Source organism: Gastrolobium bilobum, unplaced genomic scaffold (assembly GCF_033153095.1).
Source record: "Gastrolobium bilobum isolate Gb01-03AN ecotype WA unplaced genomic scaffold, APGP_CSIRO_Gbil_v1 utg19213, whole genome shotgun sequence".
Classification (NCBI taxonomy): Eukaryota; Viridiplantae; Streptophyta; class Magnoliopsida; order Fabales; family Fabaceae; genus Gastrolobium; species Gastrolobium bilobum.
Genome location: NW_026898822.1, coordinates 252731 through 307673, shown reverse-complemented (window position 1 = coordinate 307673; position 54943 = coordinate 252731). Strand labels below are relative to the sequence as shown.

At 35.5% G+C, this 54943-nt stretch overlaps 3 protein-coding genes across 7 annotated transcripts; 2 read left to right on the top strand and 1 right to left on the bottom strand.

The window, feature by feature from the left end:
- Positions 1–1870: 1870 nt before the first annotated feature.
- On the top strand, positions 1871–5704 carry LOC133284380 (pyruvate kinase, cytosolic isozyme). Of its 2 annotated transcripts, XM_061481382.1 has the most exons (4): positions 1871–2008; positions 2156–2480; positions 3715–4176; positions 4692–5704. In XM_061481382.1, the coding sequence occupies exons 2-4, from the start codon at positions 2223–2225 to the stop codon at positions 5502–5504; spliced, it is 1533 nt and encodes a 510-aa protein (XP_061337366.1). In that variant the 5' UTR covers positions 1871–2008; positions 2156–2222; the 3' UTR covers positions 5505–5704. The 2 variants fall into 2 exon arrangements, with proteins under 2 accessions (XP_061337366.1, XP_061337365.1); XM_061481381.1 differs by lacking the exon at positions 1871–2008 and having other exon boundaries at positions 2077–2480.
- A 931-nt stretch (positions 5705–6635) lies between these two features.
- Positions 6636–14593, top strand: LOC133284400 (uncharacterized). 2 transcript variants are annotated; one of them, XM_061481401.1, is made up of 8 exons: positions 6636–7159; positions 7251–7338; positions 7700–7785; positions 9057–9135; positions 9224–9283; positions 11661–11782; positions 13905–13976; positions 14091–14593. In XM_061481401.1, the coding sequence occupies exons 1-8, from the start codon at positions 6831–6833 to the stop codon at positions 14134–14136; spliced, it is 882 nt and encodes a 293-aa protein (XP_061337385.1). In that variant the 5' UTR covers positions 6636–6830; the 3' UTR covers positions 14137–14593. The 2 variants fall into 2 exon arrangements, with proteins under 2 accessions (XP_061337385.1, XP_061337384.1); XM_061481400.1 differs by having other exon boundaries at positions 14072–14593.
- A 1301-nt stretch (positions 14594–15894) lies between these two features.
- Positions 15895–40034, bottom strand: LOC133284377 (katanin p80 WD40 repeat-containing subunit B1 homolog KTN80.4-like). 3 transcript variants are annotated; one of them, XR_009747895.1, is made up of 20 exons: positions 39723–40034; positions 39417–39580; positions 39092–39222; positions 38086–38203; positions 37711–37937; positions 35378–35480; positions 30442–30512; positions 30239–30313; positions 30019–30162; positions 29691–29910; positions 29110–29532; positions 22484–22543; positions 22283–22401; positions 21012–21137; positions 18947–19021; positions 18673–18785; positions 17244–17360; positions 17079–17147; positions 16387–16792; positions 15895–16014 (listed from the first exon to the last, which is right to left on the bottom strand). XR_009747895.1 is itself a non-coding variant. In XM_061481376.1 (19 exons), exons 2-19 carry the CDS (start codon positions 39442–39444, stop codon positions 16729–16731), a joined length of 2283 nt encoding a protein of 760 aa, XP_061337360.1. In that variant the 5' UTR covers positions 39445–39580; positions 39723–40034; the 3' UTR covers positions 16235–16728. The 3 variants fall into 3 exon arrangements, 2 of the variants coding, with proteins under 2 accessions (XP_061337360.1, XP_061337361.1); XM_061481376.1 differs by lacking the exon at positions 15895–16014 and having other exon boundaries at positions 16235–16792; XM_061481377.1 differs by lacking the exon at positions 15895–16014 and having other exon boundaries at positions 16235–16792; positions 22484–22537.
- Positions 40035–54943: the final 14909 nt, after the last annotated feature.

The window sequence follows — 54943 nt, the reverse complement described above, 5'->3', positions numbered from 1 at the left end:
AATTACCGGTTAAATAAAATTCAAGCGGGTTTGAAACTCTATACAGGTATTGAACCTTGAAACTTTGGAAATTCTTATGGGGCGTTTGGTACATGAGAAATTCTTAGGGTGTGTTTGGTAGGTGGTTTTTAATGGGATAGATAGGTAAGTGGTGGTGGGAAATAGAGAATGACTAGTTTGGTAGAAGATTAAATGAAATAAAACAGGACATTTTCTTTCCCCTTGCAAATATGAAATCAGTGTGTTTTGGTATGAAAATCACTGTTGGAGAAACCCACCTTCGAGGTGGTATTCATAGAAAACTAGGGAAGTGATATATTTAGGGGGCGTTTGGTCGAGGAGAAATTTTTTGAATACTAAGGAAATGTAATTGATAGGGAAATGGTTGGAAAGTGAGATTGGTAGGAAAATGTAAAAAAAGTTGTTTGGTTGAGTAAAATATTACTGAGAAAATTGGGTTAAATTTTTTGAGTGTATGTTTGGTTGAAGATAAAATATTGATGGGATAATTGATTAAATATACTAAAATACCCTCTCTTTTTCAAATTGATGGGGTATTATAGTCTGCATCATTGGTCCTCTACTTTGCCCATTTAGCTGGGCAACTAAAATACCATCTATAAATTGTCTTTTTGAACAGTAATTTTTGCATGCAATTCTCAAATGCTATGCATCTGTGGTGCCTGGGGAAAAGTTCAAAATCGGTCTACCAAACGTGGCTTGCCCAGTTTGCCAACCTTAGATGCATAAGAAAGTCATGAAATAACCTGAAACAAACACCACCTTAGATGCCAAAATTTTTATGCAATTGCCCCTCTCCAGAGAACCCCACCTCCAATTGTTTAATATTCAGGGGTATTTTTGAAATTTTGTCATATTTTTTCATCAATATTTTATTTTCAACCAAACATAGTCTCAGTATATTTTACACAATTTTCGTGGTAATATTTTGGTCTACCAAATAACATTTTTAAAATTTTCTCACTTATTTTACTTTACAACCATTTCTCCACTATTTATATTTATCTGATTATAAAAAATTTCTCCTATATCAAACACTCCCTTATAAAAAAATTGTTAAATATAAGTATTGATTACAGGCTACATAGGTCGTTACTTTTCTATTCTTTTTTTATTAATAAAAGGACAAGAGTAAAAACGAATATAATAAACAATTAGGAAGTAGAAAGTGATTCAAGAAACCATCCTTGGTTGGGAGTTGAGACCCATCTACAAAACCGTAGGGCGCACGCCAAACTCCAGAGTCTAAATCGGTGGACACCGAACCCACAGTGTTGGGCTTTGCCGCTTCGGTTTTGAAAGCAAAAGGTGGAACAACGTCACGGTAAACAAAAAGGAAAAGTGATATCATAATAAATGAAATGAAATGAAAGAGAAAGGATATCCCACGCAAAACGTAATATTCGCTTTTTGAGAACCGAATGATGTTCAACTTTTTCTGATTAAAAAATAAGAGTAAATACCATTTTTGTCTCCAATAAATCTTACGATGCCCGTTTTAGTCTCTAGCAAATAAAAAGGCTCATTGTAGTCCTTAAGAAATTCAAAATGGACTCATTTAGTTAAAATTGTGATCCCTCACAAATTCAAAAAAGACCCATATTAGTTCCTAAAAGAACTAAAATGAGTCCATTTTAAATTTTTTAAGGACCACGATGGACCTTTTTATTTGCTAGGGACTAAAGCGGGCATCGTAAGATTTGCTAAGGAAAAAAAAAAGATATTTAATCAAAAAATAATAAAAAATAAGGCTGCGGGAATGACCGGTGAATCGTGGTGACTTGTAGATTCAACCAAACATCCCATGACAATAAATAAAAAAGTCCCATGCGTCATTTTCGGGCTGTTTGGAAGAGTAAACAAAAACCAGCACACCGTCACCAACAGATAAATCGTGTTTATTCCTTAACCCTTGCTAGTGAGTTAGGTGGGGGGGCACTCTAAAAGCAGAAAGAAAAGAAGAAACTGGTGGTGTGCAATTGCAAAGGTATGTGCCTCTCTCTCTATTCTCTATCTGTGCTTGGTGCTTCCTTCTACTTCCCTTGCTGCTTCTTTCGTTTGTTTCAGTCTCAGGCGCGCGTGCGTGCTTATTCGTCTTTAAGATCGTGATAATGTTAACATATTTATTATGTAGGAGGAACTAGGAAGACAACTTAAAAGAGAGAGAGAGAGAGAGAGATCAGAGAAGGGTTTGAGTTTCAATGGCGAACATAGATATCGAAGGGATCTTGAAGCAGCTGCCAAATGATGGGCGTGTTCCCAAGACAAAAATTGTTTGTACTTTGGGTCCTGCTTCTCGATCTGTAGAAATGACCGAGAAACTTCTTAAGGCTGGGATGAACGTTGCACGTTTCAATTTTTCTCATGGTACTCACGACTATCATCAGGAGACCCTCAACAATCTTAAGACTGCTATGCATAACACTGGAATACTCTGTGCCGTCATGCTCGACACAAAGGTCACCCTTTTGCTCTACACCCTCATTTTTTTGGTTATGCATATTTTTATAACATCGGTTCTTCTAATCCTTTTTCACATGTAATTGTTATGCAGTATGTTGACCCCTCTTGAACATAAACCATGAAATCCATCTATATTGCTCACAAGATCACTCATCTCACTCAATACTCTGTGTTGTTGAAATGTCACAATTCATTAGTTTGTACTTCTTTTTAGTGGACTAAAGTGGTCCATTTTGGATTCTGTTTGGTGTCCTTGAAGCAGAGTGGGTTCAGTTTAATTTTTTTAACTATGTAGTGTGTAGGAGAAGGAACTGAGGCAATCTTCAATTAAGAATAAGATCGTGAACTGTTTGTTGGCCTGGTAGTATTTAATTATCATAGTCAATGCATTATAATATGAAAATACTTTCAAAATGAATTCTTAAGTTGTTCTCTTTATTTTTGTATATGTTTGATTGCTTGATCTGGTAAACTGACCACTCTATTAATTATCTTTTTAAGGAATTTTATGCTTCATTTGAGTAAGTAAGAAATAAAAACTATGTCTGTGATACCTCCATTGACTAGGTACGTCCTCATGAATTTGGAGTTACATCTTTCACAAATCACTTTTTAATTTACATGATTAAGCAACGTGTAAAGCGAGTCATGCACAAAGGTGGTTACTTATACAATTCTTCTAGACAGGATTCTTCCTTGTTCAGATGCCATGCCTACTTTTTATTTTGTTTTTTTAAAAAAATATTGAAATCAAAGTGGTCAATGCGATGGCAATGATTTTGGTGATGGTACGGCTTGTGGATAAGCATGATATTTATCCCTATTTCTTATCATTTATTTCATATTTCTTGTGGGTTGTTACTATATATAGGGGCATGGCAGCACAAGTTCAAAGTGCTTTTCAGCTTACTTGAATGGATTTTCTAATCAATCTGTTGTATCTGGTTCATGACCAGTATGTGCTTTTACATTTAATCCAGGGTTGTGTGAGTTTCATGGTTTGGTTATGGAGTTTCGGGTGCATTAGAGAGCCTTCATAAACAGGTGTTCAACAGTAGTGGATAGTTTCAATTTTTTTTTTTTCCCACTTCATAAATATCTTCTTGTTGAGGAGGATATCTGGTCCCCATCATTGTACTATTATATTACTCTCATTGTGATAAATCTCTTTGTTGACCAATAAATTACTAACGTTACTGCATACATCTGCTTTCTGCTGTATTTGTACAGGGACCTGAGATTCGGACTGGTTTTCTGAAAAATGGGAAACCTATTACACTTAAAGAAGGACAAGAAATCACCATAACTACTGATTATGATATTAAGGGGGATCAGGAGATGATATCGATGAGTTACAAGAAACTGCCTTTCCACTTGAAGGCTGGAAATACTATACTGTGCTCTGATGGAACAATCACTCTCACTGTCTTGTCTTGTGATCCAGGTGCTGGTACTGTTAGATGTCGTTGTGAAAACACTGCAACGTTGGGTGAGAGGAAAAATGTTAATCTACCTGGTGTTGTTGTGGAACTTCCCACTCTTACTGACAAGGATAAGGAAGATATTCTTGAATGGGGTGTCCCTAACAATATTGACATGATTGCTCTTTCATTTGTTCGTAAGGGCTCAGATCTTGTTAATGTCCGAAAGGTTCTGGGGCCACATGCGAAGCATATTCAGTTGATGTCTAAGGTAATATAAACTGTATGCATCTTCCATAATATAAACTATAGCTTTTAATTATTACAGGTGATCTATTTCTCATTTGTATGTGGTTGCGAATGGCTGATATATATTTTTTATATTTTTATTTTTCCCCCCCTTCACCATACACGATATGTCCACTGATGATAGGAACAGGAATATTGTTTGTTGTGTATTGTGGAAGTGAAATTTATATTGGTTAAGTGGCTCTAAAAACTCAGACTAACAAGTGGGGACCCCATGCTTCAATCCCCTTTCTAGAGCCCATAATATCCATCTTGGGGTAAAGGAAAGGAATTAGTCTTTGTCTAGTTTGATGTCTTCTATACATCTTCAAGTTGAATGTATCTTGCATCTTTTTTCTTTTAACACAAGTTGCATGCTTGTTTGTATTATATGAAGGAGTACTCGACTGTGTGGTATTCTTCCATATGCTAAACAGTCTTTTTTATTTTAATTCAGAAATCCTGATTTATGTTATAATGATTTTGTGGAATTCCAAGGTTGAGAACCAGGAGGGAGTCATGAATTTTGATGAGATCTTGCGTGAGACTGATGCATTCATGGTGGCACGTGGTGATCTTGGAATGGAGATCCCAGTTGAAAAGATTTTCCTGGCTCAGAAGATGATGATATATAAGTGTAATCTTGTTGGCAAGCCTGTGGTCACTGCTACCCAGATGCTTGAGTCAATGATAAAGTCTCCTAGGCCAACCCGAGCTGAAGCAACTGATGTAGCTAATGCGGTTCTTGATGGAACAGATTGTGTCATGCTTAGTGGTGAGAGTGCAGCTGGGGCTTACCCTGAGCTTGCTGTGAAAATCATGGCTCGCATTTGTATTGAAGCGGAATCATCCCTCGACTATGGTGCTATCTTCAAAGAGATGATAAGGTCTACTCCCTTGCCTATGAGTCCGTTGGAAAGCCTTGCATCATCTGCTGTTCGAACAGCCAACAAAGCCAAAGCAAAACTCATTGTTGTGCTGACACGTGGCGGGAGTACTGCTAAGTTGGTTGCTAAGTATAGGCCAGCAGTTCCAATCTTGTCAGTGGTGGTTCCAGTTCTGACAACAGACTCATTTGATTGGACCTGCAGTGATGAGACACCAGCAAGGCACAGCTTAATATACAGGGGCTTGATTCCTATATTGGCCGAAGGATCTGCCAAAGCTACTGATGCTGAATCTACTGAAGTAATTCTGGAAGCTGCTCTTAAGTCCGCAACAGAAAAGGGGCTTTGTAAGCCTGGTGATGCAGTTGTTGCCCTTCATCGTATTGGAGCTGCTTCTGTTATAAAGATCTGCTTAGTGAAATGATATGCTGCTAGATTGCAGAATGTGTTATTCGCCTGAGTGGCACAAACTGATGCAGAGTTATGTTTTGGCTTTGACTTGTTAAACTTTGTGCTGTTTGTCCTTTATTCGCTTCAGTTCAGACAGATTGAGCGGGTTTTTGTATTCTCTCTTAATATAACGGAGTACTTCTAGATTTGAGATCGTTATGAAAATAATTCGTATTTCTTTCTTGCATTTTACATAGGGAAAAGCTATCCTTCGATAATTGTGTCATTTTTTTTTTTTTTATTTTTTCAGGTGGTGAAGTGCACAAGTTTATCTTTATGACATGAAATAATTTATCTCATTTAACATGAGATTAATAAAACACTTTTGTATATATCTCACGGAATACCCCTTTCCATTATCTTTGAAAAATGAAAAGAACGTATTTTACATGGGTTTAATAGATATTGACTTAAATATTACATTAAAAATTTAATGGAATATTAAAATAAAAATTGTTATTTAAAAGATTAAAATAAAAAATTATCACATTTATAGAGATTATATATATATAATTGTTATTATTAATTTGAAAGCGTTCCACTTGTTTTCTCAACTCAAAATTTTGACTTATAATTAATTTTCTTGTGTAAAATTTATCACTTTAAGTTATTCGAAATTTTCAAAATTATTATGATTATGACATTTTCTTTTGGAAAGATGATAATAACTTTTTTTTTTAATACAAAACATAATTAAAATCAAGAATATTTATTCCATTTAGATTTTAGACAAATTTCATTGATCAAGCCTTCAATGATTTATTGTGGACACTCGAAGTTTTGTGGTATGTAGTCGTTGTTTTATATCATTTGAGTGATTTCATCCGTTGTTATAGGATTTATCCTATTTCGTCATGATTAAAATTTGAATTTATATAAATTACTCTACCAACGATAACGAAAGAGATAGTAAAGATGATATAAGTTTAAAACGATGATAAGTATAAAATTCTCCTTAAATAATTTATAAGTTAAAAAAGTTATATAATTGTTAATTAAGCTTAATTTTGTTTCTAAAATTCTTATTTTAACTTTATCTTTAATTTGATTAAGCTTCAAAAATAAAAAAAGTAGGCCAAATGTGTCTTAACTCCAGGGTCCCGAGATAAGGCATCCTCAGTGAGCAGAGCATCTAATTGATAAGCTATGTTTTCACTTCACCAAATAATTTAATTTCCACCGCCACAGTGTTCCTCCGAGCTCTGCAACGGAATGGATCTCAGTTTATAATAATCATATGCTCTTCTTCTTCTTCTTCTTCAACAACAACACTATCATTTGAAAAACACATTAGACAGAGATGAGCATCACCACTTATGGATGTTGCTGCCGCTGCTACTCCACACAGTCGTCCAATTCCTTGGTTTCTTTGTTCTCTTCCTCTTCATTTGCAGTTGCAGACTCCAACAACCTTCTTCGTTTGAGGCAGCCTCAGCCTCAGCCTCTGCTTGTTTCTGCTTCTGCTCCTCTATCCAACAACGACGACGACGCTAATGATTCCAGCGCAGGAAGAAGACAATCCATCAAAGGCTCGGGAACTACAGCTAGAGGACGCAGATTGCTTAGAATTCGCGACGAGAAACAGCAACGGGAAAACTACCGCCTTAACAATTACCCTGCTTGGGCAAAGTCCTCCAAATTCTCCCTTCAAAATTTACATATATCAACATGCTTGCTTTCGTGCGTTCTTTTTATAACAAAATTAATGATTTGTTTGCAGAGTCCTTGAAGATGCTTGCAAAGACGATACTGAGCTCCGTGCCGTTCTTGGAGATACTATTGGCAACCCTGAACTCATGAGGAAACGGGTATGTGTGTTTCCTTCCCCTGTAATTTTAACATTCCATTCTCTGTTAGTTCTAGCATTCCAGTTCAGTCTATTCCCACTTCCTAGGATTAAAACCAGTTTTCTTGCACATATGTGCCTTACCACCACAATATCATGTTGGGGTGTGTTCTTACTTACCGCTCAATGTATCCATCCGCACACAGCCAATTTGATCAAATCTAAGGAATTAACCAATTTTTACATGATTCTGACTTACTTACAGTTTTGTTGGCATGCAAAGAGTCTTTTTCATGCTTGTAGCTTCTCTTACTTCTCATTATGTATAATGATTTGTTGGTTCTATGTTTGCAATGTTAATGAATCTGGTGAATGTGTTACAGGTTGAAGATAGAGTGCGGAAGAAGGGTAGGGATTTTAGTAAGTCAAAAACAGGATCTGTGCTTGCTTTCAAAGTCAGCTTTAGAGAGTAAAGACAATCTTTTTACTTTGTCTTATCTTCCTCCCCCACTGCCTTTCCCCCTCTGTCTACACCTTTAATCTCAATAAATCATACGCATACAAATGCAGCAAAGGCTATGGATTTAGTCTTTTATTTTATTCTTATTTGTCATAATTTGTTGGTGTTTCAATGGCAAGCATTTGGGGTCCTTTTTTGTACTTCAAGAGTCTTTTCTGCCTCCTTCCTTTTTACTTTGGTCTGGGGTACCTGATGCCTATTCTATTTGTCAAATGCTTTATTTAATAAATAAATTCAGTTGTTATAACTTGGAAACCGTTTCTTAAATATATGAGGATTGTATAACACAAGAATATCTTTTGTTAATTGATGCACATACAGTGCGTGTTCTTGATGAACACTGGGTGAGTCCTTTCACCTTGGAGCATTTTCTCATGATATGTTTTAAAGGTTTGGGCAGGAGCAAAGGAAGCTAAGATCTTATGGCAGTCTACAATTTATGCAGTTCTCTGGTGTATTTGGTTAGAAGGGGAACCTTGGCGCAACAATTGGTGTTGTCGCCATGTGACTTGAAGGTCACTAGTTCAATTAATGTAATAGGCCTCTTGCAAAGGCAAGGTAAATCTGCCTACTATAGGCCCTTTCCTGGACCTTGCACATAGCAGGAGCTTTGTAGCACCATACTACCCTTTTTTTGGTGTATTTGGTTGGAGAGCAATGCCTGTAAGAGTGCATCACTGCCCTTAGTTTTGTTGTTTCAAGGAAATTTTTATTACTGATGAGCAATGAGGTTGGACATCCCTGCATTTATCATACACCTTTGCTCGTTGTTTCTTTTCCATTTTTCTATTTTTCTTTTTAGGAGAATTTCCTAACCTCTTCCCCAGTTGTAATCTCTCTCCTTTTCTAATAAAACTATTATAAAGGACAAACCACTAGGCACAAGACTCCTTGACTTGTGAGGATAAGAGTGTGGATCGATTGTGTGCAGCTTTACCCTTGCATTTTTTTGCAAAGAGACTGTTTTTCATACTCGAAATCGCGACCTTCCGATCACAAGGAGCAACCTTACCGCTATTCTAAGACTCACCCTAAAAAAAAAGAAAAAAGAATGATGAACCCAAAAAGTTTTTTTTTGGGCTCAATCATAAATCATAATTGCATTTTCCATAAATTCTATATCCAGTGTATTCAAACGCATTTGCAATTTTTCATATTCTGAATCCAAACCTTCATCAACATTTTATTCTGGCATCACTCTAATGCCATGCCTCTTGCAGCTTCAATCCAGTTGATTCATATATATGGTTTGAATTGTTTGGATCACCATCTGATCAAGACGTTAATATAATTGGTAGTGTAAGTGGTTCATTTATCTTTTTAGCCTTTGATATATAGTTATATTTATTCATAAAATCTTACTGTTTAATTCATGTAAAATATGCAGGTTATTCAGTCATGGTATGTCATGGGTCGCCTTGGTGCCTTCAATTCTTCAAATTTGCAGGTTAGGCCATGTTTACTTCTCGGGTTAATTTATTTAATGGTTATTATTTTCTCTCTCTTTCGTGTACTACTACTTCAGTTTGCTGTTAGGAGTCCAATACCTTAGTTATGCACTGTTTTACAAAAATGTTAGTACTCATGACATCATAAAATCTATATTTAGAGTCAGTTGACTTGAAATTCCTCCAAGTGCTGGCACCATATTTGGTATTTACTGAGAGAAAGAAGCATGTGCGGGAGAAAGTGAAACTGAGATGCTCTACCCAAATAGGTTGTGTTTATTTATATGCATATACTTGGAGGCCATCAATCAGTTAGGAGGTGGAAGACTGTTGCTGGAAACCTTCCCACGTTCATCAGCTAGTTCTGAGCCATCTCTGTTTGGTTCATTCCTGCATGCTTTGCTGTATTACTAACCCCGTTTGCTCTAATTCTCTGCTCTAGCTTGTTGTGTTTGCCTTGGATTAGCTTATTCCTGTTTGAGTTATTGCATTTTTGCCCATTTTGCTCTGCTTCCCTATTTGGACTTGTTTTCTGATTGCCTGTGTTTCTCTGTTTGCCTTTGATTTTTTATTTTTTTTGTGGTTTGCTATGTTCTAGTCCATCTGCTAGCCATTTTTGTGATGGATTCAGTTCATATTCCGGACGTGTTTCCCCATTTTTTTGGGCCTCATAAATCCTAACTTGAAGGTACTCTTGAATGAATCTTCCTATTTTTGTTGATGAATTTGGAGAAGAATTTCCAGTGGTGATTTCCCCCAGTGACTGTTTGTAGTGGCTCCTTTCTTTCTTACTACAATGCTTCTTTTTGACCGTGTCCTTGGCCATGCAACATATACATACCAACCAGCTCTTCCAACTGCGCAACATTCTGCCCACCATTTTTCACTATTTATCTTTCCAGCACAGTGCTCATTTTGTTCTCTCCTCTCCAGAAATCAGCTTGTCTGGAATAACTCATCTTGTCTCCCCAACAGTGTTTTGGTTATACATTGTTGTTTATGTAGTACATTATATTAAAGTTCGTTTATTTATAGCAAGCTGAGAGCTTATTAACCTTTGTGCTTCAGCTAGATGGGGAGTTTTAGAATGTCAGGATTCTTGTTGTTTTAGGAGTCTTATTATGTTATTAGTTCTATTGGATTGAACTTCATGCTGTGCTTCTTGTTCGGTGAAGCTATGTGATTGAAATTCTATGATATTTAGATTTCTTATTTGAAGTTTTCCTTAAAAAGATTGTACAATATGGACTGGTGTGAACCCAGTACTGTGATCAACAGACAATATGGCCATCAAAATATGTGAAAAATCCTAACTTGTTCCAGATGTAAACTTTCTGCTCTACTATGGTGACATTTGTGTGATATAAGAGTATGGTACAGGCTTCTGTTATAGTTGTTTTGTTACATTTAGGCATCGGACAATGTATGCTTACACATTAGCAACTGGCTTCAATATTAGTGATTAGATCTTATAATCAGAGTATGGAGCATATATTCCATTTCGAATTTTATCCAAACTGGTCTGTGCAATATATATATAGCCAAACAGAAAGCAAAAAAGAAACAAAAAAAATATTGGGCAATCCCTAGAAACTAGGAAAAAAGAAAATGTTGACTACAGTCCGTATAATTTTCAGATGTCGTATATCCCATAATTTCAGGGATTGTTTTCCAACAGATCTATATTGCAAATAATATCTATCTGTGTCTTTAGATATTATGGTTGGGTTCGATGCATATTAAGATACAACATAAACAGAACAATACAACGAGTCACAGGGCAATTTTTTGTTTCATCTGCAGTTTGATGACCCATGCACAGGACTAAATTTTTTGTGATATCAATTGATATAATAGAGCAAAATTTATTTTAATGCTCTTTGTGATATGCATTGTTTTGCATGCAATAAATCTAGGATAATGAAGGATTGGGGTTATTGGTCTTTGAGTTGAGTTGTATTCCGTACTTATATTATTTGAACAATCAAACAAGGTACAATTGTTTTTATATTATTCTTTCCGTCAACCCTACTAGTTCGGGGTACAGGTGTTGTTGATGTTGATTATGTTGTCCTTTAATTTTTAGCAAATAAAATTGACCTTATATTTGTTTTAGGATTGTTTTCTTTGTCTGTTTTTCCAAAACAGCTATAATAAGAATAAAATATTTTTATACTGAACTGTCAAATGACTCATGACAATGAAAGACACTCTAAAAGTTTTAGTGATTTTACCTTTTTGGAAATATTATTGTCAAATTTGGTTTAGTGTGAGATGCTAAGGGCATGATCTGACTGCATTGTCATCTATTTGTAGTTTCCTACTTGTATCTGTTACCTTTTCACAAAGAATTGAAATATATTGACTTCATGGCAGCTGGCGAATTCATCAATGGAGTATGATCCTGTATATGATGCAGATAAGGGTTTCAAAGTGATGCCATCATCTTTCCATGATATCAGTGACGTTGAGTTCCAGGATAACTGGGGACGTATTTGGTATAACCGCTAGAACTCTTTTCTTTTTACCTGTATAACTAGTTTTATACCCTTTGTATGGAGGTTAGAAAAATTGAATGACAGATAAATTATGAATTAAAATAATTTTTTTAAAAGAAGTATATGCTTTAAAAATATTCACTATTAAAAGTATTAGATTTGTTGCTAAAACTCATTAAATACATCTTGAAAAGTAGGGAACTTTTCTTTAATCTTACACAGCTTCTAGTATCTAAAAAGTTATAGAATTCTTATTAAAAAGGAGTAGAGACCTGTTGGTTTAGTATACAAACAATTAATAAAAATACCATTTAGTTAAATACATGAATACAATAGAATATGAGAGCAGAATAGGGTATAATTTTTAAATCAAAATTCTCTACTAGTTTGATATATTATAGAATATTCAGTGTGTAATTTATAAGCTTTCATATAAAACAATTGTTAATTTCATATATTGATAATTATGATAAATTCACAATAAAAAATATTGCAATATAATAATAAGAAATTGTACAAACCCCAAAATTAATCTTAATATTTTCCAGCAAAAAATCTAGCAAAAGATAAAGTTCAAAATGTCTTACATAAATTTTCTATATGTAAAGATAATTTTTTGTATTACTTTTCACAATTTAAAAATAAATAAAATTTAATGGGTTTCAAGACTTAAACTCAAACAGAACAAATTAAAAGCATAAAACACAGAAAAAAAAAATCCCAAAAACAGATAAATGATGAAAATTTGCAACTCACAAACAAAAAAAATGCTAACATATATGAAGTCTTATATGAAATGAACCATAATAAGAAATCAAGTTTTTGTAAAACAAAGAGTAGATAAATGACTATAATCTTAAATCTCCAAAGACTCTTTCTTAGGATTGATTTTGATTACATGATTGAAACCAAGACACAAACTGGAAGAAAGAGAGATAAGAAACATCCAAAATGTTTTTCAGAATAGTAGAAACTTGGTCCCTTGTTAGTCCTTACAACAATTCTTTCCAGCACCGATTCTAGCATTTTCTCTGTTGTTGGAGGTATCTAACAGTTTTGCAAAGGATAAATTGAGCCAAAAAACAAAAAAGAGATGAAGTACTTTGCAACAGAGAAAAGAATGAGGAAAAAAGAAAATAAAGAAAGTGAAAGGAAGAGAAAGAAACATTTTGAAAAATATTTGGAGATGAAGAAAGTTTAAGTTAGGAAAGAAGTTAGAATATTAAGATGAAGAAAGAATAATGCACGCAAGAATTTCAATTTCATTTGAGATAACTTTATCTACAACCACTAAATCATAACTGTACAAAGATGAATCAATGGTGATAAAGGAAGAGAGAGAAAAAAGAATCATAATCATTCAAAAGTGAATTAATTAATATAAGGAAATAAATAAACAAAACAACGTAATTTTGGGGTGACCGGAGATAAATATATCTCAAGTGACTTGAGAAATATTTTTCTCATATATATATATATATATATATATATATATGGAACATGATCATTTGACACTAGTGTGAAACAAAAAGTTTGACAATCATTGATCTTGCCTTGATTTAACGACTTTGATTTGTAAGCATGTGAAATCGTTGATCTTCCTTGATCTAATGGCTCTTAGATGAGGCATCAAACTTTAAATTTGACACCGATGTTAAATGATTCTACCCCTATATATATATATTGAGGGCGACTGGAAGATCACATATTTGTCTGGGAAACGGCTTTTTTACACAAATGCAAAGGTAAGAACTTGTACAATCGATCTTTATCTCTACCTTCACAAAGTTGTGCACATCGGGATATGCCCTAATATAGATATAGATTCAAAAGCGTTTTAGAAAAAAAAGAAAAAGATTAATGATTGGTGGAATTGCATTGGATAGGTCTGTATTGGTGAAGTAAAACAAATCAGAATTCATACATTTTAGATTTGAAATACTTGAAAAATGGAGCTAATTGCTTGATTCTAAGCTGTATAAGGAAGTAAAAATTTGGAGGAAAAGGTCTCATGTATGAATGACACTTGTCATCTGATGATTGTGAAATGTGAAATATGTGGTTTGGTTAAGACTCCTGTTGGAACAATATATTTTAAGCTTCAGAGGTATCTTACTTACAGGGTGGACCTGGGTACATCTGATAATTTTGCAATTGATGTTCTTCTCAACTGCCTAACTGTCTTAAGCTCAGAGTAAGTTTGAATATTTGATTTAATGTCCATGGACGTTTTTCTTTTGTTCGTTGTCATGCAAAAACAATTATAATTGACCTTTTTAAGAATAGCAGATATCTTGGTATCCAACAGATTGTTTTTGGTGGTCGCTGCATGGGTGATTGGGAGGAGGGGATGACAAACCCTGACTATGGTTACAAATACTTCAAGATCTAAATTGATTTCATTCCTTGCCCTGTGCTTTTGATTTGGCTCAAAAGTGATTGGGAGGAGGGGATGACAAACCCTGACTATGGTTACAAATACTTCAAGATCTAAATTGATTTCATTCCTTGCCCTGTGCTTTTGATTTGGCTCAAAAAAGTACAGCAGGTGGTTCAGTGACATTATGCATTCAAAATAACATGTCCTCCGGTTTTCACGTTATTGGTTGCTACAATCTTTGGTCTGAATGGTTATCTTTAACTCACCATGAGTTCCCAATCGTGCTTGGTTGCCACTTACCGCATAGAATTTTCGTGTACGATTTGGAGCGAGAAACCTAGAAAATTACCTGTGTTGGAAATGAGAAATGCCTCGTAGGTGCGGCCTGTGAAATGATTTACATTTTAATTGCTATTTTGATTAAGTATCAAATTAATCTAACCTAACTATTTATCAAACTCTTGAGACTTTGCTTTATTCCCCAAGATATCATGGTTTGCACTTTAATTTGTTAAAATATGAAAGAGTTAATGTTAGGTAAGTCAAAATAATAGGAGTTATCATCAATCCAGGTGCCAATTTATTCTAATAACAATTTTGGCACCAAAAGAAAAAAAATCTGATTGTGTAGTATTTTTAATCAGTACAGGAGGGGTGGTTTATTAATGAAATTAGTTTTATATTTAAAATATGGCTTTAATGTTTCTATTGTGAATATAGATATTTACATTCACTTCTAAAATGATGTCGTTTTGGGTTAAAAAATTATAATGAGATTATTATAACTCTAAAATAAATTATAATTTTTGTCTCAAAATAATGTTATTTTGAGTTCAATATAGATTTATCTAATTGATCGCAGAAAAGTGAATCCTCAAAATATTCTTTTTATTTCAATTTATTTTTTATGAATGCAAACGTGCATTAAAAAGAATAATTATATCAAAATATATGATTGTTCCTAACTTTTAAGAGTTTCATTTTAAGAATATGAAAAAATTATTAGCTAATAGTTATTTACTGAATTACAGGAAAACATGATTCTTTTTATCTTATTTTCAAAACAAATTAAATATTTTTTAATTTGTGTTCAATGATTTGTCAATTAAAATTATTGAAACATGATTTGTCAAAACAATTTTAATGAATATCACTCCTTTTGGTGCTATGCTATCCAGATGCTCTATGTACTCTAATATTTTCCTTTTATTTTTTAATTCTCTATTGCATACATAAGATAAAATGATCAAGACTCAAGCAATCTGATTAATCAATTGTTGATATTATATTTTGTATCAATTAAGCATCCAACAATCAGTATTATTTATATTATCTTTCGAGAAATGGCGACTCTATGTGTGGAACTGGTTGGACCATGACCGAATTGGTTGGGAGGTCAAGTAGACTGGGTTTTAGACATTAGTTGCCGAGTATTATTAATTAATGAAAAAATGAAAAACAAACATTGGTAGCGGTGGATCTTCTAATGTGAAAAAGTGATCATGTTATTTGATCACAACTACTTATTGATGATAAAATAAACGAGAAAAAAATTATGATCACAATCACTTATTGATGATAAAATAAAAGAGAAAAAAATATATAATTTTTAAATGAGTAGTTGTGATCAAATAACATGATCATTTTTTCACATGAAAAGATTCACTCCTAATATTGGTTAGCTTCTTTAATAAGAGCATGTAATTTATAATCATTGACCGCCACCATAGCTGCCGCCTCCATTGTTTTCCGCCACTCTAACCTTTCCTACGCCAGTGAACTCCTCCGCCATGCCTACCAGGTTCCACATCCTTAAACACTGCTCTTATCAGGTTCTAATCCTCTTGAGCATCTGTTTATCAGAACTGTGTTTAGAAAGTTTCCATTCATTGTCAAGGCTGCACAGAAAATTTTAGACATTTGGGGTTTGGGGCAGGTGAGGTTAAAAAAAAAATATGGCAAGTCTAACAATTCGCACGTAGATGATCCATGAAGATACAAATGATTTGGCAAAGCTTTGACTTCATTTCTTAGCGCATATAAGACACCAATTCATCGTTATAGTGCACCAAAAGTATTGAAAGAAAATCATACAGGAATATGCAACAAAGAGAAATATTAACGGCACCACTCACACGATGTATAACGGCAATTAAAACACCATAACATTAATCATAAATTTTCAGATAAAATTAGATCGGTAGCAGTATCTTGTCCCACATACTAGGTTAGCTGTCGAACGGAGTGAGATCTTCACATATTAAGCAGATGACGTAGGTTATAGTCAGAAACTGTGCAAGCATCAGCAGAGGGAGACGTCTCGTAAGATTTGGCTTCGAGTATATGTCGCAGAATTAGCAGGTATCAGCGCCTCCTCCACTTGTCAATTATCATGAATGTTAACAGCAATAAATGTACATACAGGACAGAGCTTCATTTAATGCCAAAAGACAACGCATCAAACTATTCGGTGACTTTGTGTAGAGGTTTAAATCTTTAAAATGCATAAAACCCCTATAAGCACCGGCATAAATTGAGCAGCAGAAATAATTGAATCGACTCAGAATCATGATACATCCTGAAGAGCCAGATTCAACTCGTGCGCAGATTTTGCAATTGATCCTCCTCTTCTACAGGTTAAGGGACAACAAATAATGAGGAAATTAGCATGAGAAATTCTAAATCATCCTAAAATATTAGCTTAATAAACTTCATAATTACTTGATCAAGAAAGTACTAATGTTTATTGAGCTTTCCAAATATTAATGTTTTTACTTTATTTCACACTTTAATTAGAGGACTTAAGCTAATTATTTAAAAACTATTCAGCATTACTACATTAGCACTGCCAGAATCGGCTTAAATAAAAGGATAATGGTAAAAAAAAAGGGCAAATAAATAAACATGAACAGGTACCTCATAAGAGAAGGTAAAAGACGTTTGACTTTTTCAAGCTCTATAAAGCAGAGGTTGCAACGTTCTAGCCTGCACCTCATTAACAAGCAAAAAATAAATTGAATCGATATGCAATATACAAAAGTAAAAATAAAAATAAGAAAAGCCATGATGATCAATTAAAACCTTTTCTCTGCCTCAATATCAACACCAACGGAAGGTGTAGCTGATAGGGTTGAATAGATTACTGAACCAAATATTCTGACCAGTTTCAATAGCATTTCCAAGGATGTTCCTAGATATCTACAGATATATAAATATCAAAATTGTCAACATGGAACTAAATCTATAAAATTATAATTTATAAATGTAAATAAATAAAACACATCAAATTCCTCATGTTCTAACGTTAAGGGAAAATGAGTCAAGTGAGGCTTTCATAGCTGATCTAAACATGAAAATCCGAGATATGTTGGAAGTGATTATTTGAAGAATTTACAAGAAAAATAATCGAACACTATTGAAGGCAAGGAATCCGCAAGACATTACTTTTGCTATAATGGAGACAAATGACTTAATAGAGGCAGATCAAAACTTACATCAAACAAGAATCAAAACCAAAATACATAAGGCACATATATAATAAAACATGCAATAAGAGCCAAAGAGCTCATAGCTCAATTGACAGTGACACCAGCTCAAATAGACTAGGGTGCGATAAAGATGTCAGAGGTTGGATCCTGCATGAGGTCACCCGCTCTTCTCCACTACATAGGTCAATGTTACCCTCCCATTCCTCCACAAAAGTACATAAATAATGCCGCAGTGTGTCTTGTGTATAACTCAGCAATTATAATCCTATACATACATTAACAACTAACCTGTACTTTCTTCTGAGTAGGCTTCAAACATATCAGAGTTAAAATTTCCAACTTATTTTTGCCTAAAGACCAGTCGCAGTTTACATTAATGATTACTGATCAGTGTCACTCTCCCTGGCTCCCTTTCACTTAACCTTTTCTCCTTGGATATATTCCTTCCACTTTCACCCTCCACAAAAAACTAAGAAAAGCTTATCTTCTAGGGTTACTGCATAATACAGCTGGAGCACCTGATAAGCTGGTCTAATACACAGAAATTGAGAGAGAAAATATATCCAATAAACTTCAAACAAGGTGAATCATAACTTCTATCACCCGGCCCCTTCCTTCCAATCTCCAAAATGGCCTCCTGATTCCTGTTGTTTGGAATACCCTCTACACTGGTCTAATACACAGATTGAGAGAAAAATATTATGCAACGAAATTCGAACAAGATAAATCATGGCCTTTATTACCCATATGTTGATTATTCTAACCAGTCTTCCCTTCAATCCCTAAATTGGTCTTCCCCCTCATTCCCACAGAAAGCTGGTTATTAATATAATTGTTCTACTCACTAGTGTGGGTGATATTGAACACAAAAGAAACATTTCAAAAACCATATAGCTTTTTCGTTTTCTTTTTATTTTTCTCATTAGTGATTTTGATAAGCAAAATTTTATGCCCACAATATAATATCTGTCTAACACAATGCATGCTGCCTCGTATCAGATGGCAGAAGAGACAACACTTACCTATCCATTTCACTTTGTAGAAGGTCAGTTAGAAGTGGAAGAAGACCAGAGAATATTTCAAGTGTGACGATATCAATTTTTTCCATTATAATGCTAACAACATCAGCAATCACCTGGAATAAATACCAATAAGACTAAAGTATTATGAGGGTTTCGATATTTGCTAAAAAATGATTATTGCATCAATGTCGTTGATACCACAAAAGAGAACACAGAATAATATTGAGAAGCTGTAACGAGTAGTGTCAGAAAACAAACAACTCAAAATGCTCACAGCATGATCATCCATCTTCGCCATTGTACCGATGACCTCTTTAACACCATTTCTTTCCCAACATCTGAAGACCACCTGCAACATAATGCTTTCAAAGTTCAGAAAATTTATGAATGGCGGCAGGTTTGGTTCAGTTACCAAATTTCAATTTAACTTGGTCTAGGTAAAATAAAATTTTATTAAAGGATGTTTCTGAATAAAAACCATGTTCTCATTGTGCTTGTTCAGGAAAATCTCTCTGGGTCAGGCTGTGGATCCTTCAAACTTGATTAGGGACAATTTCAACTCACCAAAAGAAAAACTTGGTTCAAAATGGTTCAGCTGGTTGCAGTGATTTGGTATCTATGATTATAGAATCTCTAATATAATTTTTAGGGATAAATATTTTCCTTTCTTTTATGGGATAAAGTGGTCTTCTTAGGCTTAGCTTCTTTTGGTGCTTGACTAACAGCTATTTCAAAGGGTTTCTTCATTTGATATACAAAGTTATTAGATAGCATTGCCAAGTAGATTTTTCTTCTCCTTGTGCACTCCACTAACCACTTTATGCTTGTGGTATACTGTGAAAGGATAGTATCCTCTCCTGTTGTGTTTCTCTTCTCGAATAAAATTCTTCTCTTGTCAAAAAAGGAAAAAGAAAAGATGCGGAAGAACTTCATGTTCATCCAGGTTACATTCCTGCAACCCTGACCCGTTGAAATTTAGTAACATGCAAAAACTCTTGCTTATTATACATATAACACTAGGGCTGTGCATGGGTCAGGTCGGGTCGGATTTTTGTGCCGACCCGACCCAATTTAATTTTATAGGTCAAGTATTTTGACCCGACTCAGTTTAATTTGATCTAAGTCAGGTCAGACCCGATTTGAAATTTTTTTTTTGAACTGGTTCAGAACTGACTTGATTTGGTTTATGAAGTGGGTCTGACTTGGTTTCAAAATCGGATCAAATCCGACCTGACTTTCAAAATCGGGTCAAATCCAACCTGACCCACTTTTGACTTGGTTTCAAAACTTGTTTTTTATTTGATTTTTTTTATAGTTATTGATTTAATTTTTAAACTCAAGTAATTTAATTATTTATTTGTTTTAAAATATATAAATTATATAATAAATTTGATATTTGTTGAATAAATACCAATTCTTCAAAGAAAGTGCTAATATTACTATTTCATGGTACTAATCAGTGTCATGGGTAGCTCATTCTAACTCATAATTGATATTTGCAATTAGCAATTATCATGATTTTATTGGATCACTAAAAAGCTCCAAATTGATGATAAATTAAAAAAAAACAATCCAAACATAAAATTATCCCATAAAATATCAGCGTAAAGATTCCATTTCCATTTACTCAATGTAAGAAATTAAAATTAACAGATATTTACGAACAATTTCTGTAGTATGACTAACTCTTATTTAATCAACACTAGTGTCTGCAATCTATCCCATTTCTTGACTACCCCATGGAATCTTGGAGGCTTATAGCACATAAAATCTTCAGGTAGACAGAATAACTATTATCCTATCACATGTTGTATCAAAATTAAAGCCTATGAATTTGTAATCCCTTCTGGATTCAAAGTCACTAGATCACAAATATATTTTCACATTGATCTCCAATCACTCATATGATATGATCCAATTTCCCTCTCTACCATATTTGTGATAGTATTACTAAAATCTAGATCACACAAGTTACCTTCGCCCGTATTCCAACACCTCAACAAGCTTGTTTCCATTCTTATCAAGAGAAGAGAGAACCTAAGCCCCAAATTGCCTTACAGTGATTTTTGGTTTTTTTTTTTTTTTTTCACAAAATGGGTCTAGGTCAAGTTTTGGGTCAATGGGTCAATTATTAAAACAAGTCAAGTCTAAAACTGACCCAAATACAAATGATTCAATATTTAAACCAGTTCAAAAAAATAGATATTTATGGATCAGATCAAGGTCAGATCAAGAGCAGGGCAACTGAACCAATTTTTTTGCACACCCCTATATAACAGATAGCTAACACAGAAATCAACTAGTCATAAACTTATAGTCATAAATTCAAACATCAATACCTGTAACTTGGCTGAACGAGCCTGCATTGAACTGAGAAATTGATCATGTTGTTCCATCATATCAGCAATAGAATCTTCATCGCTAGCAGATATAGTGGCCTTCTCAGTGGATATGGAATGTGCTCTCTGTTTAACTTCGAGGGATAAGGAAATTACATTCTCCAAGGAAAACAAAACATGGGGGAAAAGCACACAAAAGCCAAAAGCAAACAAGTCTATCTACTCAATACAAATTGCTTCTAAATCCATTAACTCTCCAAGTTCAACATGATTGTCTTAACTCATTAAGATGTTGCAAAAACTTTGCACATAGAAATGTGAGTGTGGGGGAAAATTACTTATCATAGATATCTTTTCTTAATAAGAAAATTAAGAGAAACAAAATAAGTACAAAGAGAATCATCTTAGATCAACCAAAAGAGAAAAATGATAAAGCAAAAGAAATAAAACAAAGGGAAAATCCAGGTATCTCTAAATCAAATATAAACTGCATTCATTTAGGGTAATGGTAATAAGTTGATGTATAAGCAAAGTAAAAGCTACATTCTCTCTATGTGATTCTCTTAGAAATGAATTTCAGTAACTAATAGTACTTTTAAATAAAAAAGTTGTTTGGATGTTAAATTTAATAAGTATTTTTATGTATAAAATTACTAAAAAGGATGTGATGGAAGTGGTGGTGGGGGTGGGCGTGGATTGGAGCAAAATTAGATATTGAGAAAAATACTTCTCTTTTGGCTTATGCTTTTTTCAGAAGTCGGGAATCTTGGCTTAAAAATGCACCATTTTAACTTTTGTTTCAATTTTGCTCTTTAAAAAAAAAAAAAAAAAAAAAAAGTTGCATCCAAATGCACATATTAAATAAAAAGCACTATTATTTTGAAAAAATGATGCTTCTTAGTGAAAAAAGCTCATCTAAACGGGCTCTAACTTGCATGCCCTCCCCCAAATAAAGTTAATTTTCTGCACATTCTATTTTTTTTTGGATAAACTACAAGTATTCTCCACAGGAGGCAATCCTGTTCGGAGCGGGTCCAAGATTAAGGTTTTAAACCTCTCCCAAAGATGGTACTGGAGAGGATCAAACCCATTTTTTGCACATTCTTACAGAAGAAAGAATAGGTTTGAGTATACCACTATTTTTTTTCCTTTGTGTTCTTTGTTAAGTTAAATGTCTGTGAACAAAGTTATGATGCATTGATCATCATATCTAACATAAGGTAGAAGTAGAAAGGAAAGAAAATGATCATAAAAAACAATAAGTATAATACCCCACTGAACGGAAGCACATGAACTGATGATATCCTTCCATGAGAAATTCCTTGTCTAGGTCCCTCATAAATAAGAGACCGTTCCCTCTTTTCCAAATTGAGAAGTGGGCGCATTCTTCCTATATATTTTAAAGAGCATGAAATCAAAAAACCATTTAAATTAATGATAAAATCATCAACAATTTATACAAACAAAGATACCTCCTTTCTGTACATCGACAGAACATACATCTCTGTTCACTTTCTGGCCCCAGGCTTCATCTAGCACAAGAAGAACTCAAACATTAGTAACGTACCATCCAACAAAAGACATCCAGATTTTCACTAACAAATATTCATCAGTCATTATAACAACCACAACATGGTGTCATGGGCCTTCACACCTTTTTGGGCTTTAGTTTACTTTGGCAGCTTTAAGTTTATGTTTAGTCTCATTGTATCCTTGTGTTTAGTGTCTATATAAAAGCACACAGATCAAAACAGCTACGTAAAGAACACCAAATAAAGGCCATAAGCCCAAACCCTTCCCATATCAAGCTGAAGAGCATTGACACACCCCTAGCCATTTCTAACAATGGAATCACTTTGGAAAGTTTAGGCTCCCTGCAAGGCTAACACTTTGTCTAGAGACCTGTGCCTGACAAAATTATTAATAGCATCTTATCTTTAGATGTAAGAATAACTGAGAAAACAAGTCATCATTTCTCACAACATCCCATGTTCATGATGGCCTAAAGTATAAAACAAGAAGGGCATGCTAGAATATTTAAGGGTCAATATCTGTCACTGCAGTTTGATGCTTCTCTTCGTGGCACAGTAAACAAGTTTTTTTTTTTTCACTGGCACAGACATATCAAACAATCTATGTTTATCCTCAGAAAAACTACTTTCCATCTCAATACTTGTAGTATTTTCTTGTTGTGATTAACCACAGGAAGGCTTTCTGGCTCAGACACAGGAAATGTATCAACAGAGAATATAATTTCTAAGAACAACAGGAAATATTACCTTTCAAAGAACCAATTCACTTAAAAACTCAAATCACAAAGTACACAAAAAATGGCTTCATAAGGCAAGTAACACCACGCACATAAAAAGTTTGCTAGATGTAGTTAAAGCACATGCTCACAACTATGCTGTATTGAACCTTGGCGCTGTTCTACTGGTGGTGACAATCATACAATACATCTGTTCAAGTCATTAGGTTTAGATACTGTAAAAATAGTTCAGTATATATATAGTCCCACATCGTATGAGCTCAACCTATTAGGTCTTTTAGTCTCTTTAAATAGAGAGCTCTTGTACATTGTAATATACCATGTGATTATTCAATATACAATTATTCTTTAATCTCAAGTTGGTACCAGAGCTATTTCGTTCTAGGAACCCTCGCTTCCGCTTAGAAATCTTGTTCTTCGCTTTAAAACCTAAGCCCACTGCTTAGGAGTCATCTTTTCTTTGCCGTGCGTCCTTCCGGCAAGCCATCAAGGACTGTAAGTCCTCTCCTGCACGTGTCCACATCCCCAAACAGTCACCGGAGCCACCGTCAGCCACTGTTCAGGCTGCCGGAGTACTTTTCCGGCGAGATTTCAGTCTGGAACGAACGCGAACAGCACCCTCTCCTCCCGGCGACCTGCTCTGTGGAAGTCCGGCCACCATCGGAGTTGTCACGCGCTCTCACGCGCCTCCTGTCTTCTCTGCGCGTGGGCTTCACGCGCCACCTTCTGCCGGCGCGTGAGCACTATTCCGGCGGCTTTTTCCGGCCGTTCTTGGGCAGAACTTCTCGCCTTCTTCTCCTCTTTCCGGATCTGTGCTTGGTTCTTTGTGGGTCTCATTTTAGACGCGTGGTTCTCCTTGATTGGATATCGTTTGCCTTCGTTTACGACTTTTATATTCTGTTTTTAAATGGCAGCAGCGTCCACTGATCTCTCGGAGATTAACTCTCCTTGTCCTCCTGTCAAAACTTCCTCAGGAATCATCTCTACTAATATTGGGCCCATTACATCTTCCAAACTGAAGGATTCTACCTCTCTTGCTGCGAATATAGCTCAGTCAGACAATGCATCATTTGGTTCAGTTTCTCTCTCACTTGCGGACTGTGCTGCACTCCAAACTCTTCTCAAGAAGGCTTCTCCTCAGTCTCAACCATATACTGGTAATCCCGTTGCTTGTGTTTCTCATTCTACATCACTTGGCACTTGGATATTTGACTCAGGTGCTACCGATCATCTCTGTGGTAACAAAGAACTCTTTACATCTCTTACTTATTCTGATCATTTACCTTCTTTTACCCTTGCGGATGGAACCAAAGCCCCAGTTCGTGGGATTGGACAAGCTCGTCCGACCTCTACCTTGGCCTTGACATCTGTTTATTACATTCCTGGCATCCCTTATAACTTAATTTCTATTAGTAAGTTGATCCACTCCCTCACTTGCACCATCACTTTCTCTAACCATTCTGTTTCTGTGCAGGATCCGGGTACGGGAGAAATGATTGGAGTGGGTCGTGAGTCACAGGGGCTTTACTATCTGGATGTGCCTCGTCCTTCAGTGGCACTCTCTCTCACAGAATCTCCACAACTTATCCACAGTCGCCTCGGTCATCCAAGTATTTCAAAGTTGCAGAAAATGGTTCCTCTTTTATCCGGTCTTCAGTCTTTAGATTGTGTGTCATGTCAACAAGGGAAGCATACACGTTCCTCTTTTGCCAGTCGAGTCAATAAACGAGCTGATGCCCCTTTCTCTCTTGTTCATTCAGATATCTGGGGTCCAAGTCGTACCTTGTCTGTTTTAGGTTTTCGGTATTTCGTTACCTTCATTGATGATTTTTCCCGTTGCACTTGGGTCTATTTAATGAAAAATCGTTCTGAGTTATTTTCCATTTATAAAAAGTTTTATACTGAGATTCATATTCAATTTGGTGTTTCTATTCGTATTCTACGTAGTGATAATGCTAAGGAATATGTTTCTATTGATTTTTCTAATTTCTTGGCCACACAAGGTACTTCACATCAAACTACTTGTCCTCACACTCCACAACAAAATAGGGTGGCTGAACGTAAAAACAGACATCTCATTGAAACTGCACGTACCCTTCTTCTTCATATGCAGGTTCCCCTTCACCTCTGGGCAGATGATGTACTCATCTCTTGTTTTCTCATCAATCGCATGCCCTCATCTGTGCTCAACAATGACATTCCTCATAACCTATTGCTTCCAGATGTTCCTCTTTATCCTCTAACTCCACATGTCTTTGGTTGTACTTGTTTTGTTCATGATCTCACTCCTGGTAAGGATAAGTTAACATCCAAAGCCTTTCAGTGTATCTTTCTTGGTTATTCTCGTCTTCAAAACGGTTATCGTTGTTATTCTCCCGACCTTAAGCGTTACTTAGTTTCCGCTGATGTCACTTTTCTTGATTAACAACCCTTTAATTCTATTCCATCTCAGTTGTCACAGGTTGATCATGTTCTTCTTGTCCCTTTCCTTGACTTGTCTTTGCCAGCTGCAGGTGCTTCTAATCCAAATGAGCAACCTATTGCTTCTATACCTGAGAACCGTCCACTTCTCACTTATCAGCGTCGCAAAACTGTGCCTCCTGTCGACTCGACTCTTGCTGACTCATCGCCCACTGTTGTTGCTTCTTCCTCTCCGGATCCTTCACCAGAGACTCTTCCCATTGCTCAAAGAAAAGGTACACGTACTACTCGTAACCCTTATCCTCTTTATACTTTTTTGAGCTATGACCGTCTTTCTTCACCTCATTTCACCTTTGTTTCTAGTCTTTCTTCTATTTCTATTCCTAAGACCACAGGTGAAGCACTTTCCCATCCAGGGCGGCGCCAAGCGATGCTTGATGAGATGACTGCACTTCATTCCAATGGCATCAAAAATGTCTTTCTTCATGGTGATTTACAAGAAGAAGTTTATATGGAGCAACCACCGGGTTTTGTTGCTCAGGGGGAGTCTGGGAAGGTGTGTCGTCTTCGCAAATCCTTATATGGTCTCAAGCAGTCTCCTCGGGCATGGTTCAGTCGCTTCAGTTCTGCTGTTCAGGAGTTTGGCTTAATTCGCAGTAAAGTTGACCACTCTGTGTTTTATAGGATCACATCTCCTGATAAGTGCATCTATTTCTTAGTCTATGTTGACGACATCATCCTCACCGGGAGTGATCAAGCTGGAATTTGTCAGTTAAAACAGTATTTATTCAGTCAATTTCAGACAAAGGACCTCGGGAAGCTGCGTTACTTCTTGGGAATTGAGGTAGCACAATCTAGACAGGGCATTTCTATCTGTCAAAGGAAGTATGCCTTGGATATCCTAGAAGAGACTGGTATGTTGGTGTGTAAGCCAGTTGACACACCCATGGATCCTAGTATCAAATTACTACCCGGACAAGGAGAACCATTATCTGATCCTGGACGTTATCGGAGTTTGACTGGGAAGCTCAATTATCTCACTGTGACTAGGCCGGACATTTCTTTTGCTGTTAGTGTCGCTAGTCAGTTTCTTGATTCTCCGTGTGATTCTCATTGGGATGCTGCTGTTAGGATCCTTCGTTACATCAAAGGAGCACCAGGGAAAGGTTTATTATATTCAGATCAGGGAAATACAGAAATTTGTGGTTATTCAGATGCCGATTGGGCAGGATCACCCTCGGATAGGCGCTCTACTTCAGGCTATTGTGTTTTCTTTGGAGGAAACCTGATTTCTTGGAAAAGTAAGAAACAAACTGTTGTTGCCCGATCTAGTGCAGAGGCCGAATATCGTGCAATGGGAGTTGCTACCTGCGAGCTAATCTGGTTAAAGCAGTTGATTCGGGAGCTCCATCTTTGTGAACAGAAGAAACCCATGACTCTCATTTGTGACAATCAAGCTGCACTACATATATCCTCTAATCCTGTATTTCATGAGAGAACCAAACATATAGAGATCGATTGTCATTTCATTCGCGAAAAGATTCAGTCAGGAGAAATCAAAACGGAATTTGTCAACTCCAATGATCAACTCGCGGATGTCTTCACTAAAGCTCTTAGGGGTCCTCGGGTTGAATATATTTGTGGCAAGCTGGGTGCTTACAATATATATGCTCCAGCTTGAGGGGGAGTGTTAGAATAGTTGTAAAAATAGTTCAGTATATATATAGTCCCACATCGTATGAGCTCAACCTATTAGGTCTTTTAGTCTCTTTAAATAGAGAGCTCTTGTACATTGTAATATACTGATGAAAAGAAAGAGTGTTTTTCTGTATAACACTATTGATTGATTACATTGAGAGACCCAATAGGTCCTATTTATATTGAGTACAAAGAACAATGCTAATAAATAGCAACAGTAAACTAAGAGGCTTATTTACAATAACAAGAGACATTAATAAATAAGGGAACAAATAGCAAGGAAGTAATAAATGATAATCTAGAATATTCTACACTCCCCCTCAAGTTGGGAGATATATATTGATCATTCCCATCTTGCTGATCAAATCCTCAAAGGTCGGCTTAAGTAAACCTTTGGTGAGAATATCTGTCGTTTGTTCCTTGGTAGGTATATATGACAAGCATACACTACCGTCTTCTAATTTTTCTTTGATAAAGTGACGATCGACTTCCACATGTTTTGTTCTGTCATGATGGACAGGATTTTGAGCAATGCTGATAGCAGCTTTATTATCACAATATAATCTGATAGGTAGGGAATAAGAGATCTTCAACTCTTCCAGAAGCCTTCTTAACCAAATTCCTTCACAAATACCATGGGCTAAAGCCCGAAATTCCGCTTCTGCACTGCTTCTTGCAACAACAGTTTGTTTCTTACTTCTCCAGGTCACAAGGTTTCCCCAGACATAAGTACAATATCCTGAAGTAGATCTTCGGTCCATTGCAGAGCCAGCCCAGTCTGCATCTGTATAAACTTCAATCATCCTTTTGTTCCCCTTTTTAAAGAGAATTCCTCGACCAGGGGTGTTTTTGAGGTACTTGAGAATTCTATAAACAGCACTAAGGTGTTTTTCCTTAGGAGAATGCATGAATTGGCTAACCATGCTCACAGCAAAAGCAATATCAGGACGAGTGTGAGACAAATAGATTATTCAATATCCTGAAGTAGATCTTCGGGATAATCAATATCCAGCAAAAGCAAAAGCAATAGCAAGGAAGTAATAAATGATAATCTAGAATATTCTACATATACCATGTGATTATTCAATATACAATTATTCTTTAATCTCAAGTGATACAAAAGATCTGTTGATAGTGTGTTAAAAAATACCAACCTAATTGTACTACTTATATTAATAATTAGGTCAACTACTATTGTAGAATTTGTAGTATTACAAGTACAAGCCCAAGCAGACTAATACAATAAGACTACCAACCTAATAAAATAAGGAAACAATGCCTATGATTGCTTGCTAATTTAGATAATTAATTGATTCCATAATATATTCTAGAGATCTTTTAAGATATTCAAAAATATTATAAGATGCACTGAAGATATTCTAAGGTATTTTGTAGATATTCTATCAAGACCATTTGCTCAGTCAGGTTTCAATATTATGTCAAAGAACAACTTGACCTAAAAGTTTAAGTTGTTAAGTACGGACTTGAACAATTGTTAAGACACTAAAAATAAAAGTTACAATTAAATAGATTACGATTATAAAGCGTATTGCATGAATATCACTTATTGGAAAACAAGCACAGTTGTGGATAAAGGATTTGTACAAAACTTTAATATGATTACTAGCGGTCGGCTTTGTGAATTTATTGAATAATTTCCAATTTCAAGACATCTATCATAGTTTAAGCCTGTCTTAGAAGGAGGAATACCTTGAGTTGAGCTCACAGAAGCAGGGAAATTATTTTTATCTGCAAAACCACTTAATTCACTACCCTTAGAAGCCGCAGATTCAGTCACAGGAGAGAAAGGTGGCTTATCCACATCATCTCTGTTGTTCGCAAATTTACGTATATCTGCTGCCTTTGACTGCAAAGAGAATGGCATTATTCTTCCAGCAGCACCAACTTCTTTTCTAGAATCAGCTACAGGCTCTGACCTCATGCTAGTTCTGGGGACGATTACAGGTATAATTTCTGATTTATTGATAGGAGGAATATTGGATGTTGCATGAGATTTCAAAGAACTCCTTTTCTGAGCTGTTGCATTAAGCACTGCTGTTGAACCACCAGATACTGTTTTGGGACCAGAGTTCAAATTGATCCTTTGAGGAGTACTTGGTGCACTTCCTGTGGCTTCATGCAATCCATAAGTCAGGTGATGAGAAAGTATGGATATTAATGGACAAGAGGATCCAAATGGATCAAAACAAGAGAAGGATTAAACAGACAATTCAATCTAAACAAATGCTAAAAAAGATTAAAAAAATTATAGAAAGAGACAGGATATATACACGCCAAATATTTGCCCTCCTTCAAGGGGTCTGAATCTTGAGAAACTGACAACCTCCCAAGAGAACTTGTTTCTTTCAGTAAGGGATCTGGATTTTGGGAAACAGATAGCCTAGCCTTAGCTGTGATCTCATTCAGCACAGTCATATTTCCACTTGAAGATTTAGTTTCTGAATGACCATTCAGTGGATTCACATTATTAAGAGCATATGGTTCTATACGCTGGAAAAGAGGTCAGAAATGTAAAAAAGGAACATTAGCATTAAATAGTATCAAATACGACCATTACTAGAAGCAGCAAAACAATTTCTGAAAGATAAGTGCATCTACCGAGATGTCTACAACCCAGACTCCAACACAACTTTGATTGTATGAGCAGCCAAGAAGTTTTCCTTCATGAACATTAAGATCGGACAATCTAGACCAACCCACATCCACCATATCATAGCATCTTATGGGTTCCCAAGAGAAAACCTAAACAGAAACAAATGGAACATTGTTACCTTGATAAATGATTTCCTCCTACAAATTGACCAAAAACGGAGCTTACCTTCAAACTCTCATGTAAACCACAAAGCAGGGTCCTCCCATCAGGACTGAAAGTAAGAGAACGCACTCCAGTTGTCTAAAGTACAACAATACAAAATACTTTAGATTTTTTTCCAAAAAAACCAAAATTAACAACTTCAGTAATATTGATACTAAACTCAACCATCCAGGAGGAAATAGTGAAATTGCTATAACAGAAAGTACCTCAGGACCAGCTGAACCAATGAGCTCAAAGGTTTCAAGGTCCCAAAATTTAACAGTCCTATCTGCAGAGCCTAGACATGGGAAAGAAACGAATGAAATAAAAATTACACTTGATTTCATTCATTTAAACAAAAAACATAAAAGCTTCCATAAGAAAACGACACAAGAATCCAGCAGTGTATGTGAGGTGATCACCATAAAAAAAAAATGAAATAGAAATGTCAACATCTATTATTATTCATTTATTTTATTGATAAGGAAATTTATTAGTGTTAGAATATTAGGGTATCCTTTGTTATGTAGTATTATTGTGTTCAGTAAGCTATACTGTTTTAGCATGGGGAGTGTTATTGACTGGGATTGAACTAGTTGATAGACACTTGTACACGACCTAGATTATTCGTGTAAGTGCATGTTTTGTTCGAATTAATTTTTCAAAAGCTTTCTCGGTAAGATTTTAATTATAAACTATTTTAAAGGCAAAATAAACTAATCCATAACTCACGGGGCAAAAACTCAGTGTTATACATCACAATTATAAGAGTCCCATTGGTGAATTATATTCTCTCTTTTCCCAGTGATCTAATCATATAATTTTAAAATGGTATGTGTTAGAATATATTGTAATTATACAATACCAGGTGAATAAGGAAAAAAACAATTCATTATTATAAATAGAACCTTCGTGTGGTATGATCAGACACACAATTCCACAACTTCAATTGTATAAAAGAAATGGCACCATCCTCCGTAACATGGTCCGTTCATTGTTTTTGCTGTAGAGTTCCAAAGTTTGGAACTCCCTTTGTTTTTAGTTCTCATCCTTCACTTACGGAAATTTCCTTCAATACTAGTCAGAATTTGTTAGCGTAAGCTTCCAATTCTTGTGGAAGAGTAAAGAGGATAAAGACCATAAAGGCTCTTTCTTGTTGCTTATTGTGCTCAAAGTGATCCTTTTTGTGGGGTGTCATGTCCACAAATTCTTGCATCATAGATCGTGCTTTGGCAAGGAAAGCTTCCATGCAAGTGTCTTGCTGTTTGTGCAGGCTTCTCAAACCATAAACAATGGAATAGGGTCATTGTATGTCAGTTTTGGGCTTCTTGCAGGCCACATAGTATGTCTCAAATGGTCAACTATCTCAGGGTTAATGGTTGTAAAGAACCAATTCAACCCAAAAACTTAAGCTGTTGGGTGAGGCTACATTAATGATTTTATATATCTCAACACGCCCCCTCACACGAGAGCCCACTGGACTTGAAGGGTGGACAATGCACAGGCCCACCTACCTGTGCGAAGAAAGAAATTCCACAAGAAAGAAAGTGGGGGGCGGTGAGGATCGAACCCGGTACACTGAGGCTCTGATACCATGTAAAGAACCAATTCAACCTAAAAGCTTAAGCTGTTGGGTGAGGCTACATTAATGATTTTATATATCTCAACAATGGTCTACCACACAACACTCAAGAGTTATAGATCAATCTTCTTCCAAGCAAAGAGGTCAAGACATAGTCACTAATCGCATTCCGCATTAGAAATAGCAGCCTCAAGGCACCATTTTTCGTGAAGCGAAGCTACCATTTTCGGCAGCAAAAACAGCAGCCACAACTGCAGCCTAATTGCGCCACTGCACGGAAGAGGGGTCAAATTCCATATTTGCCTCTATTTAGTCGGTGGCTTAGGCCTTTATAAAAAGGGCACAATTGACTTTTTGCCCCCTTTTTTTCTTCTTATTGTTAGAATATATTAGAATGTATATAATATTAGAAAGCATATTGTTTTGTTAGTCTCACGTCAGTGAGGGCCCAAGCCTGTGTTCTATTATTATAAATATAAGTCTTGTGTGATCATACTAAACACAGTATAATTCCTCAATTCTAAGTTGTTGAGATATATAAAACCATTAATATAGCCTCACCCAATAGCTTAAGCTTTTGGGTTGAATTGGTTCTTTACATGGTATCAAAGCCTCGTGTCCCGGGTTCGATCCTCATCGCCCTCCACTTTCTTTCAAGTGGAATTTCTTTCTTCGCATAGGTAGGTGGGCTTGTGCATTGTCCACCCTTCAAGCCCAGTGGGCTCTCGTGTGAGGGGGCGTGTTGAGATATATAAAACCATTAATATAGCCTCATCCAATAGCTTAAGCTTTTGGGTTGAATTGGTTCTTTACATAAGTCTTATTACTATCCCAACTTGAAACCACATCTATACTATTGATTCCGACCTCTTTCTCTCTCTCTCTCATTTTCATCTCTTGCCTTTGTCCTCTCGGTTTTCTTAAGCCCATAAGCAAGGCTCGACAAAACCCATCAACAAGGCTCAGTTTTCCAGCAGTTTTCCCTTTTGTTTTGACTTTTTGAGACTCTCCACTCGATTTCTGGCAAGCCCATCAGCAAGGCTCGATTTTCCGGCAAGCTCCTTTCAGCAAGAATTAGTTTTCCGACAAGCTTATTGACCCAGCAATTTTCTTCCCCGATTTGCAGCTTTTTAGCAACATATTTTAAAACCAAACAAATTTGCTCTGTTTTGCTGCGATAAAATAAAGAACGAGCACCCACTATCGAACAAGCTCACTCAAGTTTTCACCTACTAATGTGGACGTCATTGTAGCAGCTATATCGCTACCCTTTATAGCATTTTTCAGGGTCAGCCGCTACCCGCCATTGATAACTATGAGATCAACCTATCAACCATCCTCAACCTTTTTGGTAAGAAGTTTTGACTTGCCCTACCCTGCAAACCAAATTTACACAGAAGTAGTCCAGGACTTATAAGTGGCCAATCTAGTCAATTCCTTTGACGTGGGCTGGACATTAACATTGGTTAGCATAGTAAAGTTTTTGGTGGCCTAATATTAGAGTACATAGAGTATATGGATAGCATAGCACCTTTGTTTCGTGTGTTGTATCAGATGCCATTTAGCAATGCCTCTTCAAATTTTGTCTATGATTGTCAATTTCCTATTATCTCCAATTACGTGTACTCTTTGTGGTGCTATTTCCTAGTAGATTGATACAAACTCAACCCAAAGTAAAAGTGAAAAGACTAAAATTATATTGATATAGTTGAATCTAGACCAGACCCAAGATTTTCATTACACCAGTATCAAAATCAGACTAGAAAAATTCCAAAATACAAAAATGTAAATGAATAGAAAAAAGAAAGAAGAAGCAAAAGCCAAGCTATAGAAAATTGGAAATTGCCTTGATTCTCTACCATGTCCCAAGGCTAAATTCCTTGATTCCCTTCTGTGATGCCATTCTCTCTTATATATTTTCATGATACAGCCCCTAAAGAATCCCACTCATCATATTCTAGCATATTCCACCACCTCTTCTAACAGATTAGTTAAGCCACTTTTGATTCCTTGTGGCCACTCCTACGGTACTCATTGCCACGTTTCTAACAATACTCCTCCCTACACTTTCACCTTGTCCTGAGATTATCACACAAAACCATAGGGATGGATAAGGGAAATTAAAGTTCTCGAAGAAGGATTGTATCCAGAGAATCTTTGCACATGTGACTGCCAAACTTCTGCATTCAGCATCTGTGCTAGAGCTCACAACAAGCTCCTGTCATCAGGGTCACTAGCCCAATCAACATCTTTATAGGTTATGAGATGAGTGGATGATGGGAATTTGGACATTGTAGCACAAGACCAAAGGTAGATCTTCCCCTAAGATATCTCATTACTTGTTTGACAACTTTCCAATGATCATCAAGAGGCTAAGATATAAACTGGCAAACTTTGTTGACTGCGTAACTGATCTCGGAACCATGTCTGGACAATTTGGAGCTAGATGGCATAGGAGTAGCTATGCTCTAATCTTAATGCATATCTGCCTGAGCTAAAAGGTAGTTGACATGTAACACCAAAAGATGACCTCTTAACTTAAACACCAAGACAATATTCGAGATCTCCCAAATCCTTCTGATCAAATTTTGAGTGAAATTGTGAGATAAGTTGCTGAATAAACATATGATGATATCATCTACATAGACAAGAATGTAGATGCATTTTTGCTTGTCAGAAAAGTGAACAATGAAGGATCACAACAGCTAGAACTGAACCTGAGAAGGAGTAGAGACTATTTGAGCCTGTCAAATCAAGCTCTGGGTGCCTTCTTGAGGCCATATAGAGCCCCAATGAGCTTGCAAACTAGACTTTTATCAGAAACTTTAAAGCTAGGAGGCTGATACATATAAACTTCTACCAAGTCACCATTTAGAAATGCATTTTTTACATCAAGTTGTCTAAGTGGCCAGGCAAGAGTAAGCATAATTCATCTGTAGTTAGACCGGGTACCATAAGAATTATATATATATATATATATATATATATATATATATATGTATGTATGCATATATATATGTATGCATGTATATATGTATGTATGTATATATATGTATGTATGTATATATATGTATGTATGGCTCACAAGCTAATGTGTGGAAAAGCTTTGCTTGCAAGCTCATGAGCTAGCTCGATAATTTCCAACCCTTGAGCTTATCAAAAACAACTTTTGAAACCCAAATAAATTGTTTTGGGCATATATTCATAAGGTACAAATTAAGACTTATGAAAACAAGTTATTGAGAAAGCTAAAAACAGCAAAGGTGGTAGCTGTTATTATAATAATTCTGACTAGATTAACCTTAATGAATTGTCAAAATTCCATTCCTGCATAAGTACTTCTCAAAGCGCATATCCAAACAAAATTTAGCTTATTTTAGACCACATTTATGAAAATATAGTTTATTTAATAAATTCTACTCATATAAGTACTGATCTAATCTGTTTATCCAAATAGGGCCATGATACTTTCCCAGCAACACCTAGTGAAACATAATGTTACTATCATGGGAGCAAGAGAAATGGAAGACTTGCTTGTTAAGGTACTGCTTTCATGATTTCATTAGAAAAGTAAGACTAACCTGTTGCTAGTAGAAATTCACTGGGATGAAAATCTATACACTGGATCTGGCCCTCATGACCCTTAAAATCATGCAAGAGCTTTCCTGCAGTCAGATCCCACAACTGCAAAAGTATACAAAATAATTTACATCAAATAAAAAAAAATAGATTCTCATTCACATGGTAAAGTGTAGTAGAAACCATATAGGCCTATTTATATTAATCACATTCCATAACAATACCAAGAAGATAAATATACTGCAAACTATGCACTAAGACTGATGAGTCAAGAACTTTACAGGCTTTCAAGAAGCCACATACTGAAGCCACTAGTCAGTGAAGACTAGATAACTCAATTCAAAATATTATGACAGATGAGTTTGATTTTTTTATAGAAAAAAATATTTGATTGGATAGGAGAGAGAAAACATACGGGTGAGAAGCGAGGACAATATATCCTCCAAAACAAGGTGAGCAAAAAAAAATGGGACAAAAAATAATAATAAGTAGACTCAAGAATGAAGCAAGGCTGCCCAATCTCTCTACATGTAAGTAGGAGCAAATCCATGAAACAACCATAAGCTGAACACCAATTAGAGGGCAATAAACAATCCTATCCTACAGCAAGTTTATGGCAAAGGAAAAGACATCATTCAAAATAAATGCAAGCATTCCCCTCCAACCAAATGCACCAAATGACTGAATAAACAGCAACAACCACAAAGTTTTAGCCTCCTTATTAGTGTCAAACCCTTCATGAAGGCTGTGCAAAATTGAGGGACACATTCCATGTTCACCAAGAACCCCAAAAAGATTGTTTCAAAGGAAAGTGGCTGGTTTACAATGCAAAAAATTAGATGGTTTACAGTTTCTGAGCTGGTTCTTCACATAATACAAATATGAGAAGAATGAGGCTTGTGAGGCCTCTAAATTTGGAACCTCGCCGATAGTAATCTTGTTCCAGTACTACTTTCTGAATAAGACTTGACCTTAGAGCAAGCTTTGGAATCCCAAATGAGTGTATCAAGAAGCAATCTTAAAATATTTCAAGAGGAGGATAGAAACTGAAAGAAGTATTTAACAAATAAAAAATGTTGCCAGAAGAATTCAAATTTCAAACTATCCTATCTGAATTCATAGAAAAATAAAAAAAAAAATTGCAAGACGTGACAGTGGCAGAGGATCATTGCATGAAAAAAAACAAGAAGAATCCAAGTTCCAAATTATCATTTCTTGATTAGAAGAAGTTTTGCACTCCGAATCCAAGTGTATAAATTCACAACAACTTAGATCCACTCAACTATTTGTTGTGCTATATGTGCACGGTTTGCAAGCACAGATGGAGAAAATCAAAGTGAGTTCCTTTTTTATATATAAGAACTTCGTTTAAAGGAAAGAATTACAAGAAAGAAGGTGGATGAGGATTCCCCCTGAAATAGAAGTATAGAACACCACCAAAACTAAAGCAAGACAGAAAAATTACTAATAGAAATTAGCTTTCCATTCCCTCTGCATGTTTGACAAGGAAAACCCTAAACAAAATAATGTGAAGAGCAACAAGAAGACAAAACCAATTCTAGTCCAAAGCAAGTCTAGCAGAAAGGATTTTCCCAAAAAGTTCTAAGCATCCCTGTCTGACCAAAGACACCAAAACACTTTTCCCTCCTTATTTCTGTCAAAGCCTCTGAATTTGAACAATAAGAAATGCTCCTTATTTCTAGTCCCGCTGTAAACCCTTCAATGAGACCATTTTACATCCCCCTAAAAAGCAGCCAACTCAAGAAATCTACAACTCAGGTGAAAAGAAACGAAGGAAAAGGGTCACCTTGCATATCATACTAAGATTATATTCCCATTCACACTCAGTGAAGATGTGCCCACAATAGAAAACACTCAAACAGTGAGCAACTATATACCTAGAAGGTTGCAAATCCAACAATGAACAACTTAAATTCTTACTTTATCTTTACTACCACTTGTATACTCTCAAAGTATCATGTTTATTATGTTCACCCTGTCGATTTCTTCTCTTACTGAATAAACATTTCATATTCCAAGCATAATGATCATTATAGTATACATTTGAACTTGCTCTTTATTTTTAAGGGTATCATCATGTACAAATCTTGATGCATTAAGGGTTTCAACCTCATATTCATTACATCCTCCCAACATGGACGAAGCTTGAACTGCAGTTCTTAATTATTGTTATTTGAGATGAAACATGGGACCATATATGGTTCAACAAACATAGATCATAGAGAAGTATAAATTGTTTATGTGATTGATCATAATAACCTTGTTATGGAATCTTGACTCCATTAGTGTCATGAAAAAGGAAAGCAATTCTAACCTTCACAGTATTGTCCTCTCCACCTGAAACAACCCAGCGTCCATCTGGGGTAAACCTAATTGCATTTACCCCTCGAGTGTGGCCCTTGTAAGTATGGATACAACCCTTCTTTCTTATGTCCCATATCTTAAGATTTGTGTCTAGAGAACCAGATGCAAAGAACTCTCCAAAAGGATGGAAGTCCACCGATGTACAGTTGGACCTATGACCAGTAAGAGTACGAACAACTACCAAAGAAACATAGCAAGTCAAAGGCTAAATTTATCAGATGAGCAAAAATGTTATAGTAAAGATAATTAAGTTTTATGAGAATACTCAGATCTCTTTTCATTAGTGTTTTAAAATCATTAAACGAAATGGCAAGTAACAGCATACTCTTTGCCTCCTCTAAGTCCCAAAGTTTGATAGTACCACTTGCAGCTCCAGCAGCTACCAACACTTCAGAGGAATCAAAGCTTACAGAATCTATTCCACTCGAATGTCCTGACAAACTCTGCAAAAGGAGAAACGGCTCTTACTGAAAACAGATAAACAAATAGATTTTCCTTTTCTGTTAAAGGAATAAGTTTCTATACATATAAGACAGACAAAAGTAAATAAGCAGACGATAATAGTATCATCCCTTAATATCCCAAGAAAAAAATACCAAAACGCATCAAGACAATCAACCAAACACTGGTCCCCAAGGAGACATTCCAATAGTTGAGTACCCCATCAAACGAACACCATAAAGATGCCAAAAGACAACAGAACAAGGGGATATATTTTAGGCTTAAAATTTTTGGCATGTTTACATTTAATCCCCAACCAACTACACCAAACCCCAGCATACTCACAAGATCCTGCCTGCCCATTTGCTCTCTAAACATCTAAACTGAATGATCAAGAACTGCACAAAGTTCTCAGGACATACCCACATCTAAAAACATGTAATTATTGGTTTTAAAGAACATAGTCCAAGATGCACACATGTCAGGTGGCAGATACACTACACATATTGTTCATATGCATATAAGAACAGAAATAAAAATTATCTAAGAACAACCCTTAATAACAAATAGAAATGATGATGATATGATGACACATTTAATATAGCTGAACTCAATCCGATGCTACCTTGACAAGAAGTTCACATATAGAACCATCCAAACACCATTTTTCTCACATTCATTACTCACTAGTTATTCCAACAACTTCAAACAATTAAAAGTGAAATCCAAATGTGAAAGGGCATGAAAAACTCAACATAAGAAAAACCGTAAAAAAATATGCATATGAACAATGACATGAAACCCTTTAAATTTTTATCCAGAGTAAAACTACGAAAGATAAAACTAATAATTCAGATGCAGCTAAAAAAGATCAGGAGAGGAGAACGAACCAGTATAGCATTAGGTTTACCAATAGCCCAAAGATTAACCTTGTGATCTTCACCTCCAGTGACAAGAACCCTGGATGATTTCCTCCCAATTTTGAGGCAATTGACAGAAGAAGCATGTGCTACAAATTCCTCTGGACAAAATTCGTCAAGGCCAACTAACTGATCACTTGATGCCAGCAAGTTACAAATATAAACACAGGGACGGTAAAAGCATAACAAAGTAAGCAAAGGAGAGAGATCTACAGAGGGAAGAAAAAGTGAATGACCCGAAAATTGAAGGACGAGTGCATAGATCAAACAAAATGTAAACGGACATGAAGGATACGTAGCTTGTAGGCGCGTTTGGTAGTCATCGGCAAGCAGTACAGGAATCGAAAAACCTAATAATTGCAATTGCGACAGTAACAGCTGCTCTCTATTTGAGACATTCGAGAGATCTAATTTGGTCCTCTAAGATTCCCAGATCTTCACTACCCACACCAGTATCAGCTGCTCCAGAAAAAATATAACAAAAATAAATGTTTGTGAATGGTGTTAAAAATTTTAACTTAGTGGTTGCACCCAAGCCACGGATCAAAACGAAGAAAGAACAGAAAGAGTGAAACTGAAATAAAACAAAGACCAACCTAACCTGTATTTTAATTCTTGTTCTTTTTTGGTAAAGCGAGGTTGGAGAAGAGATTGCTTCAGAGTTCAGACTATACGAGACGAACAAGTAACTCAGAAACATTCACTTTTGCCTGCTCTTGTTTTACTTGCTCTGCTTGTTGCAAATTTAGCACGCGCACGCAAGCAGAGTGTGTTGCATAAGCATGAAAGATTTAGGTGCCAAGCGCAATGCTAATGCCACCGAAGCATGGAGCGAGTGCTTCAGTTTCCTCCTCTGCTACCAATCCAACAGCACCACCGCATTTGTTTGAAGATCTGTGCGAGACCAAAGCCCAGGGTAGGACAGCAAAGAAGAGAGTAGAGGGGCACTTTCACGATCTGTGACTGTCCTTCGCCAGTGATAATGTTTATGTTCAAATTAATCTGAGAGTGGGAAGGCTCAAAATATAAATATGAGAAAAATGAGAGGAAATTCTGTAAATACATGAAAGCTAAGATACACGTTTTAACCTTTCTACTTGCCTTTTTAAGTTGTAACACTTTTTCCTCCCTCCCTCGGCAAATCAAAATTGAAAGGACCACACGCAACAAAACTCATCTTCTTAGCTTCTTATGGGCTCTATCGACCTTTGCGATCTTTTCTTACCTTCTTTAATCATTGATTTCGGAGTCACAATCACAAATTGATTAAAGGGATCTATTTTTTAAAGCATTGTTTTTGGAAAAAAAAAATCCATTCATATTCAATTAAGATTTTAAATGATTGAAAAAAAGTCACATGTTATTTGATTAAGATTTTAAAAGATTATTTTAGAGTCTGTCCAAATCCATTGGTATTCAATTAGAATTTTAAACAAAGAAAAAACAATAACATGACGATTTAATAAATTTTCTATTGATTTGAATTTTAAGACTTTTTAGTGAGAAATATAAAAAGTGTGTTCGGTAGAGGAGAAAAAAAATTATCAGGAAAATACATTTATTAGGAATATGGTGGAAAAATGAGTTTGGGAGAAAAGTTAAAAAAAGTTGTTTGGTAGGCTGAAATATTATCGAAAAAATTGATATAAGTTTTAAGTCTATATTTGATTGAAGGTAAAATATTGTTAGAATCATGGGTGTAAATTACTAAATTACCCTTTTAAATTTTGAATCTGAATCACAATGGCTGGAATAGTGTTTTCTCGAACAATCATTTTCCTGTTAACCCTAAAATACCACCTTCCATGTGGTTTTCTGGAACAGTGTTTTTTCATGAAATTTTGCAAAACAAATCATAATGGCTGGGCAAAGGATTTTCATGGATAAATTTTTTTTAATCTTGTACTAAATATGGTCAAGTTGAAATACCAATGGAAGTTGCCTAGGTATCTACAAGAAAAACACTACCAAACACCTCCTTAGGATTCCTTGAGATTCCTCTATTACAGTATCTTCTTCTTCCTTTGACGGGTTGACTCGCTCGAATTCGAGTTCCACCATGGGAGTTTCATCAAAGCTCAAAAGCAACAGATTTTTGAGTGATTTTTATCACAAAACAACTCACAAACAACAAATCAACAAGATTCTAATATAATCTATATAAAAAATTGCATATTTTTTAGCAATTTTTGAGAGCTTTTTAAAGTTTCAAAAATTATTTTTCAAGCTTCGAGTCGCAATTTTTCTTGGCACAAAAGATGTGATTTTTGTATTAAAAACAACATAAAACAGTGGAAAAATAACAGCGGAACTAAAACCCTCAAATTAATTTTCGTTTTACATCAATAAAGTAATATCAATTTAAAGAAAATTGAAATTTTTATAATATGGACCCTAATTCCTTCGCTATAGGAAATGATTTCAAACAATTTTTGTGTCAATAGATAACTAAAAAGTTATTTTTCAAAAGCCCCAAAGTAATTTAAAGTTTCAATGTATTGATTGAAAATGATTTAAGAAATTTTCTAAACTTTCATGTAATAAAACCCAGAAATTTAGATTCGAAATCTTCTTATAATACTCAATGAAAACATGCATATGATATATGGTTAGAAAATTCTCATCACGTAGAACAAAAACTCCAAGATTTCTAGGATCAATTGCAAAATATTCCAAACGAAATTTTATCATGAACTTTAGGTTCTATATGCAAATTTAGAATTATTGTTATAAATAAAAAATTAGTTCTTATAATAATATATGCATAGCTCTGATACCAAATGAAAAAGATAATTCTCAATCCATTGGTCAAACCTAAGAGCAGGAACGAGAAAATATTAATGCGTGGAGGACTAGTATAACTTTAGATATGTGGAGAGCTGTTGTTTAGTAATTTTGAATGTTTGTTAAAAATTATATTATGTTTTACTGATTGGGAAAATCATATTAGGTTTTACTTTTTTGTATCAATATCATTGCATTTCTTTGTAAAAAATTTTATTGACTCTTGTAATTTTGAATGCTTGTTAAAAATTTATATGGTTTTTTAAGATCTTATAAATACATATTATCCTTTAAAATCTTATAAATTCTATTAAAATCATTTAAAATTCAATCTTATGAAATCTTGATTGTAAAAAAAATCTTTTGAAAAAATCTTTAAAGTCCTTCTAATTCTAAATTGTCTTTTTAAATCTATAATATTTTTTATCTTAAAAAAGTCTTTTAAAATTCTAATCCAATACACGCCCTAAAATTGTAGCAATTTCTTTTTTATTTTTATAATATGATTGAATATTTGTGCATTAATATAAAAAAATGAAACAATAGAAAATGGCCGCCAAAACAATAAACAATAGAATATGGATTTCAAATAAATAAAAAAGAATAAAGAAAAATTAACTTCTCTTATTTGAAATATTATCGAAGGAATAGAACATTACTATCTCTCCAACAAGAAAATTTATTCCTCCCTCCCCCATTTTCATTTTGTTCCTTTTTTTACCTGTCATCCAAACACAATGTTAATTAATAAAACATACACGAGAATCAAAGGGATCTTTCTTTATACTAAGAAATTAGCACCTAAACAATTAAAGTTAAATTGAAACAACAACCGTTTACCTTGGAAAAAAAATATTGAAACAACAATCAAAGAAAGCTAGATGGGTTCAAAACTTCAATTTTAAAAGAGTAAATACCATTTTTGGTCCTCAACAAATTTCACGATACCCGCTTTAGTCCCTAGCAAATAAAAAAACCCATTATAGTCCCTAAAAAAATTCAAAAATGGACTCATTTAGTTGAAATCGTGATCCCTCACAAATTTAAAAAAGACTCATGTTAGTCCTCAAAAGGACTAAAATGGGTCCATTTTGAATTTTTTCGGAATCACGATAGGCCTTTTTATTTGCTAGGGACTAAATCAGACACCGTGACCAAAAAAGGTATTTACTCATTCTAAAATAATAGAAGTCGAGGTTGCTAGTTACCACAACCCTTCTCCAATGGAAAACCTTTAGCATTAACTAAACCATCTTCCTTTTTATATGTCTGTTGCATAATATCTTCTCAACCATAAGTTTTTACTTGTTTGACTTTATTCTCTTTATGACAAACATCCTCCTTCCGAAATGCTTCTGCCAGTATCAAGGATGTTAAGAATATTTCTTCTTGTTCCCATCCACACTAATGCCTATAGCTTTTCTTTGATGCTGACTACCGCTACCAACTATGCTGAAGACTGAAGAGCAATCCCCAAATATCCCTCTCTGGAGTCTAGACCACCAACCAATGTTAGCATCCTTATGGTAGGAAGCTTGATTTCCATATAGATTATCTATCTCATCATCTTGGCTCCTAATTGGAGATTATAATGAAACTAATGTATTATCCGTGCGTTGTACAGAGAAAAAAAAATTGATTCGTTATTTCATAAAAGTTAACGCAAATTTTCAATAAAATTTATCAATAAAATTTTGTATGATATAAACACCCAATTGCATCACGTAAGGAACAAATAACAATTTTAATGTCTTTCTTCAGTCTCAAGTTAATGCATATTCAGGTAACAAAGCAGGTATTATTAACGCGTCAATGATAAAATAAAAGAGAGCAGTTATTAAAGACTTAATTAAAAGATAAAATAGGTAAGTGATTTGCATCTTAATATTAAATGGTGTCTATAATAGGGAACCGTGACCAACGTACCACACATTGGTCACTTTCTTACCAATGTGTCACGCGAACAATATTAATTCCTAATATGCCACGCGTCCAAGTTCGCTACAGCAGGCAACAAACTTGGTTTGTTGATGTGGCGTGTTTCTGGTGGCCACCTAGTTCGCTACTAGGTGCAGCGAACTAGAAGGCAATTAATGCCACATGTTATGCCCATTTGTCATGCCACATGGCAGGCTTAGAGGATAGGCCAGCGAACTAGGTGGGAAGCAAATGCCAACTGTCAGCATCTCACATAGTTCGCTGCATGACCCAGCGAACTAGGTGGGAAGCAAATGCCAACTGTCAGCATCTCACATAGTTCGCTGCATGACCCAGCGAACTAGGTGCAAAAAGTTGCCATCTGTCGGCATCTCACCTAGTTCGCTGCCCATGCAGCGAACTACGTGCAGAATGAGACATGTGTCAGCTCCCTACAAGTTCGCTGTGGGTACAGTGAACTACTATGTGTCCGCCTTTAAAAAAAAGTCACGATATCTTATTCTTTCTTTTATTTATTTTATTTGCAATTTGACATGAGTGCGAATAGCAATGATTTAATTGCTATTTTATATTATAATGGGAGGAGATATTTTGGAGCAAACAGTTAAGTTTTTAAAGGAGATACAAAAATGTTCTGAATGGGTGCTCAATGCAGTTATAATGTCTTGAAGAAAATAATATACAAGAAGTTAAGATTACAAGAGGGTCAATCCCTCTCTCGATTGATTACTAGATGTGTCTCTGGTAACCCAGTGCAGTGGGTTACTATGGATGTTGTCGAGGATGAAGATGTATCGTTAGTAGTAGACGCATTTCGAGGACAACAAGAGTCCTCATTCATTGAAAATGGTCAAGTTTTCAAAGGAGATACGAAAATGTTCTTAATGGGCGCCCAATGTAGTTATAATGACCTGAATAAAATAATATACAAGAAGTTGAGATTACAACGAGATCAATCTCTCTCTCGATTGAGAGCTAGATGCGTGTAATATTCCTGAAAAATAATAGTAATTTATATTAATAATAAATTAATAATAATGAATTATATATTAGTAGTAATAATAATAATAATAAATATATATATTATTAGGACTAATGATAATTTGTGATTAATTGAATTATTAATTGATTGATCTTTTATGCATTAATGTTTGATTGGTAATGTTTGATTGTCAATGTGATTGGATTAGGATGAGTTAGCAATCTTTATTTGATTAGATATGATGAGTCGGCAATTTTCTGAGCTGTAAGAAATTAAAAAGAAAAGAAAAATAATTGTACGAAGCTCAGCCCATGTCTGAGCCCTAAACTTAAGCTATAAATAGAGACTAGCATAACCCTAACCAATCCTCAGTATTTCTCCTCCTCTCCTCTACTCTCTCTTTTTACTTCAAATTTTTATTTATTTTATTTTATTATTATTTTTCTTTGGTTACCAACCACTTTTCTTCCCCACATCGCTTTTCTTCTAGAAGGTAGCAAACACGGAGACCAGGTAATCCTAATTCGTAGAGAGTCATATGGTAGCTAGATATGAATCTTATTTGATGTAATCTCATTGTTTAGGGCACCATAGATTTGTTTTATATAAAATTATTATATGGAATTTATTGGGTGTGTCTTGATCCTTTAGGTTTAATAGATTAATTTTATATGATATTTTGTTTAATGTTATGTTGACCTTTAGGAAATAATATATTAATTTTATATGAAATTTATTATATATAGTCCTAACCTTTAGTTAATCGTAGGGTAATTATATATGGATTTTATCGAAAATTTTATTGGGTTTTAACACCGAGAAAATAACATCATTAATTATATAATTATTTTTGGGGAATAATTCAAATTTTTGAAAATTATGATTATCTTTTTGGAAGATTAATTATGTGCCATATATGTGTGATACGGATCCTATTGAATAATTAAGGAAATTATGATTTTGATACCTTGGAAAATTACGATAATTGATATGATGAGTGGATTTGGGCTTTCTGTGATAGATGTTGGATTTTGAGTTATGATATTATTGAATAAATTGGAAAAACTATGATGAAGGATAATTGATATGATAAACGGTGGAAAATTATGATGATGTATAATTGATATGATTTGGACCTTAATTTTGATAGATGTTAGAAAATTATATATAATTGAAAAATTATAATGCTCTTGAGCAACAAAGATAATACTTAAAGAATAAATATTCCAAATATGGTAATTGAGACAAGATTGATTTTTTTCTGATTGTGTATGATTGTAATAAATTAATGGTGGAATAATAGCTTTGGGATGGTACCTCCTATAGTGATGAACACAACCTTTGAGCTTTATGCCTTCGATATATTTATACGATGTAAACATATATTTTCCGTTCTTTCCAAAGTGGTGTCTGGCAGGGTTTCCCAGGATACTAGTAGCAACTTTGGGAAGAGGTGTGCACACTAGGAAGAGATATTTTGATTATGGCCAATTTGATTATTTGTGACTGGCAGGGTTTCCTGGGTCACAGGGTAGACTAACAAGGTTTCCTGGGTCTACCATGATTCTCTTCCCACTAAATGAATTTAATAAAGATAATAATTGATTTAATTATATATATATATATGATGAATATTGAAATTAATGTTTGATTCAATTGTTATATGATTACAATTTTTTATTTAATTATTATATTTGAGTTATATAATTGTTTTTTGATTAGGATTACCAGCTCTACTGACTGTTTTTGTTTGTGTTTGTTTGACTACAATGATCCTTCGGGGGAGCAGATTTTCAGTGATACAGGTTGCAAAAGTTTGGGGCTGACAGTGAGCAGTGAGGATAACATCTCAAACTTTTCAAACTAGGCTTAGGATTTACAAATGTATTAGATATATTTAGATTCTTGATTTATATTTTAAATTTTTAAATATTTACATTGAATATATATTTTTTGAAATAAGATTATCTTTTAGTTAGCCTTGCACTTGTCCCTGATACAGGTGCGGCGGTAACATTTTCCAAAATTAATTTTAATTTAGCTTCTGCAATATTTATATAATCTTATTAAATAATGAAAATGTTATTTTTTTACAATATCTCTATTATAGGAATATTTTATTATTGTTAAAATTTGTTAGAATTTGGGGGTGTTACAATGCGCCTCTGGTAACCCGGTGCAGTGGGTTACTGTGGATGTTGTCGAGGATGAAGATATATCATTAGTAGTAGATGCATTTCGAGGGCAACAAGAGTCATCATTCATCAAATTGTATGCGGAAGTAAACTATGGTGGACAGTCAAGTACTCGACATTCCCTCCCTTCCAGTCACTTGATCGACATTAACAGGGAGCCACTAATCAATCCGAAAGATAGGTATGAGTCACCCACACCACCATCACCCTCGCCAGAGAAATAATTCCTGCACACGTCATAGGTTATCAGGTTGGGCCAATGGACAGTTCCAAGGAAGAGGTGGACGAAGGTGTTGTTCCTGACAGTGACTCATCAAATACAGACATCGATGGTGATTTCGAGGGGGTCATCTAGCGCAATGTGTCACCCGATTCCTTCATCGGGCATTGTCAGAATGCATGATCCACCTGCAGGTTGTAACTTAATGGGGTAAAAAAAATTAAAATAAAATACTTAATGACACATCTTCATAAATAGTTACGAATATGGGATTATACAGGGGACGATATTGTACCATTTTGGTCTCAGATAAGCCATTACACGAATATTGACTGGGCACACCTAGAACAAGAGTGTGATGAAATGGATGGAGGGCAAATATCAAACTGGAAGATGGGGTAAGAGCCAGGTGTTTGAGAGCAAGCAAGATGTACAGATGACAATAAAATAATATTGTATGGCAAACCATCGCATAACCATTGTAGAAAAAAGTGATACGAAAAGGTTAATAATGGTATGTCAAAATCACAATGACAGTTGTCTATGGAGGATGAGGGCATACCTTAAAAAGGCAGGACTGAATAGTTTATATGCATATATAACAACGAACACATATGTGTTAGTCAATCACTTTCTCAAGATCACAAACAGTTGTACTCATCGCACAGTATACACATTAAATCTGCAAAAGAAAGATACCAACTATTAACAACTTATAATGCAAACAAGTTATACGAATAACAATATAACTATATAAAAATAAGTTATGTAGTATCTGGCTCTGAAAATCGCATATGCGTCAGACATATAGGGGAGACCAGGAGAGATCATCGGGAAATGCGTCCATGCCCATAAATGTAAAAGAGAGCACACCCTCCCTTATTTGACTGTCGTCGGTATGTGACCTTGCACAACTTCTTATATAAGGATGCAAGTACAGTTGAACCCCAACTGAACGTACCTGTTCGCTGGAAATCATCGAGAAATGATAAATAGCGGGCATAGAGAAAGCTAGATGCGGTCTCGACAAACAACATCATGCCTAATATGCAAAGGATTAATGCACGTGTATATCTCATACAACCAACTATACTGCCAGCGTGCTGGGCATAATCCTGAAAACGCTCTTTGAGAAAGTGGAAGGATAACTGATCTTTAAATAAATCCCTCTCTCGCTCCAGCTGAACTCCTAATAAGTCAGTAATCATCTGGCGAAACGAATGGCCTCCAGCGCGCCCACAGATAACCTCACCATCTATAACAAACCCAATAGATGGTGTACATCCTCTAGGGTGATGTTAACTAGGGGCCCCATCTCTCAACGAGTGCTGATATAAGTGCATGTTAAATCTGCTTCCAAAATAGTAAAATATGAGCAAAATTTTACAAACACGACACTATAATGACAGAATTACAATAATAGTATACTAACCTCGTGGTTGCGCAGCCGCGCAAAGAGATAGAACCCAGCCTGCCTCAGAAACGGATGGATGTCCTCAAGTATATCGTGATGATCATGCGTGGCAGCATGTCTAACATTAACTATATGATCCTCGACATGCGGGTTCTCCGACGTGTTCCACACATACGTCGATATGTGTTTCTCCTGTAAGACAGACGATAATCATGCCTAGTTGCCCTGAAATTATCACTATTTAATCCAACTCCAATTTTTTTTAATAAAATAGACATCACTTTAACAAAAAAAAATTGGACATGTAAAGAACCTTTAGTAGTATAGACCGTTCCACCCTACAAAACGAATAATGTTAACTCTCCCAAATGAGAGTTAATTTGGTATTTTTATGATAAATTTGCTGCATAAATTCCATATAAGTTGTCTTATTTGCATGATAATTGAGCTAAATGTTGCATATTCATGAGTAAGTGCTTTGAGATGATTAAGTGTAGAATATGAGATAATTATGCTTGATCTTGTGTAAGAAGAGATGATTTGTTGAGTGCTTTGTTTTTGAAGGAAAGTTGATATTCGAGTGTTGTAGTAGGGAAATTGATGAGTGAAGTAATGATATAGCAATTGGAAAGGAAATACAGCAAGGACAAGGGAGCAATTCAAATTCATATTTCAAAAGCTCGTTATGTTCCCAACAAAAGGATAATGCACCTGCAAGCAAGGGATAAAGACGCTTTTGAAGATCAAATCACATCTCAAATCCCAACAATCAAGGACGATAAGCTCTTATGCTCTAAGCAACAATATTTTCAGATTAAGTCAAGAGGATACGACCTTATCCAATCAAGTGCCAACAACCCAAGATAATAAGTATAAGATAAGCCTGCAGCAGTGTAATTCATGGGCTTTGATGCTCACCGGCAAGTGTACCGATCGAACAAGTAATAAAATGATGAATAAGAGTATCGTATCCACAGGGATTGTGATCGACTATCAATTAATTTTTCCTTTTAAGATAGAAAAGCTCAAAAGATTGTGGGAAGAGTTTGTGAATTTGTGTAAAATAAAATTTGAATGTAGAAATGTATTTTGATTTTATAAGATCAGAAATTGTATCAAGAATGAATCTGTAAAATATGAGAAGGTATTGTAGATAGAGTGCACTCACCGAATGATCCCCGCCTTTCACTTTGAATTGATTTAAATTACTCAATTATAATAAATATTCAAACAATTTATCACCAACAACATGAATTAACTAAACCCCAATTCCTTGCAGGCTCAGTCCTTTAACCCCAATTGGAACCCCAATTCCTTGCAATGTTCCTTTCGAAATTAAGCATTAACAAGATAAATTAAACGTTTGCGATAACACATACGTCTATTCCTAGCACGCATACAAATTGTTACCTTATCCCCTTTTCTAGGTTAGAAAGCCTCAATATTCCTATCTAGGGTTCTAACCCTCAAACTATCCTCCACTATTAAATTGATCAAGTTTAACACAAAGAATAGACAATACGCATAGAATAGGAATAAAATAAATAAAAATAACCGAGAAGGATAAATCAATCCGCCGTCAAAGAGGTTCACATAGGGTTTGGGACCCTAACTACAATAAAAAGGTATTAGCCAACCACAGTCATGATTGCTATACAAAAATATGTCATAAAACTGTAAAAGAAATGGAAAAGTAGATGAAGATGTAATTTCTCTCTATCGAACTCTCTGAACCCTAGCCTCCTCTGTCTCTCTATGTCTCTTTTCTTTTTAAATAACAAGACCCGTTCTTCCAAATTTGCCCTTGACAGACTTCTCAAATCGCAAACTGACGTGTACCCGCTCCACTCTGGCGCGAGGTCGCGCCAACTTCCTGGAAAATGGCTTGGATCATCTGGCGCAAGATCGCGCCACACCCGCGCGGACCCACGCGATATCTCTGGACTTTGGCCTGAGAATATTTTAACAATGCATCATCTGTGACTTTATCTGATCTTTTTCCTTCTTTCCTATATAAAAACAGAAAATATGTGAGAATATAAACTGAAATAGAAAAACTAAAATATAAAGCAAATACCTACTAAAACTACTCTTTAAGGACTTAAAACTTGTTGTTTTTGTCTTGGAAAATCACATATGCCAGAGGCACATCAAATCATTCCCATATTTAAATGTTGCTGTCCCCAGCAACATACAAGATTCAACCCAGACAACAATCGAATAATCCAACATAACAAAACACAGACAATTTCAGAAGTCACTATGCTATGCATGACTTATCAAACATATAGAATTCTCACAATGCAATCAACTCATCAAACCACAAGTCTAACTTGAGTACCCCTCACACAGATATAATGTTCACTCAACACTCAAGTGTTTGGGGTATTATGATCACACATACCATCACAGCAATAACACTACTATAGGTTTGACTATATTCTCAAGATTCTTAAAAATGAATAATTCAGCCACATGCACTAATTGATCAAAAGGACTTTTCAAGGGTTTTAACTTGGCCTAGCTAAAGGGTAGGAATTATATGGGAAGTAGCTTAAACAACGATGAGATTGAAAAACTGAGTATATCATAATTCAAACAATTTCAACTCATAAGTCTTGCTCCACTAACTTGCCCACAGAATTTCGGGAAGTCAATTCCTTTCTTGACCACTTTTATTCACAATGCTTCTCATTTTTCTTTTTCTCTTTTCTTACAACAATTTTTTTCTTTCAACTTCCCCAGATCACTTATCCTTAATGGAGCTTACCTTAGACATTTTCTCTTTTTAATCAGGAATTCAATCTCAATCAAGGTAAGTCAATATGGAAATAGGCTAAGCAATAATTAGGCAATTTCATCAACAAACAGGCTTAGGCTCAAGGGGGCTAATCAATGGAAAAATCATATGGGTGGCTATTTGACCATGGCTATCAAGAATAAAATGCCTTAATCATCTCAATCAGTGCATGTATCACAGAGAAACAAATCAAATTCTAGAGTGTTACCACAGTGAGGCCTCTCAAGAATAACAATATTGTTTAAACTCAAAGCTCACAAGCTATGGTATCAAGCTAGACTCATCAAAATTAGCATCAAGCATCATTAAAAATTCATTACATCCAATCAGACAAACGAGCAATCATGAGATCAGATCATGCCCATACAAAGTCGTGCTAGAATTATCATATGAATATGCTTCCTAAGGTTTAATCAAGCAAGTTGACTGAGGAAATCACATTTAAACCTGGGACTAACATTCAAGAACAATTTCCAAGGTTTATTTTTGGAATAAAATAAATAAAAACTAAACAACTATTAAACAAAATAAACTGATAGGTTAGAATATCTCCCCTGATATAAATTGTAGTTCCACTTTTGCAGTTACATGCATGAACAATGCCTCCCATTCCCAGATTTAGAAAATTATCCCCAGCAATAACTGAACCCAAGCGTATCACCACTGCACAATGGAACACATCACCAATAATAGAACTCATAACATCAGAGTAAAAATACAAAACCCACAAAGATAAAGAAGTCCACATGACCCTAACAATAACCTATGGTCACTACTAAAATAGCAAAACAAAACAAAACAAAAACAATAAAAATAAAAATGAATTCTCCAACAAGGAGAATCAATCGTCCTCTTCTTCACTGTCCTCCATGACGACCCTCCTTGCAGCAAAGGAGGAGGACGCAATCGCAGATCCAGGATAATAAAATGGTTGGGAAGGCATAGGCACATGTGCTGGTGGTGGAGCCTGATACTTCTGCTGATATACATACGGTGGAGGCACCTGAGGGTACACCGGGTGGAACGTAGAATATGGAATACTCGTATAAGCATGTTCCAAAATCCGATGTGTATACTCGCCCTGCTTTATCAGCACGTCATTCTGCATAGAAATCCGGGAAAGCTGCTGCTGTAACCCATAAAAATCAAAACCAGCCGAAAACCCCTGGGGTACATCAGGTGCAGCAGGACCATCTGGCTGAACAGGCTCAGCTGCAGGGGCAGGGATAGGCATGCGTGGAGCACGAGGAGATGGTGGTCGATCCCCAGCTCTACTAGCCCGTTTCCCAAGCTCCACATCAGATCGGGAACAATAATCCACATAAGTGGCAAGTGTCATCCAAGGAGCCGGCTTAACATCCAACTCCTCATCATCCGGAATGTACACCCCTGCTCGAGTACACATGTGGCTGATAAGAGAAGAAAATCCTAGAAGCTCTTTCTTTCGGCTTCCTCTCACCATGTGACATATCCGATCAGACAAGACAGAAGCAATATTGACTCTCTCAGTCCCAGTAATAGTATATAGTAATGCTACCCGCTCAATATTCACATCTGTTAAATTGAAAGACGGCAAGATATTTGCATTCATAAAATTGTGCCAAAAACGGCACTCACCAGTCAAATCCTTCATGTTGAGCTTATCAGGAAATCCACCAGCTCTAGGAACCCATGTGGAGTAAGGACGAGTAATGCTTAACCTGATCATCTCAACCAACTGAGGAAATTCATCTCTATACAGCATATGTGCTGAAGGCAGCATCCTGTTGTACAGTGCAACATACTCACAAGAAGCACCCACCGAAAACTGGGTCAAGAGATAAAACTCAATAGAAGCTGTGTCAAACGGAACATCGACACCCCGCACATGTGACATCTTAGTCATGTGCAAATCTTCTAACTCAGCATTGGCACAAAACTCCTTGACAATTTCCCCAGATGCCGGCTCAGCATGATTTACCAGAATTCCTCATTGCCTTCTATTAATGGTCTGCATGATTGGATGATCTTCAGGTATATCCAAACCAGCATTCCTCTCTGGAATAAACCCCTTGTTCTCATAGAGGTCATAATACCTCTCATGTGCATCCATGCTCACAAATCTATTCTCATCAAGAGTGTTAGAACACTTTCTTTTCTTTCCACCTCCAGCCTTTGTCTTTCCCTTAGTATCCTGTAAATCAGAAAAGTGGTCCAAAATATAGAATATAGACAGTGTAACTAGTCAGCATGTGGGCATCCAAATGTAACACCATACACAAAAACCATTCCCAGATTTATTCAATGTTATGGCATGACACATAGTAACATTTACTTTCAATTAATCCCCACAATTCCACATAGAACTTGGTATCATCAGTGCATAATTTATTTTTATTTTTTCAAAATAGTACCACAACACAGGCATCAATCAAGCATTTTGCTTATGGAAAAATTCATCCTCACATCAACTCACCTAGGCATATGCATACATGTAATCCCAATGCATATTTCCCACAACAAAATTCTCCTCATGCAAATTCCTCACATGCCATGGTCAAAATCATCATCATTACCTTACATCATTCCCATATTGATCAGAAATCATATCAAATTAAAGCTTACCCACTCCCGACTCACACACATACAGCATAAGCAACATATATACCCCACTCACACATATATCCATCACTCACAATCATATTGCCCACATCCATGCTAACAATTCACACAGATATAATTACTGGCATTACACATAACAACACCACACATATATTCCTACTCACAGAAAACCCACCTTCAGTATCACACATAATCATATAATCAATTAAGCCCAATAAAATGAAAATAATTAAAAACTGAAAACTTACCTTGGGTGCCATGGATGAAGGAAGAAGAAGATTGAAGTATGAAATGTGGAGATGAAACCTTGAGAAATAGGAGGAATGGGGGTTTATGAAAGAAATAGGAGTTGTGTGAGATATGAGGGGAAGATGGGAGGTTTAAAAGAGAATAAATAGGAATTGTGTGAGAGATGAGGCGTTTCTGGGAAAATAAATGGGGGAAGTCGCGCGATGAATTGGAAAGGTGAGGGGAGATGAAGAAGTTTAGGGCAACCGCTGCCAAAACGCAGTGTTGCACTAAAATTCATTCGGCTCGAGTCCGCGCGGATTTGACGCGAGTCCGCGCCGAATCTCTGGTTTTTAGCCCAGGACATTCCTTTAACCTTATTCTTTCACACCATGTATTTTTCCCACTTTTGACTCACAATAATTCAGAATATTCACAGAAAATTAAAAATAACAAAACAAAAATCAAAAACTTCATTAGGTTGCCTCCCAATAAGCGCGTGTTTAACGTCCCGAGCCTGACGATTACCTCTTTAAGCTTCAACAGGATTGAGATACTGAGCTACAGTGTCTTTCAACACCGGTTCTCCATGATAAAATTTTAGCCTTGAACCATTGACCTTGAAAGGTCGATCTTCATTTAATGGTGATATCTCAATGG

What these genes read in the sequence shown, in the direction of transcription:
- LOC133284380 (XM_061481382.1), top strand. Translation starts at nt 2,223, where the DNA reads ATGGCGAACATAGATATCGAAGGGATCTTGAAGCAGCTGCCAAATGAT. An exon ending in CCGTCATGCTCGACACAAAG is followed by an intron (nt 2,481 to 3,714) that starts GTCACCCTTTTG and finishes GTATTTGTACAG; the next exon opens with GGACCTGAGATTCGGACTGG. An exon ending in ATATTCAGTTGATGTCTAAG is followed by an intron (nt 4,177 to 4,691) that starts GTAATATAAACT and finishes TGGAATTCCAAG; the next exon opens with GTTGAGAACCAGGAGGGAGT.
- LOC133284400 (XM_061481400.1), top strand. Translation starts at nt 6,831, where the DNA reads ATGAGCATCACCACTTATGGATGTTGCTGCCGCTGCTACTCCACACAG. An exon ending in ACGTTAATATAATTGGTAGT is followed by an intron (nt 9,136 to 9,223) that starts GTAAGTGGTTCA and finishes TAAAATATGCAG; the next exon opens with GTTATTCAGTCATGGTATGT. An exon ending in GATAACTGGGGACGTATTTG is followed by an intron (nt 11,783 to 13,904) that starts GTATAACCGCTA and finishes TCTTACTTACAG; the next exon opens with GGTGGACCTGGGTACATCTG.
- LOC133284377 (XM_061481376.1), bottom strand. Translation starts at nt 39,444, where the DNA reads ATGACTACCAAACGCGCCTACAAGCTAC. An exon ending in TTCTGTGAGCTCAACTCAAG is followed by an intron (nt 22,544 to 29,109) that starts GTATTCCTCCTT and finishes TTCTTGTGCTAG; the next exon opens with ATGAAGCCTGGGGCCAGAAA. An exon ending in CTACAAAGTGAAATGGATAG is followed by an intron (nt 17,361 to 18,672) that starts GTAAGTGTTGTC and finishes ATATATCTGTAG; the next exon opens with ATATCTAGGAACATCCTTGG.